The 72,089-nt window shown below is 45.7% G+C and overlaps 2 long non-coding RNA genes across 2 annotated transcripts in view; both read left to right on the top strand.

The window, feature by feature from the left end:
* Positions 1 to 3,288: 3,288 nt before the first annotated feature.
* LOC140693899 (uncharacterized) lies at positions 3,289 to 34,711 on the top strand. Its single transcript, XR_012069603.1, has 7 exons — positions 3,289 to 3,556; positions 7,193 to 7,236; positions 8,190 to 8,276; positions 10,938 to 11,088; positions 11,843 to 11,950; positions 33,012 to 33,084; positions 34,458 to 34,711. It is a non-coding gene; the product is annotated as an uncharacterized lncRNA (long non-coding RNA).
* Positions 34,712 to 45,475: 10,764 nt separating this feature from the next.
* LOC140693900 (uncharacterized) overlaps positions 45,476 to 72,089 on the top strand; it is a 31,322-nt gene continuing 4,708 nt past the window's right edge. Inside the window, exons 1-2 of the long non-coding RNA XR_012069604.1 lie at positions 45,476 to 45,652; positions 69,959 to 70,031. This is a non-coding gene — a long non-coding RNA (uncharacterized lncRNA). The remainder of the gene's footprint in view (positions 45,653 to 69,958; positions 70,032 to 72,089) is intronic.

The raw sequence follows: 72,089 nt of genomic DNA on the forward strand, positions 1-72,089 counted from the left end.
TCCCATTACACCCGCGTCCCCGCTCCTGACCCTTGGTGTACACACCTCCGTTCACACGGAGAAAGGGGGGACCCGGGCGGTGAGGACCAGGGGCGCGGACACCCCCGCGGCCCGGATGGACACGGACACTCACACCCGCATCCCCGCTCCTGACCCGCGGTGTACACACCTACGATCACACGGGGGAAGGGGGGACCCGGGCGGTGAGGACCAGGGGCGCGGACACCCCAGCGGCCCCGATGGACACGGGCACTCACCCGCTCCCGGCGGGCGAGGAGAATAGTCGAAGCGGGCGCCAGCGCACCCGTCCCCTCCTGCCCTGCTGGCCGGGGCCCCAGCTCGGTCAGGTACACACACACCCCGGCAGGAAGCGGGCTCAGGCCGTGGGAAACCGGCGTAACTTCAGACAGAGAGCGGGGAGCATCCTCCCGCAGACAAGCAGGCAGCGGTGTCCCGGAGCCTCCTTGGCGCCGCCCTCTCAGCCCTGAGGAAAGCAAGCTCCGCCCCCAGGGAAGACGCTGGCTGCTGACGCGGACTGCGCATGCGCACCGCCACCTAAGACACGCTGGCTTCGTTCGCCCCCTGCAGGTCCTCGAGGGCGGTGCAGGATACTCGGAACTCACTGTAGAACACATGACCCCTCCCAGCCATGATGCTAAATCAATGGAAATCTCAGTGCCCTGGCCTCTTTTTTAATGGCACTGGTGATGCTCTCATCCAGCCATGCCTGCTCTCTTGCCTGGCACATGCCTCAGTCCTTGGAATCCCGCCTGAATCAGATTCTGTTCTGGAGGAAGGACAGGTGCAGAAGAATCTCAAAATTCCAGACTTAGAAGATGACCAGGAACCCAAACTCAACTCTGTCAACTCCCTGGGGTCCCCTGAGGAGTGTGGTTTTCTCAGAACCATCTGCCCTGTGTCAGGAGCAGACCAAACCTCAGGTAGCTTAGAGAGGCTATCATGCAGCACATGCTTTGGATGGTTCTCAGTTCTGACCTGCATGATCTTGAGACCCTTTTGTAACTCCTAACACTCTGTTTTCTCATACCTATAGTGATGGTTATTGATGACTGAGTTAAACCTCTTACAATGCTGAGGTGCTATTGTTCCTTGGATAACAGAATATTTTGAAGGGATCAACTGTTTATCACTTCCCCCTAATGAAGTATGTTTTTAAAACTAGAAATATTTCAGGGGGCACTCAGGTCCTCCTCTTGCACCAGTTCCTGAGGTGTTGGCAGTTTCTGCTCTGAGCTCCAGATCCTGATCCTGCCGGTGGTCTATGGTGATGCCAGTGTGTACATGCTCTTCCTTTTGCACCGGTGTGGAAAGGAGACAGCCCTTCCCCTACATGAGGCTGCAACACGCTGACACTCAAAGCAGGCACAATGAAGAACCAGCTAGAGTCCCCGGTACCAGCTGTCCCAGGTAGAAACGTCACCTTCACCACAGTGTTCCTGTGCTCCTATCAGGCCTTCACTACTCCCAGCAGGCCATGCATGAGCATTGTGACAGTGTGACACCTGCACAGCATGGTGGTGATGATCCCACCTTATCTGTTTCTTTTTGGAATGTCCCCACACCTCTCTGAGCTTCACTTTGCTCTTCTCACAGGCAGAGTTGTACAGGCATGAACCTCACAGGGTTATGGTAGGTAGTCACGGTAGCTGCTCACCCAGTGGCAGGCTCTGCCGAGAGGGCTGCTGGGAGTGCTGTGTGTCTTCACACTTGTCCTTCACTCTCCCCAGTGAAAACACTCTTGGCCTTATCCTTCCCTGGTCTGCGGCCTTTCTGTGCTTGCAAAAGAACATGGAAACTATCTGCAAAGAAGTTTTGAGGTTCTGTCCATCTGGTCCAGGAAATGCTGACTCTCCGTGATGTGCTGTTGGGTGGGCTCTCATGGGAGGGGCTTGGGCAGGACTTCCCTTTGCAATAAGCTGCCCCACCCAGCCCTTTCCATGATCCAGACTCCTGGGACCAGGGTGCAAATCCCCAGCTCCGCACTTGTCAACCATGTGACCTGGGCAACTTTCTCAAACCCAAGCTTTGTCCACCCATGGTTAGCAGAGATGGGGGATAACAGGATGTCCCGCACAGAGTGTCTGTGCAGATTAAGTGAGGTAGAACAGACAGAACAGTGGTGGGGCCTGGCCCATTGGTTGACAGAAGGGAGCTCACCATGTGCAGCAAGTTCCATGGGTCACCCAGCAATCTGCCCAGAGGCTTAGCCACTCCATCGCTATCATGCATCTGAAGTCCACTTAACCACATGGGAGAGAAACAAACACATATTCTGAGTGTAGCTACCACAGGGAAAATTGCATCTGAGCGGGGAGTAATACCAGAGGGTGATCAGGATGGAGGAAGATGCCCCCTGGGTTTGAGCAGACTGGAGCTGCCCTCCAGAGCCTGGGGTTAGTGAGGATGGGCTTGTAGAAATGCCCCTCTCCTTTACCCATCAATGCTGGGTCCTGCGGGTACTGAGTCCCATAATCGGTGTGCTGCTTGGGTCCTCAGCACAGAGAAAAACCCAGGGGTTCCCACAAGGCTTCGGCCACATCCTCTGCTTCCTGAACTCCCACTCTGGTGACCCCACCTGGGATGCAGAGATGAGGTGAGGCAGGGACCTGTGCTGTCAACATCACTGCTCTACCCTTGGAATCTGGCACACAGTAGGTGCTTGGTAAGACATTGTTGAATGAACAGCAATACTGGGCCAAGTTTCTGTGGGTGTCTGTGCCCCCAGATCAGGGACCCCTCAGGGCCCACCTCACAAGTGACATGAAAATAATCCACCAGGAGCAATAACAGTTCCTCAGAATAAATGGGCTTTTCCAAGCACTCTCCACCTGTTGCAAAGGCCTCCAAGCAGGGAAGTGGGCTGTCAGGGGCAGCACTGCACTCTCCACTGTAACAAGGAGAAAGCCAAGGGCCACAGAGAGGAGTGCCTTTCCAGTGTCACTGCTCACTTTCCCACCTTTTGGGAGACCAGGAGGCTTTTCTACTACATTCTGGCTCTGAAGCCCCAATACTGTGTGGACATGCCTCCCTCCCCGGAGCAAGGAACCACTAAGTGACCTGTCACTTGTCACCAAGCAGACAGGCTCATTCCAGCTCATTGTGCCACCAGCAGGTTGTGCTAGAAGCAGAATCCTCTGGAAGACATCACACTCTCCCAAGCTGGAAACAGGTGAACAGCTCACAGGTTTCCTGAAGAGGATGGTCACATGGCCTTGATCTGGCCGATCAGCATTTTCCATCCTCCCTGGCCACTGTGATTGGCTCAAGGCTGGGCACCAGCCCAATCAGGCTCCACGGAGGTCAGGCCTAGTTGCTGGAATCCTGGGAGCAGAGAAGTTCTATTTCAGTTGGGAGTTGAGGGGTGGTGATGTCAGCCTGTGGCAGTTGGTGACTATCTTGCTTTATAAAGGCAGAGCCATGTGAAGATGACACCAGTGGCAGAGCCCAGAGGTGGGGAAGGATGACTTTTGTTGATGTCACTGAGCACCAGGTACAGACCTGCCTGAAGCTATCTCCCTGTGGACGTCTCAGTTAGGTAAGTCATTCTCTCCTGCCCTGTTTGCTTCTTAAAGCCACTTTGGTTTTCTGTCACTGGTTTTAAGAAAAAGTTTGACTATTCCTTCAAGCTGGCTAAATGGAGACCCTGGAACTGCAACAGTGAGGTGACAGGCAACAATGTGGCAAATAGACTCCAGAGGCCTCTGTTCAAACAGGGGATTGTAAATGACAAGGGAGAGTACACATGGCCTCAGTGAACAGATTTGCTACTGGTAGCTCCCAGTTCCTGGATATTAGAGTGCATGCACTCAGCCAAGTCTCAGCTCTGCTGTCACACCTGCTAACCCACAACTCTCCTCTCCCACCTGCCAGGCCTAGGGGGGGCTGGACACCCCCGGGCACCTGAAACAGCCCAGGGCTTTGTGTAGTAATTTACACAGGCTGCCCCCAGTTCTGAGGGTGAGGGTGACTGGGTTCCAGTTTACAGAGAAAACAGACTAGACGTTCTCACTGGTGAGATGTGGGGGTGGGACCCCAATCTACCATCTGACCTATGACTTCGGAGTGGACAGCCTCCCCACCCTCAGCCAGGATGCTTGCTAAGCCTCGGGGCTCAGGAGTCCTGTTCCCTCCATCACCCCTCCTGGAGGTGAGAGTGGGGGGCTCTTCTCTATACAACATTCACCCCTGCAGGGGCACACGTGTGACCTCACAGTCTGTCATCCCTTCCTTATGACCTGGACCTCCTTGATGTGTGAGCACTGCAGATCATGGGTGCACACGTGGGCAGGTGCACCATGACTGAGAGGACAGCACTCCAATTTAAGCCCCCTCCATGCTCAGATGATTACATCCTGGAATTGAGGGGTTCCCAGGGGTCAGGTGGCCAATTCTGGCCTTAGGGGCAAATTCTTATCACCCAGGGGGCTAATTTTTAAATTAAATTACACATTTACAATTCAATAGTCAAACCCCTTTCTAGGCAGCCTTGTAGCCTCTCAGCTTTTACCCCTCGCTGTGACCATGTTCTAAGCTTCAAATTGAGTGCCATTATGGACATGAACATGTCCCTGTCATGTGTCACCTTCACAGTAAGCGGCCACCCCAAACTCCCCTCCCTTCCCCTTGTCAATATCTCCACACAGGGAGTAGGGTCCTTTTGATGCAGTTGTGCAAATGTGCGAGCTAAGGGTTTAGAATGTCCAGGCTAGGAGGGGTCTTCTCCACATGGCAGGGCAGGTGGGCTGGCAGGGGGTGATGGTTCACTTGTAAAACCTCAGCTGGTTTCAGGCAGTGACCACAGACTGGCAGCCAAGGGCTCAGCTGGTGCAGAGTAAGCGGATTAAATGTGTTCACCCAGACGCCTTGGGAGTGGCAGCCCTGGAGTACGACTACAAGTGAGGAAGGTGGAGGGTCCCCAGTGCCTGGACCTCCAACTTCTAAAAATCAGGACTGAGATGTGGCTTTGAAATCAGAACACTGGAATTCAAAGCTTCCCCCACCACTTTGTCAATAATTCAGAGCAAATCAGCCTCAGTTTTCTCACGTGTAAAATGAGAACTTTGAAGCCTCTCCCTCTGAGGGTGTGGAGGGAAGTAAATGCGGTGACAGCAGAGCACAGGAGCTGTCTGGGCTGAGCCTGCATACAGGCAGGCCGTTGTTGCTGCCATGACCACTGTCTTCCAGGGCAGGGTCTGCACTCTCTCCCTGTGAAGGTCCAGACAGTAAACATTCTAGGCTTTGAGGGACCTACAGTCCCTGTCACAACTACCACCCTCTGCTGTTGGAGGGCAAAGGCAGCTCCTGCAGTAGGTAGTCCAGGCTCGCACCCCCGCTTCCTGACATAAGTATTCCTGAGATACAATTTTCACATAACTTTGTTGGCTTTAGGTGTGCAGCATAATGACTTGTTACATGTGCATATTGTGAAATGATCAGTTCATTAACTTTACTTGACGTCTGTCATCACCCATAGTGACACACTATTTTCCTTGTGATGAGAAATTTTAAGCGGTACTCTCTTAACTAACAAATGCACAACGCAGTGCTGTTAACTACAGTCACCTTGCAGTACATTATGTCCCCAGGACTTGTTTATCTTCTAACTGGAAGTTTGTACATTTTGATTATCTTCCCGAATTTCAATCACCCCCTGACTCACCTCTGGCAACCACCAACCTGATCTCTGTTTCTATGTGTTTCGGTTTATTTTGTAGATTCCACATATAAATGAGATCATAGGTATTTGTCTTTCTGTCTTATTTATTTCACTTAGCATAATACCCTGAAGGTCCACCCAAGTTGTCACAAATGGCAGTATTTCACTTTTTTAATGTCTGAATAAGATTCCATTTTATATACATATATATGCATCACGTTTTCTGTACCCATTCATCTGCTGATGGACACTTAGGTTGTTTACATATCTTGGTTATTGTAAATAATGATACAGTGAACATGAGGGTGCAGTTGTCTCATTGACATAGTGATTTCATTTCCTTTGGATATATTTCCTGCAGTGGACTTGCTGGATCATATGGAAGTTCTAATTTTAAATTTTGGGGGAGCCTTCTTACTCTTTTCCCGAGTGATAGCACCAATTTACATTCCCACCAACATTGCACAAGTTTCCCTTTACTTCACACCACCACCATCACTTGTTATCTCTTGTATTTTGATGACACCCACCCTGACAGGTGAGAGGGGGTATCTCATTGTGGTTTTGATTTGCATTTCCCTGATGGTGAGTGATGTTGAGCACCTTTTCATGTACCTGATAGACATCTGTGTGCCTTCTTTGGAAAAATGTCTATTCAGTTCCTCTGCCCACTTTTTAAATCAGATTGCTTGTTTTTTGCTGTTGAATTGTAAGAGTTTTTTATATGTTTTGGGTGTTAACCCCTTATCAGATATATAGTCTGAAAGTACTTTCTCCCCTTCTGTCTGTTATCCTACCCTCTGCTTTCTGGATGACAGGGGTCCAGGCACTTGGGAATCTCTGCTTCTCACGTGTTTCCAATGGTGGGTGGGTGAGGGCTGTGTTCTAATAAAAGTGTGCACAACCGTGGGTCACTACCCCTTAGTTTAGAAGGTGGGCTCTGAAGAGTACAGTGTGGGCAGGGATGTTTCCCTGAAGTCATCATTTGGATGGTCATGTGCTCTGGAACTCACATCATCTAGCCTGGGTGTGATGGGGGAATTTGCAAAGGGAGGACCTTGTAGCTAAGACACTGACCAGGTGATCTTGTGTCTTGTTGGAAGGACCTGGAAAAAAAGTTGTGTGGAACAGGGACTCCTCCAGGTCACAAGGCTCAGTTCAGACTTCTGGGATGCAGAGACCTGCTCAGAGCCACTGTCACTGAGGAGGGAAGGGCCTCAGGCAGGAGGGAGGAGTTGCTGGATTTCACTTGCCCTGTTTGTCAAGTTTCAGCTCTGGTGATGTGTGGAACATGGGCTTAGCTTTGGGAATGTAAGAGGAGAGGTTCCTGGGGAAGGGCTGACTTTTTCCTCTGATTGAGGTCCTACTGTGTGCCAATCACAGCAGTCCTCTGAGTCAGGGCTGGAAAGCCAGGCACAGAGAGGTCAGGGAGTTTCCAAGTCACACAACATTAGGGGCATCATTAGGGTCTGATGCAGACCTGACGCCCAGCCCACATTCTCTCTCCTTTCTCAGGACCATCATGATCCCACATGTCAGAATCACCCAGAGAGGCCCAGGTATGGGCACTGGGACCTTTCCTGCCTAACATGCCAGGAGCCTTAAGAGGGACGACAAGACACTTCCTGAGTCCATGATGCCCAGAGGCTGCTCTTAGCAAGAGGCTCAGCACACACTCCTGGATGAATCCTAGCTCTGTCCTGAGTCACTCTGTCCTCCCTGCCTCAGTTCTTCTGCCCACATGGGGCTGCAAACAGCAGCCACTTCACAAGGGTCTATGGAACCTCCAGGATCCTGGAAGCAGCGCCCTCACACAGGGAGCACGGTCTCCTTAACTTTTCCTCACCTCTTTGCTGGATGTAGAGTCCCAGAGGGGCACTGGCTTGTCCCAATTCTCACCCCAGATCAGGGTCCAGCAGGGGGTGGTGTCCAGGCTGGACTCTGTCCTCTGCCCCTTTTGGGGACCCTCATTCATTGCACCTTGGCTGCCTGGACACTGTCTTCCAGGGGCCACTCTATGCCTCCCACACCTACCTAGCATCCACCCACCCTGGGTTACTCCAGCGCCCTCTGGCCCTTGGCCACACACCTACTCCGTGTTGAGTGGAAATGAGGTGACCGACATGCTGGGCCTCCTGGACAGTCTGGAGGAGCCCGATATCCCCAACCTGCCCACCACACCAGGTGCCCAAGATGGGGAGAGGGTGTGCCTTCATTCATACTCTGATTTGCTCAGATTCTCAGCACCTACTTTGCTGGGTGGATATGGGGGCAGATGTATGATGTAAAAGCAGGAGACCTGGACAGCAGACCATGAGAAGGGGGCTAGCCCAGGCTGGTCTCATAACCCCCTTAGATTTGACTTTATCATCTTTAAAGTGGGACAGACTCTTGTGAGGTGAGCAGGATCCTGACCCATAGCCAGGCACTGTCCTACACACCTTAGAGAAGCTTACTGACTCCTCATGAAAATCTGTGGGGCAGGGACAGGCATTATCACCCATTTCTGCAGAAGTAACTGAGGCGCAGAGAGAACAGCTGAGGTGACCACCCCAGATTACAGAGCCCAGGTCATCTGGTTCCAGTGTCCAGGCTCATGGTAAGTGCCCATTCTGGGTTTTCCTCCTCCCTTCATCCTCCACTGGGACCCATGGCCGCAGCCTCATCTCAGTGTGATTGTTCATGGGGAGCAGGGTGGTTGCACTGAGGGCCCGTTTCTCTGAGGACTGCTTTCCCAGAAGGCTCAAGGGGTTGACTGTATTCACTACTGGACACCCAGGCCTGGGCCCAGGCCAGCCACACTGCAAAGCCTGAATCAATGATTGTTGAGTGAATACCTGAACCTCTGCGTGTATCTGCATGTTGCCCCCATTTCCTCATCTCCACAGCTGGCTACCCGGCCAAAACGTTGTGTAATCAGGCCTGGGCCAGGGACAGTCAAGGGGACCAGAGCTGCTCAGCTGGGGACAGGAAGCCTCAGGGGCCCTGTGGCTGTCCCAAGCACCTCCTGGGGCAATTCACAGGGAAGCCCAGACAGCTTCCAGGAACAGCAATCAGGTCCCAATCCCAGGGGTATAGGGTAGGTCTTGAGGGGTGTTCCTGAGACTGACTTTGTGTATGAAGGGGGCCTGGGGGTCAGGCTGCTTTCAACGTCCATTCCAGGCCCACACCCCTGCTGGCAGCATGGAGCTAGTCATAAAGGACACAGGTCGTGGGGCCAAGGCTATAGCAGGGCTCTGCTCCCTCTCTGTGGCTCAGTGTCCTCATCTGTAACAGAGAACTAGTAACAGGGCCATGGGAGGGCTCACTGAGACCCTCCTCTGTGGCTTTGGTTGGACACTGCCCTCTCTCTGCTCAGTGCCCTTCTCTGTAATAGAGAACTAGTAACATTTTTCTTAGCCCGTTTTGGCCCCATTTTTCTGAGTCTCTTTCTACATTGGGCCCAGGGCTTTCACAGAGATCACAGACTTGGGATGTAATCAGAGTGTGGTCACAGCCCTAGTGGTCTCAATTGAGGCCAGAGGAGCTTCAGGGGGGGTGGGAATCCAGAACTGCTTCATGGAGGAGGTAAGATCTGAGCTGTGTCCCCAAGGATGAGCTGTCATCTAGCTGAGGCCTGGCATTGAGCAGGACCCATGTACATGGTTAATGAGGGTGTGAATGAATGGATGGGCACCCCTCTAACAGAGAGTGAGGGGGGAGTCCTCTAGGCCAAAGCAGGAAACACAGGGCACCCTGGGGGAGCAGAGGGCGGGGCTGCAGTGTGATGCCTGCCTCACCCTTTATGGGTGTCTTGCCACCACTTTAGCGTGTGTTCTGGTGGATTTAGAGCCCTTTCCTCTCCTCTGCTAAAGTATCCTGCTCTTCATTCCCAGCAACATCCGCCTGTGTCACCTCAGTGTCCCCAAGTGGACCTGGACCTGTCTTGTGGGAGATTGTGAAGAGGGATTTGGTGTGCATCCCAAGAATGAAGTGGGAGGGAGAGGATAATAGGGACCTCCATAGGGGATCATGGGCTGGGAGACATCGGAGGGGTGGGGAAGGCAGAGCCTCAGAGCTGTAGGATCCTGCTAGTGGTGGCTCCTTCACGAGGGGCTTCACAGGAAGGAAGCAAACATGGGGTAAAGGCAGAGCTCAGTTTGGGGCTTGCTGACATGGAACAGCTCATCACAGAGATGTCCAGAGGAGCTGGATGTAGGGAACGAAGATGCCACTGATGTCAGGGTCAAAGCCTGAGACCCAGATGTGGTGGGGCGGTGGTGCAGGGGAAGGGGCTTGAGGATATGAAGATGTTCATTCATTGGGGTCCTCAGGGTGGGGACCTTCATGTTCATTTCATAGCCACCTGGTGCCTGACAGAGTTAGGCTTAGGGAGGTCAGAGTAGACACGTGCCGATAACCTAGATTCTCCTCTTTCCACATAAAGTCCCTGGTGTGAAGCCAGCAGGCACTCTTCAGAGTCATACACCCTCACCCATGGGCTCTCTGTGTGCCTAGAGCCCAGTGGCCCCTTACCTCCCACTCCCCACTGCAGGACCCTTTGCACACCTGCATTTCCACAAGCTATAAAACATCTTCTCTTGCTGTGTGTTTACCCTATGAAACCTCATTGCCCCAGGAAGAGAGAACTCACATCCTTCCCTTATTAAATTGGTAAAGCCTTTTGTTCAGAGAAGCCCCTGACAGATCTCACAACCAACAAGGTACCTGTGCATGAATTGATCATGCAGCCCCCTCCTCCTTGTGTGCACAGCACCCCCCCAATAACAGACCCCACACACTCAACATTGGCTCTCGTGTAGGCACCTCTTGCCTGTGTGGCCTGATGTTGCCTATAGCAGTGTCCCTATTGAACTTTCCTAAACCCTTCTCAGACGCTGGTAATTCTTTACCAACCCAAGTAATTAGCCTGCCATTGTGCCCACAACACCTGAAACAGAGTTGACTAAATTATGCAGACTGATGATGCAGGTTAATTTGCTATAAAGGTGAAATCAAGGTTTACAAATGAAAGCAACATACATACTCAAGGCAGGACTAAGAACTCACACGGATAACTAAGACCCTCCACATACATCCCACTTTGCCCTTAGGGCCTTTGGGATGGCTGCTCTTTCAGCCAGGCTCTCTCTCCCCCTGCTTCTTAAACACCTCCAGGAATCTGCTCAAATGTCCTCCCTGACCTTATTTTTCTCCATGGAACATATCACCTCCGGACATTGTGTATATTTTACTTAATTTTCTCTGTGTCCCCCACCAGGCTGTCTGCTGCATGAGGATGGAGACCTGACTGCTTCACTACCTGCTGTGCCCGGTATCTGGAACCCACCCAACACAGTAGGACCTCAGAGATTGTGTGACGGGTGTGTGATCACTGTAGGCCACAGACAAAAGCCTTCCCAGCAGTCATGGTAAGAGTCATTCATACTCTACATACTGAGCCCTACTGTGTGCTGGTTACTGACCTGGGTGGGAGGCATGCAGTGGATTAGACACAGTGAGCACACACAGCATGTTAGGAGGGACCTGTGCTCTGGAGAGCACATAAGGCTGGGGGAAGTCAGGAGTGCAGGAGTGGAGAAGAGGGCCAGGTGGAGACAGTGGTGCCAGAGGAGACAGAGAGGTGGGGCCCAGGTCGTGTAGGGCTTTATGGCTCCTGTGAGGGCTTTTCCTCAGGGCAGCGGAACCATGGCTGGGTACGGAGCAGGGGCCCGTGTCCTGAATGCTATGCAGGAAATGGAGCAGGTGTCTGCTGGGGAGATGTGCTTGGAGGAGGCTGTCCCTGTAGACTGTGCAGGCAGAGAAGGCTCCTCTGAGGAGGTGACATCTGAGCTGAGCCCTTGTATGGACCGTGTTTCCACCTTCTGTAGACTGGATGCTTTCATCTGCCCTGCAGCCCTGTGCAGGACACACCCTGTTCTCAGTCACCTGGACTTGGCCTCCTGCCTCCCTTGTGGGCCCTCCCACCCCAGAAGGAGTCCTTCTAGATCTAACTCACTACCTCCTCCACTGGACTTGGACTCACACTGAGCCACTGTCCACCTGCCCAACTCACCCAGAGTCAAGTCCAGAAACTTGGGGGAGCCCCTCCACCACAGAGCCCATGAACTTACTCAAATGGCCAGTCCTCAGCCTGCTCACATGTCTCACACTCCCCTCCTGCAGAAACCCTGTGACAGATCATGTCCACAGCACCCTGCTCCTCCGATCCTGACCCCAGGCTTTCCCATGGGGTGTGACCCCGCATGGGTTGCAGTCCCCTCCTCCAGTCTGGTGAGTAGAAACTACCTTTACTTTTTTCTTTTGTTAATATATTTATTTTTTTAATTTTTATTTTATTGAGTTATAGTCAGTTTGCATTGTTGTGTCAATTTCCAGCATAGAACATAATTTTGTCAATTGTGTTTACTCTTTCAAGAAACCATCTCTTGGCTTGATTTTTTTCAAATGTTTCTTATATCTCTATTTTATTTATTTCCTCCCTGATCTTTATTATTTCCTTCCTTCTGCTTACTTTTGTTATTTTTGCTCTTCTTTTTCTAATTCTTTTAGGTGGTAAGTTTGATTGTTTATTGCAGTTGTTCCTCGTTTTTGAGGTAGACCTGATTCTCTCGCTATAAACTTCCCTCTAAGCACTGCCTTTTCTGGATCCCATAGGTTCTGTATGGTTGTGTTTTCATCATCATTTGTCTGAATGTGTTTTTTATTTCTTCTTTGATTTCATCATCCACCCATCTTTTTTTTGAAGTAGTAAGTTGTTTAACCTCCATACTGTCATTTATTTCTCCTTTATTTTTCTGTAGTTCATTTCTAGTTTCATGGTATTGTGGTCAGAAAAAGTTGCTTCAAATATTTTCTATCTTCTTCAAATTGTTAATACTTCTTTTGTGACAAAGTATATGATCTATCCTAGAAAATGTGGTATGTGCACTTGAGAAGAATGTATGTTCTATTTTAGGGAAATATAATGTTCTGAAAATATTACCCAAGACAAATTGTTCTATTGTATCATTTAATTTCTATGTTGTCTTATTAATTTTATGTATGGAATATCTGTCCAGTGATGTTAATGGATTGTTAAAGTCTTCTACTGTGATTGTGTTCCGATCAAATTTTCCCTTTTTATCTGTTAGTATTTTCTTGTTATCTGTTATGTATTTAGGTGCTCCTATGTTGTGTTCATATATGTTAATGAGTGAAATATCTTCATCTATGACTCCTGTAATCATTATAAAATGTCCTTCTTAATCTTTCTTTATAATCTTTGTTTTAAAGTCTATTTTATTTGAAATCACTGTTGATATTCCTGCTTTCTGGTCATTTCCATTTGTGTGGAATATCTTTTTCAATCCTCTCACTTTCAATCTATGTGTGTCCTTCTCCCTAACGTGGGTCTCTTCTATACAGCGTATTGTAGATACTTGCTTTATTATCCACTCTGCACTCTATGTCCTTTGATTAAAGCATTTAGTCCACTGACATTTATATTAATTATTGATAGAAATGTGTTTATTACACTTTGAACTTTGTTTTGCAGTTCATTTTGTATTTCCTCTTTGTTCCTTACTTTTTCTTTTTGTGGTTTGATAATTTTCCTTTTTATTATCTTGGTGTCTTTTTAGTTTTGTGACTCTATTGTAACTTTTTGGCTTGTGGTTAACCTACTTTGTACATATATTAACCCATTACTATATCTGTTTGTTTTAAACAGATAGTAATATAAGCTCAAACCCATCCTACCAAGAACAAAAAAGAGAGAGAGACAGAGAGAAAGAGAGAGAGAGAGAAACCTGTATATTTTCTTGCTCGCCTCTCCCACCCTTAATGATTTAGATGCCCTCTTTTATGATTTCATGTTTATTCTGTTGTAATTCATTGTAGCAATCACCTTTCCAATTATGGTTTTCTCCTTTTTGTAGCATCCTGCTTCTTTTCTATTTAGAGTAGGTCTTTCAATATTTCCTTTAGCATAGGTTTAGTGTTGCTAACTTCTTTTAGTTTTTGCTTGTCTGTGAAGTTCTTTATCTCTCCTTCTATTCTAAAGGATACCCTTGCTGGATAAAGTATCCTAGGCTGCATCATTTTTTCATTCAGGACTTTGAATATACCTTGCTTCTCCCTTCTGGCCTTTACTGTTTTTGTAGAGAAATCAGCTGAATGTCTTATGGGGGTTCCCTTGTATCTCATTCTTTGTTTTTCTCTTGCTGCCTTTAGAATCATTTCCCATTCTCAACCCTGGTCATCCTGATTGTAATATGTCTTGGTGTGGGTCTGTTTGGGTCCTCCTTGTTTGGGACGCTCTGTGTTTCCTGTACTTGGATATCTGATTCCTTCTTTAGGTTTGGGAAGTTTTCAGTCATGATTCCTTCAAATATCTTTTCAATCTCCTTTGTTCTTTCTTCTCCTTCTGAGACCCCCATTATGAGTAGGTTGGCATGCTTTATGTTATTCCATAGGTCCCTTATATTGCTTTCATTGGTTTTTATTTGTTGTCTCTCAGCTGTTTTGTTGTCCTGTCTTCTAAGTCACATATTCATTCCTCTCAATTATCCAGCCTACAATTTACAGCCTTTACCTCAACTCTCATCTCAGCAAATGAGTTTTCCAATTTTCACTGGCTCCTCTTTAGAGTTTCAATTTCGTTATTTGACATATTCTCTGTCTCTATACACAATCTCTTTTAGTTTCTTCAGTACTTTGATCACTCCTTTTTTGAAATCATCTAGTAGACTATCAATGTCTATTTCATTGATTGTTCTTTCAGGGGGTTTATCTTGTTCTTTTAATTGAGACAGGTTGCTCTGCTTTTTTATCTTGCTTATATCTCTCTGGCACTATGGCTTATGGAGTATCAATTATCTACTGTGGTCTTTTAAGAGTTTACTTATTTATATAAAATGGATGCAGAAATAAAACTAAGCACAAAGAAATTAGTTTTAAAAGCAGTATAATCAATAACAGAAGAACATATTGAAACAAGATAACAATTGAGTTGGGATGAATTTTTAAAATATTAAAGGAAGAAAAAATATTTGACAACAGAGTATAATCACAACAGAAGAAAAAAACAAGGATAAAAATGAAATTAGACAAATTGAAAGATAATAATAAAAGTATTTTAAAAGAAAATTTTAAAAGGGATTAAAAATAGAAATATAAAAATTATTTAAGAAGTAACATTTAAAAAGTAAAAGAAAATGGAACAGAAAAAGAAAAGAGTATGTTCCCGTGGAGATTGTGTGCCCTTAGTAATTTTATCAAGAGGTCCTTCTTAAATATGTGTGGTTACCAAGTCTTACTTCTGTGCCTTTTGTCTGTTATCCCTTTGGTTAATGATGTGGCCATTAACCTGTTAACCAGAGCCTACCCTGGCTATTGAATGGGGACTCCTCTTTGTTTTGTGGTTGTCACAGCTCCTGCCCTTGCCTTGCTTCATGAACTCAGCTCGTTGTTTCCAGAGACCCTCTGGTCACACCCTTGGTCTGTGCTGCTCCCAGTGCCTGTAGGTAGACATGTCACATCTCCTCCCAGTGCTGCATCTTGGTGCTGCACTCCTGCATGGTAGGTGGGCAGGTTGTGCCCCTTCCCAATGCCGTGTCCAGGTGCAGCAGTCCTCCACAATAGTTGGGTTGGTTGCTCCCATATTCAGTGCAACTCCCCACTCCACATCTGTTCCACACTCTGTGGGTGGGCTTGAGGCAAATGGCCACACCAGCCCTAATCCCTGCTCTTTGCCAGAACTTTGCTCCTTGTTCATTTGTCTTAGAGGTGTGAGTTCGTAGAGGCACCAGGACAGAAACTTCCTATATGTCTGGGGATGTAAACAAGTCTCAGTCCCACCTATGAGGTTGCAGAACTGCCAGGTACATATTCAGGTTTCAACCCCATGTCTGCCTGGGTGGGTATGATGGCTGTGGCTGAGCCTCATCTCTCTTATTCTGAGAAATCACCAGTTATGTTGCCATGAGTCAGCAGAAACAAAGGACGAAACACCCCTTCCCCCAGGCAAGCCAGCAATATTGCTTTGCTTTATTTTTTTTCTTATTTTATGGGAGGCCCAGGCTGTTCTGACCTGTATACAATCCAAGCAGATGTCCACAGCACACTGCAGTCCCCCAGGGTTACCTATGTACAGTCATCCAGAGTCTGCCTGGATCCAGCAGCCTGTCCCTTCCCATCCCTGATTCACTTCTAGGTTTGGGGGTTGTTGTCACACTTTGTGCCCATTTAACTTAATTCTGTCAGTCAAGGGTGGTTCTGTAAACATCTGGGCCTCAGAGGTTCCCTGTCCATCCTGCTGACCTCTCCGTTGGAAAGAGGGAGACCCAGTCAACCAGCACTATCCCTCCTTTGCTGCTCCCTCTTCAAAGGACCAACCCCAAGCCATTTTGCATTTTCTTCCTTCTTTTTTCCTTTTCTCCTACCAGATTGGTGGCACATTTTGTCTTTTGAAGATGGCAATGTTTTATCAAAGTTCAGCAGATGTCCTGAGTGGATAGGTGTGTCTGTGAATGTCAGTCTTGGTGAATTTATTGGAGAGGATAAGATACAAGCATCCTTCTACTCCACTATCTTGGCCTTTCTGCAAGAATATACACTCTTAATAATTTTGTCATAAGGTTATTTTTAACTATGGGTGGTTGCCAAGTCTTCCTTCCACGCCTTTTGCCTGTTATCCCCTTTGTTGGTGGTGTGGCTGGTGTTCTGGTGGCCTGAATCTGCCCTGGCTATTGAGCAGGAGCTCCTTTTTTTCCTGTGGTTGTCACACTCCTTCCCATATCCTGCTGTGAAAACCCCACTTGCTGGTTCCAGAGGCTGTCTAGTCGTGCCCCTGGTCTGTGTCCCAGCATCAGTAAATGGGTGGTCTGCACCCCCCACCAGATGCCTGGTCCCAGGACCACACTTGTGCAAGGTAGTTGGCAGGTAGCTCCCCTGCCGCATTAGGTCCATGCTTTGTAGGTGGACTCAGAGGAAACAGCTGCACTAGCCCTCACCCCTGCTCTGTTCCAGAACACTGCTTCTTGTGCATTTGTCTTAGAAGAGCCAACTCAGAGAGGCATCGGTGTGTAATGGTCCCTTCTTCTTGGGACTGTAAACAAATCTCAGTCCCACCTATGATGTTGTGGAGCCCCTAGGTAGGGATTTGGGTTTTGACCCCTCCTCTACCTGGGAACCATGCACCAGAAAATATAGTGGCTATGGCTGAGCCTTGACTCTCTTCTCCCAAGAAGTCTCCAATAATGGCACTGTGGGTCTGCGGACACAAAGGCTACGGCTACCCTTCCCCCCAGGGCACACCAGCAGTGTTTTCTGCCTTTTTTTTTTTTTGTATTTAATGGGGGACCCAGGCTGTTCTGTATATTCCCCCAGCCATGGCACACAGAACATTGCAGTCCCCCAAGGTTTCCTCTGTAGAGTCAGCCCAAGTCCTCTGCTCAACTCAAACAGCCTGTCCCATCCCACACCTGCTGGTTCGCATCTAGGGCTGGGGATCGTTGGGACCCTTTGTGCCCCATTAACTTATTTCTGTCAGTCAAAGTCTATTCTATACAGATCTGAGCCTGTGAGGTTCCATCTCCATCCTGCTGAACTGGCCATTGGAGTTGGAGAGACCCAGTGTATTAATGCTATTCCACCTTTGCAGCTCCCTCCCCATTGGAATGGTCCAGAACTATTTTCCTTTTTCTTCTTTTCTCCTGTTCTCCCACCAGATTTGTGGAAAATTTTATCTTTTGAAGAAGTCAATATTCTGTCAAAGTTCAGCAGGTGTTCTGGGTGGTGGGTGTGTCTGTTGATGTCACTCTTGGTGAATTTGTGGGAGAGGGTGAGTTCTGAGCATCCTTTTTACTCCACCATCTTTCCTCCTCCTTCACTCTTTTTCTTTTGATTGGAACATTTAGTCCATTGACATTTATAGTAGCTATTTTATAGATGTGGGTTTATTGCCATTTTGAAATTTGTTTTCCAGTTGATTTTGGTAATTATTTGTTTCTTTCTTTTAATTATTTTTATTTTTGTGGTTTGATAAATTCCTTTTCTATTAGCTTGGTTTCTTTTTGGGTTTTATGACTCTAATATATACTTCTGATTTGTGGTTACCTTGTCATTCAAGTATGGTAACCCCTTACTTCATCTGTTTGGTTTTAGTTGATAGTCATGTGGGCTCAAGTGCATCCTAAAAAGAAAGAAGACAAAGAGAAAAAAGGAAAAAAAAGAGAAAAAAGTATATATTCTCTTGCTCTCGTCTTCCACCTTTCATGATTTTGCTATTCTCTCTTTCTTGTTTGCCTTCTTGTTTTCTTTATTGACTTACTGACTTATTTATATCCTCATGTTTTCCCTTGCAACTCACTGTATTTATTGCATTTCCAATTATGGTTTCTTAATTTCTATAGCTTCCTGTTTATTTTTTATTTAGATTAGAACTTTCAAATTGTTTTTTAGCATAGATTTAGTACTGCTGAATTCTTTTAGTTTTTGCTTGTCTGTGAAAATCTTTCTCTCTTTCTGTTCTAAAGGATAGTCTTTCTAGATAGAATATCCTAGTTTGCAGCCTTTTTCTTATTCAGGACTTTGAATACATCTTGCCACTCCCTTCTGGCCAGAAGATTTTAGGTAGTGAAATCAGCTGAATGCTTATGGGACTCCCTTGTAACAAACACTTTGTTTTTCTCTCACTGCCTTTAGAATATTTTATTTTACTTTAACCATTTTAACTATAGTATGTCTTGGTGTAGGTCTGTTTGGTTTCTCCTTGTTTGGGACCCTCTGTGCCTCCTGTACTTGGATAATTCTTTCCTTCTTAAGGTTTGGAAAGTTTTCAGACATGATTTCTTTAACTATCTTTTCAATCCCACTTTCTCTTTCTTCTCCTTCTGGGACTCACCATTATGCATAGGCTGGCACACTTTATATTATCTTGCTTTAATTGGTCTTTATTGACTTTTCTGTCTGCTGTTCTTTTTGGGTTATTTCTTTTATCTTGTCTCCTAAGTCATTTATTCATTCCTCTGCATTATCTAGTCTTCTTTTGATTGCCTGTAGTTGAATTTTCTATTTTTAACTAGCTCTTCTTTATAGTTTAAATTTTCTTTTTAAAGTTTTCTGTCTCTATTGATAGTCTCTTTTAGTTCTTTCAGTGAGTTGATCATTTCCTTTTTGAAATCTAGTAGACTATCAAAGTCTATTTTACTGATTGTTCTTTCAGGGGATTTCTCTTGTTCTTTTAATTGAAAGTGGTTCCTCGGCTTCTTTATTTTACTTATATTTCTCTGGCTCTATGTATTTCTTTTAGACCCGTTTCTGAGCTGTGATATGTAGTAGGCAGGGTTGGAGCAATTCAGTTGTGAAGAAGAATAGGCAGAAGATGTTCACTGGGGAGTTCTCTCTGTGGTGTTGCCTGTCACTTGTTATGCAGACTTACAAAGTACTATTTGTTGATGTTGGCTTTATCCCTGCCTTAGCTATGGGAATGTCAGCCACCTACTCTGGTGCCCCTCAGGTTCTGAGCCCCAGGAAACATCAGTGCAGATCCAGCAGTGTCAGTCCCTTGGACCTGCCTTAGCAAGTGTGCAGTCACACACATGAATTTGTGGTCCACTACAGGTTCACCTCAAACCCCAATCCCACACCCACATATGGAACCATACACCACCCTGTTGTAAATACCCTCACTGGCCACCCTTCTTGAGTCAGAACTCCACTCACTGCCTGTAAGTCTCAGAGGTGTGGATCCACAAAGTGACCAGATACAGCAAATCCACCCTCTCTGCCTGGGGCTGTAAACAAATCTCAGTCCTGCCTGTGAAGTTGCAATGGCACAGGTTATGGAGTCAACATTCAGCTCTGCCTTTATGCAGCAGTGTTGGCTATCACCAAGCCCCATTTCTCTTCTCATGAGAACACACCAACAATGGAGCCAAGTGGAGAAAGTGACTTTGGCACAGCTGTGTTTCATTCCTCCCCCATTATACCAACATTGGTGCTTTTTTATGAGAGTTTCAGTCTGTTCTGTTCCACACACACACACACAGCCAGAGCTCACACTGCCCTCTAGTTTCCTGAGGCTGCCTCTCTGCAGTGTGACCCAGCCCTCTGCCTGGGCTCTTCACTGACTCCAGTAGCCAGTTCTGGCTCATCCCTGCTAGCTCATGTCTAGGGCTGGTCATCACAGGGACCCTCTGTGTCAGTTTTCCCCAGTTCTGCCTGCCATGCAGTTGCCACTGTCTCCTCCAAACCTTGGAAGCTCTGCTTCTTTCCTAGCTGATCTCCCAGCTAGAGAGGTTGTGTCCCAGTGTGAGTGTGCCTTTCTTCCTATGCTACTCTTTCCCTGCAGGATCAGTTCTGCACTGAATTTTTCTTTTCTCTTTTTACTCCTTGCCATATTTTGTGAGAATCTTCCTGTATTTCAAAATAAGAGACACTCTACCAGAGTTCAGGAGGTTTCTGTGCAATTCAATGTTTTTGTAGATGTAATTCTTTGTGTATTTGTGGGAGAGGTCAAGCTGTGAGTCTGTCTACTCTGCCATTTTGGCTCCTTCAAATTTTACAATAGGGCTAGGTCTTTCTTAATTACTCTTAACAAGCTGTTGTAGTTTTCAGCGTACATGTCTTGTAATTTTTCCTTGCCTCTATTGGATGGTGATTCAGAACATACACAACCTTCTGGAGAAACCTGTCCCACCCTGCCATTTACTGCCAAATAGCTGGCCTGTGTCTGAGTCACCAAAAGGTTTTGTTCTTTATCTGATTCTTAATTCTTTAGAATTTATCATTTTACTCTCATAAATGCTGATTGTACTTGTAACAAATATTTTAAAATAAAAATAATAAACTTTATTCTATAGATGAAATATGAATGAATCTCAAGTAACGTATGCTTTTAATACCTTAGAATTAGTAAAGCAACATAGATACATTATAAACGCTTGAAATGTTGCCTAAAGGAAAAGTGCAGAGATTTGCAAATCCCACTCCCAGAAGTGACCGTCATTAATGGTTTGGTGACCATCTCTCAGTCTCTATCTCTCTCATTCTCTCTGCCTCTGTCTCACACACCACAAGATTCATTTACATCTATGATGATTTGACACATATGTGGTCATAGAGATGGCATCTTGGATGTAGATGATGGATTAACAGGCATCCAAACTGAGGGCTTCCTTGACATCAGGTAAAGACCTAGCACTCATTTTTCCAGCTGCACAACAATCATTCCTCCATCTGAACCAGAACTGATGAATCCTACCCCCTCTCCATGAACATTAGTGTTGCTTCCATTTCCCTAGTAGTTTAAACAGGACTGTGATGAACATCCTTGAAAAGACATCTTTGAAAAATTGTGCAAGAATTTTAGTATGATCAACGGTAAGCATTAGCACTGCTCGAAAAGTGGTGCACTTGTGGATCTGTGATGCATCCTGCATACTGTTCTCCCAGAGAGGATAGTCTGCTCACTCTTCCCTCCAGGGGATCTACTGTGGCCTCTGTCTCCTCATGTTGTCACTAGAGCTGGTTGTCACCAGGCTAAAGGCCTGCCAGTGTGATATTGACCAATGCTGTCTCCGAAGTGTGAACATCTTGCATTCTCACTTGCGAGGTCGAGCATCTCTAATATACACTGGCCACCTGCATTGCCTCTTGTTGGAATTGCATGTGTTTGTTCTGTTTCTGTTTAGAACACAGTGTTTCAAGATATTTTTGGACCACAGGGATGTGAAACCTTTCTCTGACTTTAGGTTATGAAAAATGATATTTCCATGTTGTGGTTTGTCTTTCATGGATTTTGATTATTATTTTTTTTATTTTGTTAGGTTATGTTTTGCCACAGGAAGAGCTAAGCATCTCCCTCCTGGCTCTGGTTTCACACAAAGAATAGCAGTGCCTATCTCGAGATTATGCACATAGTTACTAAAAATATTCATTTTGTACATCTCATCTTTAATCCACCTGTATTTCCCTTTGAAATAACCAAAATGCTACTTCAAGTGAAAAAAAAAAACACCAATCCCTTGTTAAAATATGAGAGCAGACACAAACAGCCATCTTTTGTATGATTTCATTGATAGGGAACATCCAGTGTAGGGAAAGACACACAGAGAGAAAGAGGATTAGAGCTTGTCAGGGGTCGGGGGAGGGAGAAAAGAGAATGTGTGCTTTAGATACGGGGTTTTATTTTGAGGAAAGAAACAGTCTGAAACTAGACAGTGACGATGGTTACACAGCATTGTGAATGCACTTAATGCTCCTGAATTGCACAATTTAAAATGGAAAAAACATCTAAATTTTATTATGGTAAGCTTAAAACATAAAAATAGATGGTACTCTAAATGACATGAAAGAAAACAAGGAAATGACAGAAAAAAGAAACAAAAATGATGCCAGGAGAAGGGACGTAAAGTTCGGGTCTGGGAGTGGGTTGATTCTTAGAATTAGATGACAGTGTTGGTGGTTGCAGAGACATCTCAGCCTGTAGGGGTGGTGATGCCTGAATTGGCTCTGGGCCTCATAGAAGTATGTGTGTCGGTGCAGGAGGAGCTACAAAATCAGGCTCAGGGTCTCCCTGCAGGACTGGTAATGTAACCTGGCTCTAGGTCACCTGTAGGGCTAGTCCTACAGTCTGCAGAGCTGGTGGGATGTGACACGGTCCTGTGTGTATTGCAGGTTCAGGCTCGGGTTCCCCAGCAGGGTTGTTAGAATGGGACACAGTCCTGGGTCTCCTGAAGGAGCCATCTCAGGATCTCATGCAAGACCAGGCTCAGGGCATCCTTGTAAGGCTTGTGGAATGAGACCCCATCATTTTTCTCCTGCAGCAGCAGATTCAGGGTGTCCCTGCAAGGTTTTGCAATTTCACCCTGCTCTATAACTCCTGCAGGAGCAGGCTTGGACTGTCCCTGCTGGGTTATTGGAATATGACCCATCTCTGATTCTCTTTCAGAAGCAGGCTCAGGGTCCCCCTACAGGGCTAGTCGATTTTGTTCCAGTCTTAGGTCCTTTGCAGGTGCAGTAATGGGGTCTCCCTTCAGGGCTGGTGAAATGTGACTCAGCTGTTGGTCTCTTGCAGAAACAGGAAGAGTTTCTCCCTGCAAGCCTTGTGGAATGAGACCCAGTGCTGGGTCTCCTACAGGAGCATGCTCGGGGTCTACATGCAGGGCTAGTGGAATTGGACCTGGCTAATGGTGTCCCTGCAGTGCTGCTGGAATTGTTGCAATTCTTGGGTGTCTTGAAGGTGTAGGCTCTAAGTCTCCCTGCATTGCTAGTGAAATGTGACCCAGTTGTGGTTCTCCTGAAGGGACAGACTCAGGGTTTCCCTGCAGGGCTGGTGGATGGGACATAGTCCTGGGTCTCCTGGAGGAGCAGGCTCATGTTGCAACATGACGAATCTCAGGTTCTCCTGCAGGAGTAGGCTTGGGACCTTCCTGAAGAGCTAGTGGAATTGGACATGGCTCATGGTCTCCCTGCAGTGCCATTGGAATTGGTCCAATTCTTGGGTCTTTTGAAGGTGTAGGTTGCAGGCTGATAAATTACCTGTAGGGCTGGTGGAATGTGACATGGCTCTTAGTCTAATGCTAGAGCTGATTCAGGGTCTTTCCACAGGGTTGGTAGAATTGGTCCCAGGCCTGGGTCTCCTGCATGTGCAGGCTCTGGTATCCCTGTAGGGCTTGTGGAATGTGACTGGGTTTCTGTTTCCTACAGGGGCAGGCTCAGAGTCTCCTTGCAGTGTTGCTGGAATGGCACATGGTTCTGAGTTTCCTGCAACAGCAGGCTTATGTCCTTCCTGCATGGCTAGTTAAATATGACTCAGACCTTGGTCACTTGCAGGAGCAGGCTAGTTTTCTCACTGCTGGGATGGTGGAATCAGACCCTGTCCTGAGTCTTCTGCAGAAGCAGCTCCAGGTCTTCCTGCAGGGCTGTTGGAACATGACCCATCACTGGTTCTGCTTCAGGAGTAGGCACAGAGTCTCCTTGCAAGGATAGTGTAATTGGTCCCAGCTCAGGGATCACTACAGGGCTGATTAAATGTGTCCTGGCTCTGTGGTTCCTGCAAGTGTAGATTCTGTGTCTCCCTTCAGGGTTGGTTTAGTGGGACCCATTCCTGGGTCTCCTGTAGTAGTAGGCTCAGAGTCTCCCTGCAGGGCTGGTGGAATGGGCCCCTTCTCTAGGTCACCTGCCAGAACAGATTTGGACTCTGCCTTCAGGCTGGTGGAATTGGGCCTGTTCTTGCATCTCCTGCAGGAGCAGGCCTTGGGTCTTCCTGGAAGAATACTGTAATATGACCCATCTCTGGTTCTCTTGCAGGAGAAGCTCATGGTCTCCCTAGAAGGTTAGCAGAATTTGTCCCATTCCTTGGTCCAAGGCTCAGGGTATCCCTGCAAGGTTGGTGGGATGGGACCTAGTCCTGTGTCTCCTGCAGTAGCAGGTTCTGTTCTCTTTGCAGGGCTGGTGGAATGTGACTCCACCCTGTGGTTCTTTTGCAGATGCAGGCTCAGGGACCCCACCAGAACTGATGGCTTTTAGTCTCCTATGGGAGCAGGTGAGGGATTCCCTGGAGAGCTGTTGGAATTGGTCCCAGTCCTGGGTCTCTTACAATTGCAGGCTCAGTGTCCCCCTGGAGGGTTTGTTGAATATGACTTGGCTGTGGGTATGCTGCAGGAGCAAGCTCAGTGTTTCCATGCAGGGTTGGTGGAATGGGATCTAGTTCTGGCTCTCCTGCAGGAGGAGGCTGGGGTTCTCCCTGGAGAGGCTGATGGAATTGGACTGGGATGTCTGTCTCCTGCAGGAGCAAGCCTATGGATTACCTGCAGAGCTGGTAGAATGTCACACAACTCTTGTTCTTCTGCAGGAGCTGGCTCATATTCTCTGTGAATGGCTTGGTCTCCCCCAGGAGCAGGTTTGTAGTCTCACTACAGGGCTGGTGTTATGTGACCCGCACTGTGTTTTCTGCAGATACAGTCTTAGTGTTTGACTGCAGGTTTGGTGGAATGGGACTAAGTTCTGGGTTTCCTGGAGTAGCAGGCTCACGGTCTCCCTTCTGGGGTATTGGAATGTGACCCAGTCATGTGTTTCCTGCCGAAGTGGCCTCAGGATATCCCTGCAGGGCTGTTGGAATTGTACCTCACTGTGTATCACCTGCAGGATAAGGTTTGTGCTCTCCCAGCAAGGCTGGCGTATTTGGACCTATTCCTGGGTCTCCTGCAGAAGCAGGCTTTCAGTCTTCCTGCAGGGCTTCTGGAATATGACATATCTCTAATTTTCCTGCAGGATCAGGCTTGTGGGTCACCCAGCAAGGCTAGTGGAATTGGACCCACTTCAAGGTCTTAGTGCATGATTGATGGAATGGGACCCAGTCCTGGGTCTCCTGCAGGAATTGGCTCAGAGTCTTCCTGCAGGACTGGTGAAATTGGACCAATTCCTGAGTCTCCTGCAGGAGGAGGCCCTGCATCTTCCTGGAGGGATGGTGGAAAATGACAGAGATCTGTTTCTCCTGCAGAAACAGGCTCAAGGTCTCCCTACAAGGCTAGTGTAATTGGACACATTACTGGATCCATTGCAAGTGAAGGCATGATGGTCTTCCTATGCAGCTGGTGGAATGTGATTCGGCTCTCAGTCTCCTGCAGGAGTAGGCTAGGGTCTCCTTGAAAGATTGGTGAAATGGGACACAGTGCTGTGTCTCCTGCAGTAGCAGGCTCAGGTTCTCCCTACAGTATTGGTAAAATTGGACCTGGATCTAATTCTCCTGCAGTAGCAGACTGAGGGTATACCTGCATGGCTGGTTTAGTGTGAAGGAACAGCAAGTCTTAATACATTGGCCCACTCCTGGGAAAAGGATAAACAGGGCTTGGTGCATGGTCTCTTGTATTGTCTGAAAAAGCCCCTTGAGATGTGTTGATTCTGATGACCTCTTCCAAGAACTTGAACACTTTTAGAATCTGCCCATTCATCTTGTTTAGACTGAAGGAATCTGCCTTTCATCAGTTCTTGGAATAGAGATCAACACAAAAGGAAAGAGGGAAGAAAAAAATACCAATCTATCTGTTGAGAAATCAGCTGAAGACATTAAAAAGTTCTCTTGCAATACACTTGTTTCTATTTTGGTGCAATTAGAATCATTTCCTTATTATCAATTTTTGCCATTTAAATTAGAATATATATTGTTGTAGGCCTACTGGGGTTCGTTATGCTTGGACGCTCTGTGCTTGTTGTGTTGAGATAGCCGGTTCTATATTTGGTTTAAGAAAATTTCAGTCTGATTTCTTCAAATACCTTTTCAAACCATTTGTCTTTATTCTTTTCCATGTGGGATCCCTATGAGTCATACACTGGTATGTTTTCTCTTATCCCAGATTTCATTTGCATTGCTTGCATTGGTTTTCACTAGCTTTTCTATGTCGTGTTCTGACTGAGTGATTGCGGTTATCCTGTTTTCTAAGTCATTTATTTGTTCCTGTGCATTATCTAGTCCGATTTGGACTGTCTTTAGCTTAGCTATTCTCACCATTGAGTTTTCTGATTATATTTGGCTCATCTAAAGTGTTTCTCTTTCCATTTATACTAGCCTGCATTTGTATTCATAGACTCAAGATTTCCTTCAATGTTTTTATGTCCTCCCTTTTCAAGTCATGTTCTATTAAATTTTGGGGGTCTAATACATTGGATGTTCTTTCAGGAGACTCCTGTTTTTTGAAAATTTGGAATAGTTCTTTTAACTTTATTATATCTCTCTATCGCTATGGGTTAAGGATTATCAGTTATCTATTATAGACTTGAACAGCTTTTGAAAGTGAAATCATTTCTGTGCACATTTAGTTTTAATGCTGTGAGGATTGTTTTTGGTATGTAATGATGCCATGCATTCCTTCTGTGTCTGTTGCCTGTTATATCTATGATTGCTACTGCGGTTTTTGTTGTGGTGAATATAACCTATTCTAGTAAAGTTAGCAGAGTGTCATTTTGGTTAAATGTTTATCATAGCTCTGACAGTGCTGGGACTACTAATTTTTGCTGGAATAGAGGTTTCCAAATGGTTTCTGGGCTGCAGGCTGGATATGTGGAGAGGGAATTGTTCCAATGCACACTCATGAAAGTGCATTCGTCCTCACTGTTGCCACGGAAAAGTCAAAATTTTATAGTGGGTTCCCTCAGGTTCTCTGCAAACAAAAATAAAAGTGGAAACAAATCTAATGATGTCACGCATTAGAACCTGCTGAAACAATCCTGCAGTGCCACAATTGGGTCCTTAGTGTAGTACTGGGTCAGCACCACAACTATAGTTGCATTAGCATGTGGTAGGCAAGGTTGATGGAAAGGCTTCAAATTCTCCTATTTTTCATCAGATCTCTGCTCCAAGAACTTTTGTCAATAAGGCATGGGAACTCAAAGGCAAGCATGGAGCATTTCAAAAACCTCTGCTTTGGACAATAAGAAATTTCAATCCTGCCTATGAAAGTTACAGATCTTTTGGCTATAGAATCTTATTTCAACACTAAATTGCCCTGGATTCTAGAAACCAGATAAACATGGCTCTGATTGAGACCATTTCTCCTTTATGGAGAAAATGAGCAATTATACTGTGGATGTGAAAAGACTGTGACAAAGTCCCTGGGTTACTAAGCTAATCCACAACACATATGCCAGCAGATTTAATATTAAGAGAGGACCCAGGCAGATCTGTTCTCTAGATAGTACCAACCACAGCCCAAAACAATCTCCAAACCCCTGGGAATAAATTTGTGACATCAGCCACACCCCTAACACACAGATTCCACAGGCACTCCTAACTAAAAATTGGCAGATGGAGTATTGGTCTGGGAATCAATTGCAGAGAAATTTTGTGATTATTGCTTTCAGTTATGTCAATCAAACGTCCACTATGCACTCTTTTAACCCTCTGCACATCGTCTTCCATCTTAAATGACCTGTCCACTTTAGAGTGTGCATCCCAGTAAAACACAGTTTCCCCTTTACTGCTCCTTCACCAAAGGTCAGGACCTGTACTGATTTCCATTCTCTACTTTGCCTTCTACTCTTTCCAGGTTATGTGAGAATTCTTTCTGACTTTTGAAGTAAGAGATGTTTGGCCATTATTCAGCAGGGATCCTGAGCCAAGGGCCGGGAGAGTGGATGTTTATCTTGCTGTATATATGGGAGAGAGTGAGCGAAGTTTGCACTGGTACTCTGCCAGTTTGGCATAGATAAATTAACGCAATTTAGACATAACTCACAGACACTTGATCCTTGTTTAGATATTTTTCTCTATATCAATTGTGGAAGGATGTTTTCGAAGATTCCAAGTCTGACAATGTGTACATACCTCCATTGCAGACTTTCAAATAGTTAACAGAATTGAATTACATACTATGGGAAGTGTATCAAAATAAAGATAATTTTAGAAATATACTAAATCTAACTACAAGACAGAGTTGCCATATTTAGGTATCAGCTTGAAATACCCAAATAAGAAAAATACACAGAAAATATAAATTAGCAGCCAAAAGTCATGAAGGAGGCAGGTCAACACTTTTCTCTTGGTGCTTCCAACACTAAGAAAAAAAATGAAATAATTCTTAGAATCATTAACAACCACAACCATGGGTTTCCATTGTTCATGTGGTGCCCTTTCCTAATAATGGCACATACTGGTCAATGTTGGCGATTCAAGGGGCAACATTACTATTTAGGAAAGCACAAAGAAATTCAAACAATGTATTTTTATATAGGCTTGGTTTCAATAGCACTTAGAGACATTATAGATACGAGAACACTGCAAAAGTTTTGCTAGGCTATTGAGAATCATGTGCTCTTCTATGAAAGATGAGAATGTTTAATCATCCAATTATGTTGAGAAACACAATTAAACCTGACAAATATGGCAACCACATATTTGCACCAGGTACATGCCTGAAGGGAAAAATGGTCCACAAAAAATGTGTCACTACATATCTATGCCAACAATTACACTTCATTTCAATAACAGAATTATAATAGTTACAAATACTGTTTTGAAAAACTGAGGATAAATAAATATTCAAATTCAGGCAAAGAATCCACTCACTTACAAAACACCGTTCACACCAAAGTAGATATAACCACAGCATGATCTGAATCTGGGGGAAGGTCATCATTTCACAGTGTGAGCTAAGAATTCAAACCAACCTATTTTAGTCCAGAGTAGTTGACCATGGAGGAGTTCACTGTTGTGCACAAAATGTGAAGGTGGAGGAACTCTGAATCTAGGAGGGTCTTCCTGTGCTCCTACTGGCTTCAATGCAGTTCAAGGGCTGATTCTCTGAAATGTATAACTGAGTGAAGGGGAGGGAAAAGCAAGTGCTTGAGAGCAAGGAACAACCCTGGGAAAAGGCTTAGCAGGGCTTGGTGCTTGGTCGTCTGAGTGGTTTGTAAATGCCCCGTGGAACGTTTGGAATTTCAAGACATCTTCGAAGAACATGAGATCTTCTATCATTTCTATCTTCTCTTATGTTTTGGATGGAAGAAATCTTGGACACGTACTTGGAGCAGAGAATTAAGTACCTTCCTCAAGTGCACGTTCACATTCCACATGTTAATGACAGTATCAACGAGGCTCAATATGTCCATGAATGTCTTCCAAGCTTGGTATTCTCTACAGCTGTTTCCATGCCAGTATTATTCATTGTAGCAAAACAAATCTCATCAATGAGATCGCATCTCTCCTCAATCCGTGCAGATATCTTTTCTGCCAGATTCACTTCGTGTCTCCTATAAAGTCAAATTCTAAAGGATTGGGCAATTCTGAAAGGACCTCGGAGAATCACCAGTGAGCTGATGACAGGCATTTCTTCCACTGTCTGCTCTTAAAGTTTCTGAAACTGACCCGTGAACACAGGCCATAGGGCAGCAACAGTATCTCGAACTTACACAGCTTCCCGGACCAAAGACTTAAGCCAAGCTCCACAGAGGGAGGCAGACCCTCCATCACACTGATCCACCCACAGAACTCTGCCCGGTTACCTAGGATCCACCAGCCACAACAAGCCTCGCGGTACACAACAATATTCCACCTGGAATCCAACAGATAACTGCCATCCCCAATGGCTGCTGCATCTTGTCAGTGTTGGGGGAGGGGCTGCATCCGACGAGAGGTTCCTAATATAAATGTGATTCTACCCACTAGCATACCATGGGCCTTTCTTCTTCCCTCTTTCTTTGGTCCAGATCTGTATGCACAGTACCAACTGAGGGAAGTGTGTCCATTTTCACTTAATGGTTTCACACGTCTTTAAACTTTCTAACAGTTCACAGCACACAGAGACCCAATAAAGGAAACTTATGTTCCTATAATATCCGTACACCCGGAACACATATCCGTCGGTTGATTTCTGCTGAAACACCCGCACTCTCAGGACATGGATCCATTTGTTTCATGGGGGCTGAAATTCCTAGAAATGAAACCAACCACAATGTGCACTTTACTGTCTGACTTTTTTGCCCTTAGTACACTATTGCAAAGCTAATTGTTTTTGTTATAGGCTTATGCCGTTTCTTCTCTACGTAGGGAAGAATATGGCATTCATTCATCCTGTTGGAAGACTTGCAAGTCTATATCACGGACTAGGACTCTATTTTCTTCCAAATCGGCATTTGGGTTAGGTCACGATATGCTCTTAAGAATCAATATTTACGAATATGAATGCACGCCTCTGATTTCCAAATACAAGTGTGTTGAGTACATGCAAGCCGCTATACTGGGTCGATGCGTGCTGAATGATCCTTGACATCACCTTGAGTATTTTCTTTTGAATAATCATGGTTCCTTTGCTATATGTCAGCCAACCATACACAGTTGGTGCTTGTTTGTTTGTTTGTTTGAATTTTTGTTGGTCTGCATACCGTTAGTTTTGCAAAAACATCAGGCCATGAATTTCTCGGTTCGCTTCAGAGAGTCATATAAGCTGATTCACTTAAGATAGTGCTTCCAATCACCAATGATTTCCTGCTTCCCTCTCCCAACTTTAGGGTTTTGATGTCCTCCTTACATTCTTCTTGTTTCTTCTTTGCTACTCATGCTCTTCTTGCATTTCCAATAAAGGTCTCTTCTTTCCACTTCACCTTGCTGATTTTTTATTCAGGGTAGATTTCTCAACCATTTTTGTAGGATAAGATTTGAACTGCTGAATTCTTTTAAGATTTGCCGGTCTGTGGAATTCTCTAGTTTTGCCGTTATTAGAAATGGCGGTCATGTGTCATAGGCTACCCTAGATGGCAGCATTTTCCCATTCAGGATGTGAATTATGTCCTGGCACTCCTCCCTGTCCTGCAATATTGCTGACGAGATATCAGCTGAAACCTCTCTGGAGGTTCCATTGTGACTATGTAGTTTCCTCCAGGTGCATTTTAAATCAATGGGATATTCGTGAACTTGGTTGATTTGAATCATACCGCTGCTGGTAGGTCTATAGGGATTCCAACTCCTTTGGACGCTGTGTACTTCCTGAATTTGCATAGATGACTCTTTCTTGGCTTTCAGCAAGTTTCAGTCTGATATTCCAACAGATAAGTTCTCAGACATTTTTTGTTTCTTTATCTCTTGCTTTTCCATATGGGACTCTAATGAATTCTAGTCTTTCATGCCCTGTCTTAACCCAGGATTCAACAGCAATGTTTTCATTGGTTTGCACTTGCTTTCCTATGTGTGCTTCTGACCGAGGGATTTCTGTTCCCCTGTCTTCACAGTCATTCACGCGTCCCTCTGTATTATCTAGTCTGCTAAGGACTGAATTTTAGCCCAGATATATTCACATCCATTGAGTTTTCTGATATAATTTGGCTCGTCTTCAGACATTATCTTCCCCCTTTTCTGGTATTATGCCTTTTGTGAGTCTGAGACTCTGTTGTTCTTCAGTGATTTCCTGACCTGCATTTTCAACACTTGGTCTGGATAGCGTTTTGCAGTCTACTTGTTTGAAAGCTTATCTTTTGGGCCTTCAATATCTTTGGAACTGAAAATGGTACTTATTTTATTTTTTACTGTACTTCTTCAATTCTACTGATCACGTAATATCAGGTATATAATGTAGTCTTCTTGGGCTTTGTTAAGTGAAAATTTTAGACACTTGTCTCTACGCAATTCCATGGGATTTCTGTGAGGACAATTTCTCCTAGACATTGATGCCATATTCTGTTCCTGTGTGTGTTGTCTGGTCTATCTCCAATTGCTGGTGTTGCCTTTGTTGTGATGAACCCCCCATACTATTTCGATTAGGATAACCTCATTTTGATTACGCTTATCTCACAAATCTGAAAGAGCACAGGACACTTCCTCTGGTGGAAATGGAGCTTCTAAAGGTTCTCAGCTCTGCATTCTACTCTCTGTTATTTTGGAGTGTTTCCAGAAGAGCAGAGTGTGAGTGCGCTTGTGCTTTGTAGTGCCACGAGAATGTCCCACTGAAACCAGTTCTTCCAAGAGCTTCTCTGTCTACAGAAACACCAGTGGAAGCATATCTATGGATGTCACACATCAGGGCCTGCTGGAATGATCCCGCAGCCCGAACTTGGTGTCCTCGCTGCCGAACCGTGCCGGTGCCATCCAAAATGTAGCATCCGCTTTTGAGAGATAAACTGAAGGAAATCCTTCCTCTTCTCACGCTGTGGTCTTGGACCACACTTCCTTGTCCTCTCATCCTTGTGGCACGGGTGCACGAAGGCAAGCACAGAGCTGTTGCACATCCTGTGCCTCAAACCAAACCATAATCACAGCCCAGGTTATGAATGCAGCAGATCCTAAGGCTTTTCATTCTGAATTCAAACCCAAGGCCCCCTGGATCCCTCAGACCCGATGCACAATATCTCTGATTCAGCCCCACACATGCTCCATTGGCAAAATGCCAAATTGGTCTCTGGTCCTGCAGATGCACTGGGTGTGGCCATGGGACATATCAATAATTTCAACTGCGTGCGCCAGGGTGGTTGCTTGCTCATTGGGGTCCCAGGTCGGTTTGCTCTCTTGATAGGACCCACCACCTCCCACAACGCTCTCCAGATCCCTGAGACTCAGCGTGTGCCATCATCTGTAGCCCCATCTCTCCCTGAACGCTGCCTCTGCTACCTCAAATTTTGCAGCTCGGATCTTGGTCTAAGAATCAACTGTGGGGATATTTTGCACTGGATTCTTTGAGTTCTGTCAGCCAAGCATCTGCTGTGCACTCTTCTAACACTCAGCGCATCACCTTCAATCCCATGTCTCCTGTCTGCTTGAGAGTGTGCGTCCAAGTTAAAGAGAGTTTCACCTTTACTGCTCCATCAACAGGGCTCAGACCATGCACTGGTATCCATTCCCTGCTTTTCCTTCTCCTGCTTCCAGGTGTTCTGAGGCCTCATCCTGTCTTTGGAAGTAACAGACCTCTCTACGGCAAGTGTCCTGTGCCAAGGGCTGGGTGAGTGGATGTTTCCATTGCTGTGTTCATGGGAGCGAGTGAGCGCAGGTTGCACTGCTTCTCTGTCAACTGGGCATCGATGAATCAACACTTTCCAGATACATTTCACAGAAATGTGATTTTTTTATATCTCTTAGTTTCTATACAGCCGTGGTGGGAGGGATTGTCCGAAGACTCCAGTTTTGACATTGTGTTGATATCTCATTTGCAGTCTTTAAAAATTTAATAGAATTTATATAAATGTTTTGGGAGTTATACGAAAATGAAGTTAGTTTCTGAAACATACTAAATCGACCTAGAATCCAGACTTGTCAATTTCGGTAACATTTAGTCAGCTCTAAGGAAAACATAGACAGATAGAATGCAAACTAGCAGTCCGAACTGTTAAAGGGGTCATGTCAACTCTTTACTGTTGAAGCCTCCGAAACCAACAGGAACCATGAAATAACTAATGGAAACATGAAATAACCCCCAAGTTTGGATTCACTTGTGCATGTGGTGCCCTTTACTCCCGATGACACCTACTGGTCAATGTTGGCATTTCAAGGTGTAACATCCCTCTCAAGGAAAATACAAGAGGAAACGAACTAAATATATACATTTAGCTTTGAATCCAAAGAACCTAGAGGCATTATAGCTATGAGAACCCTGCTGCAGCTATGCTAGGCTACTGAGAACCAGGTGTTCTTCTATCAGTGATGAGAACGCTTAATCATCCGATCATGTTGGGTAAAGCACTTGAATGCAACCAAGTCTGCACCCCCATGATAGATTGCCCCCGGGGGCTTGACTCAATTGAAAGACGGTCCACATAAGCTGTGTCTTTCATGTCATTGGCGACTTTTACAGTTCCGTTCACTATCTGACTTCTAATATTTACCTAGACTGTCTTGAAAAACGGAGGCCTAATACAGATTCAAGTTCAGTCAAAGATTCCCCTCACTTACCACACTCCCTTCACCCCAGAGAAGACATCAACCCAGCATTTGCTGAATCTAGCGGAAGGCCATCGTTTCTTTGTGGGAGCTAAGTATTCAATTCCTATCTATTTCATACGAGAGTATTTGACCTTTATGGGGTTCCCTGTTGTTCACAGAGGATGAACCTAGAGGAACTCTGATTCTAGGAGGGGCTTGCTCTTCTCTCACTGGCTTCATTGCAGCTCAGGTTCTGATCCCTCAAAATGGATGCCTGAGTGGAGGGGAGGGAAGAGCAAGTGCTTGATAGCTAGGCCCAAACCTGGGAAAAGGCTTACCTGGGCTTGGTGCACTTTGATCTGAATGGCTTGGAATTGCTCCTTGGGTCGTGTGGATTATCTGACCTCTTTCAAGAACATGAGCGTTTTTATCATCTCTGCCATCTCTTCTCTTTAGACGTCAGGGATCTTGGACCCGTTCTTGGAGCAGAGAATTGAGGAACTTCCTCCAGTCCACGGTGGCAGTCCGAATGTTTCTGCTAGTATCAGCGAGGTTCAATATGTCTCATGAATGCCTTTCGAGCCTGCTATCCTCTACAGCTGTCTCCAGGCCAGTATTCTCTATTGTAGCAGAACATCTCTCATCAATGTGTTCGCATCTCTCCTCAATCCGTGCAGCCATGTTTTCGGCCAGCTTCTCTTCGTGTCTCCCATAAAGTCGACTTCAACAGGACTGGGCAAGTCTGAAAGGACCTCGGAGCCCCTCCAGTAAGCTGAAGACAGGCAGATCTTCCACTGTCTGCCCTTTCAGGTTCTGGAAACTGACCCGTGAACTCAGGTCTTTGGGCAGCAGCAGTATCTCGAACTGACACAGCTTCCCGGACCAAAGACCTAAGCCAAGCTCCACAGAGGGCGGCAGCCTCTCCATCGCACTGATCCACCCACAGAACTCTGCCCGGATACCTAGAATCCACCAGCCACAACAAGCCTCGCGGTACACACCAACATTCCACCTGGAATCCAACCGCTAACTGCCATCCCCAATGGCTGCTGCATCTTGTCAGTGTTGGGGGAGGGGCTGCATCCTACGACAGGTTCCTAAGGTAAATGTGATTCTACCCACTAGCCTCCCATGGGCCTTTGTTCTTCCCTCTTTCCTTTTGTTCAGATCTGTATGCACTGTAGCAACGGAGGGAAGTGTGTCCATTTTCAGTTGAATGTTTCACACGTCTTTAAACTTTCTAACAGTTCACAGTACACAGAGACCCACTAAGGGAAACTATTGTTCCTGTAATATGGGCACACCCGCAATACATAGCCGTCGGTTGATTTCTGCTGAAACACCCGCATTCACGGGACATCTATCCATTTGTTTCAAGGGGGCTGAAATTCCTAGGAATGATACAATCCCCAATGTGCACTTTACTGCCTGTCTCTTTTGATCTTAGTACACTTTTGTGGAGCTACTTTTCCTTGTTATAGGCTTGTGTCATTTCTTCTTGACGTAGTGTAAATATGGCATTCATTCATCCTGTTGGAAGACTTGCAAGTATATATCACGGGCTAGGAATCCATTGGATTCCAAATCGGCATTTGGGTTAGGTCACGATATGCTCATATGAATCAATATTTACGAATATAAATGCACGCCTCTGATTTCCGAATACAGGTGTGCTGAGTACATTCAAGCCGCGATACTGGGTCGATGCGTACTGAATGATCCTTGACATCACCTTGAGTAATTTCTTTTGAATATTCATGTAACCCTACCCTTTTTGTGTTGTTTGTTTGTTTGATTCTTTCTTGGTCTGCTTCTCGTTTGCTTTGCAAACACGTCAGGCCATGCATCTCTCCGTTTCCTTCCAACAGAGAGTCATATAAGCTGACTCCCTTAAGATAGTGCTTCCAATCCCCTATGATTTCCTGCTTCCCTCTCCCATCTTTAGGGTTTTGATGTCCTCCTTGCTTTCTTCTTGTTTCTTCTTTTCCACTCATGCTCTTATTGCATTTCCAATAAGGGTTTTCTTCTTTCCATTTCATCTTGCTGCTTATCCCTTCAGGGGAGAATTCTCAACCTTTCTTTTAGGATAAGTTTCGAACTGCTGAATTCTTTGAAGATTTGCAGGTCTGTGGCATTCTCTAGCTCTGCTGTTATTAGAAATGGTGGTCATGTGGCATAGGCTACCCTAGATGGCAGCATTTTTCCATTCAAGTTATGGTCTATGTCCTGGAACTCCTCCCTGGCCTGCAATATTGCTGCTGAGATAGCAGCTGAATCCCCTCTGGAGGTTCTCTTGTGACTATGTTGCTTTCCTCCAGGCACAATTTAAATCACTGGGATGCTCATGAACTTTGTTGATTTGGATCATACAGCTGCTGCTAAGTCTATTGGGATTCCACCTCTTTGGACGCTGTGTACTTCCTGAATTCGCCTAGATGATTCTATCTTGGCTTTCAGCAAGTTTCAGTCTGATTTTTCTACACATAACTTTTCAAACATTGTTTGCTTCTTTATCTCTTGCTTTTCCATCTGGGACTCTCGAATTTTAGTCTTTCATGCCTTGTCTTCAACCAGGATTCAACAGCAATGTTTTCATTGGTTTGCACTTGCTTTCCTATGTGTGCTTCTGACCGAGGGATTTCTGTTCCCCTGTCTTCAAAGTCATTCTCGCGTCCCTCTGCAATATCTCGTCTGCTTAGGACGGAAGGTTAGCCCTGATATTTTCTCATCCACTGAGTTTTCTGATATTATTTGGCTCGTCTTTAGGCTTTCTCTTCCCCTTTTCTGGTATTCTGCCTTTTGTGATTCTGAGACACTGTTGTTCTTCAGTGTTTCCCTCACCTCCATTTTCAATACTTGCTCTGGAGAGCGTTTTGCAGTCTAGTTGTCTGAAAGCTTATCTTTAGGGCCTTCAATCTCTTTGGAACTGAAAATGTTACTTCCTTTTCCTTTTACTGTATTTCTTCATCTCTACTGGTCAGGTAATTTCAGGTATCTAATGTAGACTTCTAGGGCTTGGTTAAGTGAAAGCTTTAGACTCTTGGCTCTACAAAATTGCATGGGATTTCTGTGAGGACAAATTTTCCTAGACATTGATGCCATGTCCTGTTCCTGTGTGTGTTGTCTGGTCTATCTCCAATTGCTGGTGTTGCCTTTGTTGTGATGAACCCCCCATACTATTTCGATTAGGATAACCTCATTTTTATTACGCTTATCTCACAAATCTGAAAGAGCACAGGACACTTCCTCTGGTGGAAATGGAGCTTCTAACGGTTCTCAGCTCTGCATTCTACTCTCTGTTATTTTGGAGTGTTTCCAGAAGAGCAGAGTGTGAGTGCGCTTGTGCTTTGTAGTGCCACGAGAATGTCCCACTGAAACCAGTTCTTCCAAGAACTTCTCTGTCTACAGAAACACCAGTGGAAGCATATCTATGGATGTCACACATCAGGGCCTGCTGGAATGATCCCGCAGCCCGAACTTGGTGTCCTCGCTGCCGAACCGTGCCGGTGCCATCCAAAATGTAGCATCCGCTTTTGAGAGATAAACTGAAGGAAATCCTTCCTCTTCTCACGCTGTGGTCTTGGACCACACTTCCTTGTCCTCTCATCCTTGTGGCACGGGTGCACGAAGGCAAGCACAGAGCTGTTGCACATCCTGTGCCACAAACCAAACCATAATCACAGCCCAGGTTATGAATGTAGCAGATCCTAAGGCTTTTCATTCTGAATTAAAACCCAAGGCCCCCTGGATCCCTCAGACCCGATGCACAATATCTCTGATTCAGCCCCACACATGCTCTATTGGCAAAATGCCAAATTGGTCTCTGGTCCTGCAGATGCACTGGGTGTGGCCATGGGACATATCGATAATTTCAACTGCGCGCGCCAGGGTGGTTGCTTGCTCATTGGGGCCACAGGTCGGTTTGCTCTCTTGATAGGACCCACCACATCCCACAATGCACTCCAGATCCCTGAGACTCAGCGTGTGCCATCATCCGTAGCCCTATCCCTCCCTGAACGCTGCCTCTGCTACCTCAAATTTGGCAGCTCGGAGCTTGGTCTCAGAATCAACTGTGGGGATATTTTGCACTGGATTCTTTGAGTTCTGTCAGCCAAGCATCTGCTGTGCACTCTTCTAACACTCAGCGCATCACCTTCAATCCCATGTCTCCTGTCCGCTTGAGAGTGTGCGTCCAAGTTAAAGAGAGTTTCACCTTTACTGCTCCATCAAAAGGCCTCACTGGTATTCATTCCCTGCTTTTCCTTCTCCTGCTTCCAGGTGTTCTGAGGCCTCATCCTGTCTTTGGATGTAACAGACCTCTCTTCGGCAAGTGTCCTGTGCCAAGGGCTGGGTGAGTGGATGTTTCCATTGCTGTGTTCATGGGAGTGAGTGAGCGCAGGTTGCACTGCTTCTCTGTCAACTGGGCATCGATGAATCAACACTTTCCAGATACATTTCACAGAAATGTGATTTTTTTTTTTATCTCTTTGTTTCTATACAGCCGTGGTGGGAGGGATTGTCCGAAGACTCCAGTTTTGACATTGTGTTGATATCTCATTTGCAGTCTTTAAAAATTTAATAGAATTTATATAAATGTTTTGGGAGTTATACGAAAATGAAGTTAGTTTCTGAAACATACTAAATCGACCTAGAAGCCAGACTTGTCAATTTCGGTAACATTTTGTCAGCTCTAAGGAAACATAGACAGATAAAATGCAAAGTAGCAGTCCGAACTGTTAAAGGGGTCATGTCAACTCTTTACTGTTGAAGTCTCCGAAACCAACAGGAACCATGAAATAACTAATGGAAACATGAAATAACCCCCAAGCTTGGATTCACTTGTGCATGTGGTGCCCTTTATTCCCGATGACACCTACTGGTCAATGTTGGCATTTCAAGGTGTAACATCCCTCTCAAGGAAAATACAAGAGGAAACGAACTAAATATATTCATTTAGCTTTGCATCCAAAGAACCTAGAGGCATTATAGCTTTGAGAACCCTGCTGAAGCTATGCTAGGCTACTGAGAACCAGGTGTTCTTCTATCAGTGATGAGAACGCTTAATCATCCCATCATGTTGGCTAAAGCACTTGAATGCAACCAAGTCTGCACCCCCATGATAGATTGCCCCCGGGGGCTTGACTCAATTGAAAGACGGTCCACAGAAGCTGTGTCTTTCATGTCATTGGCGACTTTTACAGTTCCGTTCACTATCTGACTTCTAATATTTACCTAGACTGTCTTGAAAAACGGAGGCCTAATACAGATTCAAGTTCAGTCAAAGATTCCCCTCACTTACCACACTCCCTTCACCCCAGAGAAGACATCAACCCAGCATTTGCTGAATCTAGCGGAAGGCCATCGTTTCTTTGTGGGAGCTAAGTATTCAATTCCTATCCATTTCATACGAGAGTATTTTACCTTTATGGGGTTCCCTGTTGTTCACAGAGGATGAAGCTAGAGGAACTCTGATTCCAGGAGGGGCTTGCTCTTCTTTTACTGGCTTCATTGCAGCTCAGGTACTGATCCCTCCAAATGGATGCCTGAGTGGAGGGGAGGGAAGAGCAAGTGCTTGATAGCTAGGCCCAAACCTGGGAAAAGGCTTACCTGGGCTTGGTGCACTTTGATCTGAATGGCTTGGAATTGCCCCTTGGGTCGTGTGGATTATCTGACCTCTTTCAAGAACATGAGCGTTTTTATCATCTCTGCCATCTCTTCTCTTTAGACGTCAGGGATCTTGGACCCGTTCTTGGAGCAGAGAATTGAGGAACTTCCTCCAGTCCACGGTGGCCCTCCGTATGTTTCTGCTAGTATCAGCGAGGTTCAATATGTCTCATGAATGCCTTTCGAGCCTGCTATCCTCTACAGCTGTCTCCAGGCCAGTATTCTCTATTGTTGCAGAACATCTCTCATCAATGTGTTCGCATCTCTCCTCAATCCGTGCAGCCATGTTTTCGGCCAGCTTCTCTTCGTGTCTCCCAGAAAGTCGACTTCAACAAGAATGGGCAAGTCTGAAAGGACCTCGGAGCCTCTCCAGTAAGCTGAAGACAGGCAGATCTTCCACTGTCTGCCCTTTCAGGTTCTGGAAACTGACCCGTGAACTCAGGTCTTTGGGCAGCAGCAGTATCTCGAACTGACACAGCTTCCCGGAACAAAGACCTAAGCCAAGCTCCACAGATGGCGGCAGCCCCTCCATCGCACTGATCCACCCACAGAACTCTGCCCGGTTACCAAGGATCCACCAGCCACAACAAGCCTCCCGGTACACACCAACATTCCACCTGGAATCCAACCGCTAACTGCCATCCCCAATGGCTGCTGCATCTTGTCAGTGTTGGGGGAGGGGCTGCATCCGACGAGAGGTTCCTAAGGTAAATGTGATTCTACCCACTAGCGTCCCATGGGCCTTTGTTCTTCCCTCTTTCCTTTTGTTCAGATCTGTATGCACTGTAGCAACGGAGGGAAGTGTGTCCATTTTCAGTTGAATGTTTCACACGTCTTTAAACTTTCTAACAGTTCACAGTACACAGAAACCCACTAAGGGAAACTATTGTTCCTGTAATATGGGCACACCCGCAATACATAGCCGTCGGTTGATTTCTGCTGAAACACCCGCATTCACGGGACATCTATCCATTTGTTTCAAGGGGGCTGAAATTCCTAGGAATGATACAATCCCCAATGTGCACTTTACTGCCTGTCTCTTTTGATCTTAGTACACTTTTGCGGAGCTACTTTTCCTTCTTATAGGCTTGTGCCATTTCTTCTCGACGTAGTGTAGAATATGGCATTCATTCATCCTGTTGGAAGACTTGCAAGTCTATATCACGGACTAGGAATCCATTGGATTCCAAATCGGCATTTGGGTTAGGTCACGATATGCTCATATGAATCAATATTTACGAATATAAATGCACGCCTCTGATTTCCGAATACAGGTGTGCTGAGTACATTCAAGCCGCGAGACTGGGTCGATGCGTACTGAATGATCCTTGACATCACCTTGAGTAATTTCTTTTGAATATTCATGTTACCCTACCCTTTTTGTGTTGTTTGTTTGTTTGATTCATTCTTGGTCTGCTTCTCGTTTGCTTTGCAAACACGTCAGGCCATGCATCTCTCCGTTTGCTTCCAACAGAGAGTCATATAAGCTGACTCCCTTAAGATAGTGCTTCCAATCCCCTATGATTTCCTGCTTCCCTCTCCCATCTTTAGGGTTTTGATGTCCTCCTTGCCTTCTTCTTGTTTCTTCTTTTCCACTCATGCTCTTCTTGCATTTCCAATAAGGGTTTTCTTCTTTCCATTTCATCTTGCTGCTTATCCCTTCAGGGGAGAATTCTCAACCTTTCTTTTAGGATAAGTTTCGAACTGCTGAATTCTTTTAAGATTTGCAGGTCTGTGGCATTCTCTAGCTCTGCTGTTATTAGAAATGGTGGTCATGTGGCATAGGCTACCCTAGATGGCAGCATTTTGCCACTCAAGCTATGGTCTATGTCCTGGCACTCCTCCCTGTCCTGCAATATTGCTGCTGAGATAGCAGCTGAAACCCCTCTGGAGGTTCTCTTGTGACTATGTTGCTTTCCTCCAGGCGCATTTTAAATCACTGGGATGCTCATGAACTTTGTTGATTTGGATCATACAGCTGCTGCTAAGTCTATTGGGATTCCACCTCTTTTGGACTCTTTGTACTTCCTGAATTCGCCTAGATGATTCTATCTTGGCTTTCAGCAAGTTTCAGTCTGATTTTTCTACACATAACTTTTCAAACATTGTTTGTTTTTTATCTCTTGCTTTTCCATCTGGGACTCTTTCGAATTTTAGTCTTTCATGCCTTGTCTTCAACCAGGATTCAACAGCAATGTTTTCATTGGTTTGCACTTGCTTTCCTATGTGTGCTTCTGACCGAGGGATTTCTGTTCCCCTGTCTTCAAAGTCATTCACGCGTCCCTCTGCAATATCTCGTCTGCTTAGGACGGAAGGTTAGCCCTGATATTTTCTCATCCACTGAGTTTTCTGATATTATTTGGCTCGTCTTTAGGCTTTCTCTTCCCCTTTTCTGGTATTCTGCCTTTTGTGATTCTGAGACACTGTTGTTCTTCAGTGTTTCCCTCACCTCCATTTTCAATACTTGCTCTGGAGAGCGTTTTGCAGTCTAGTTGTCTGAAAGCTTATCTTTAGGGCCTTCAATCTCTTTGGAACTGAAAATGGTACTTCCTTTTCCTTTTACTGTATTTCTTCATCTCTACTGGTCAGGTAATTTCAGGTATCTAATGTAGACTTCTAGGGCTTGGTTAAGTGAAAGCTTTAGACTCTTGGCTCTACACAATTGCATGGGATTTCTGTGAGGACAAATTTTTTTAGACATTGATGCCATGTCCTGTTCCTGTGTGTGTTGTCTGGTCTATCTCCAATTGCTGGTGTTGGCTTTGTTGTGATGAACCCCCCATTCTATTTCGATTAGGATAACCTCATTTTGACTACGCATATCACACAAATCTGAAAGAGCACAGGACACTTCCTCTGGTGGAAATGGAGCTTCTAACGGTTCTCAGCTCTGCATTCTACTCTCTGTTATTTTGGAGTGTTTCCAGAAGGGCAGAGTGTGAGTGCGCTTGTGCTTTGTAGTGCCACGGGAAAGTCCCACTGAAACCAGTTCTTCCAAGAGCTTCTCTGTCTACAGAAACACCAGTGGAAGCATATCTATGGATGTCACACATCAGGGCCTGCTGGAATGATCCCGCAGCCCGAACATGGTGTCCTCGCTGCCGAACCGTGCCGGTGCCATCCAAAATGTAGCATCCGCTTTTGAGAGATAGACTGAAGGAAATCCTTCCTCTTCTCATGCTGTGGTCTTGGACCACACTTCCTTGTCCTCTCATCCTTGTGGCACGGGTGCACGAAGGCAAGCACAGAGCTGTTGCACATCCTGTGCCTCAAACCAAACCATAATCACAGCCCAGGTGATGAATGTAGCAGATCCTAAGGCTTTTCATTCTGAATTCAAACCCAAGGCCCCCTGGATCCCTCAAACCCGATGCACAATATCTCTGATTCAGCCCCTCACATGCTCTATTGGCAAAAGGCCAAATTGGTCTCTGGTCCTGCAGATGCACTGGGTGTGGCCATGGGACATATCGATTATTTCAACTGCGTGCGCCAGGGTGGTTGCTTGCTCATTGGGGCCACAGGTCGGTTTGCTCCCTTGATAGGACCCACCACATCCCACAACGCACTCCAGATCCCTGAGACTCAGCGTGTGCCAACATCCGTAGCCCTATCCCTCCCTGAACGCTGCCTCTGCTACCTCAAATTTGGCAGCTCGGAGCTTGGTCTCAGAATCAACTGTGGGGATATTTTGCACTGGATTCTTTGAGTTCTGTCAGCCAAGCATCTGCTGTGCACTCTTCTAACACTCAGCGCATCACCTTCAATCCCATGTCTCCTGTCCGCTTGAGAGTGTGCGTCCAAGTTAAAGAGAGTTTCACCTTTACTGCTCCATCAACAGGGCTCAGACCATGCACTGGTATCCACTCCCTGCTTTTCCTTCTCCTGCTTCCAGGTGTTCTGAGGCCTCATCCTGTCTTTGGAAGCAACAGACCTCTCTTCGGCAAGTGTCCTGTGCCAAGGGCTGGGTGAGTGGCTGTTTCCATTGCTGTGTTCATGGGAGCGAGTGAGCGCAGGTTGCACTGCTTCTCTGTCAAATGGGCATCGATGAATCAACACTTTCCAGATTCATTTCACAGAAATGTGATATTTTTTTATCTCTTTGTTTCTATACAGCCGTGGTGGGAGGGATTGTCCGAAGACTCCAGTTTTGACATTGTGTTGATATCTCATTTGCAGTCTTTAAACATTTAATAGAATTTATATAAATGTTTTGGGAGTTATACGAAAATGAAGTTAGTTTCTGAAACATACTAAATCGACCTAGAAGCCAGACTTGTCAATTTCGGTAACATTTTGTCAGCTCTAAGGAAAACATAGACAGATAGAATGCAAAGTAGCAGTCCGAACTATTAAAAGGGTCATGTCAACTCTTTACTGTTGAAGCCTCCGAAACCAACAGGAACCATGAAATAACTAATGGAAACATGAAATAACCCCCAAGCTTGGATTCACTTGTGCATGTGGTGCCCTTTACTCCCGATGACACCTACTGGTCAATGTTGGCATTTCAATGTGTAACATCCCTCTCAAGGAAAATAGAAGAGATAACGAACTAAACATATACATTTAGCTTTGAATCCAAAGAACCTAGAGGCATTATAGCTATGAGAACCTTGCTGCAGCTATGCTAGGCTACTGAGAACCAGCTGTTCTTCTATCAGTGATGAGAACGCTTAATCATCCGATCATGTTGGCTAAAGCACTTGAATGCAACCAAGTCTGCACCCCCATGATAGATTGCCCCCGGGGGCTTGACTCAATTGAATGACGGTCCACAGAAGCTGTGTCTTTCATGTCATTGGTGACTTTTACAGTTCCGTTCACTATCTGACTTCTAATATTTACCTAGACTGTCTTGAAAAACTGAGGCCTAATACAGATTCAAGTTCAGTCAAAGATTCCCCTCACTTACCACACTCCCTTCACCCCAGAGAAGACATCAACCCAGCATTTGCTGAATCTAGCGGAAGGCCATCGTTTCTTTGTGGGAGCTAAGTATTCAATTCCTATCCATTTCATACGAGAGTATTTTACCTTTATGGGGTTCCCTGTTGTTCACAGAGGATGAAACTAGAGGAACTCTGATTCTAGGAGGGGCTTGCTCTTCTCTTACTGGCTTCATTGCAGCTCAGGTACTGATCCCTCCAAATGGATGCCTGAGTGGAGGGGAGGGAAGATCAAGTGCTTGATAGCTAGGCCCAAACCTGGGAAAAGGCTTACCTGGGCTTGTTGCACTTTGATCTGAATGGCTTGGAATTGCCCCTTGGGTCGTGTGGATTATCTGACCTCTTTCAAGAACATGAGCGTTTTTATCATCTCTGCCATCTCTTCTCTTTAGACGTCAGGGATCTTGGACCCGTTCTTGGAGCAGAGAATTGAGGAACTTCCTCCAGTCCACGGTGGCCCTCCGTATGTTTCTGCTAGTATCAGCGAGGTTCAATATGTCTCATGAATGCCTTTCGAGCCTGCTATCCTCTACAGCTGTCTCCAGGCCAGTATTCTCTATTGTAGCAGAACATCTCTCATCAATGTGTTCGCATCTCTCCTCAATCCGTGCAGCCATATTTTCGGCCAGCTTCTCTTCGTGTCTCCCATAAAGTCAACTTCAACAAGACTGGGCAAGTCTGAAAGGACCTCGGAGCCTCTCCAGTAAGCTGAAGACAGGCAGATCTTCCACTGTCTGCCCTTTCAGGTTCTGGAAACTGACCCGTGAACTCAGGTCTTTGGGCAGCAGCAGTATCTCGAACTGACACAGCTTCCCGGAACAAAGACCTAAGCCAAGCTCCACAGAGGGCGGCAGCCCCTCCATCGCACTGATCCACCCACAGAACTCTGCCCGGTTACCTAGGATCCACCAGCCACAACAAGCCTCCCGGTACACACCAACATTCCACCTGGAATCCAACCGCTAACTGCCATCCCCAATGGCTGCTGCATCTTGTCAGTGTTGGGGGAGGGGCTGCATCCGACGAGAGGTTCCTAAGGTAAATGTGATTCTACCCACTAGCGTCCCATGGGCCTTTGTTCTTCCCTCTTTCCTTTTGTTCAGATCTGTATGCACTGTAGCAACGGAGGGAAGTGTGTCCATTTTCAGTTGAATGTTTCACACGTCTTTAAACTTTCTAACAGTTCACAGTACACAGAGACCCACTAAGGGAAACTATTGTTCCTGTAATATGGGCACACCCGCAATACATAGCCGTCGGTTGATTTCTGCTGAAACACCCGCATTCACGGGACATCTATCCATTTGTTTCAAGGGGGCTGAAATTCCTAGGAATGATACAATCCCCAATGTGCACTTTACTGCCTGTCTCTTTTGATCTTAGTACACTTTTGCGGAGGTACTTTTCCTTCTTATAGGCTTATGCCATTTCTTCTCGACGTAGTGTAGAATATGGCATTCATTCATCCTGTTGGAAGACTTGCAAGTCTATATCACGGACTAGGAATCCATTGGATTCCAAATCGGCATTTGAGTTAGATCACGATATGCTCATATGAATCAATATTTACGAATATAAATGCACGCCTCTGATTTCCGAATACAGGTGTGCTGAGTACATTCAAGCCGCGATACTGGGTCGATGCGTACTGAATGATCATTGACATCACCTTGAGTAATTTCTTTTGAATATTCATGTTACCCTACCCTTTTTGTGTTGTTTGTTTGTTTGATTCTTTCTTGGTCTGCTTCTCGTTTGCTTTGCAAACACGTCAGGCCATGCATCTCTCCGTTTGCTTCCAACAGAGAGTCATATAAGCTGACTCCCTTAAGATAGTGCTTCCAATCCCCTATGATTTCCTGCTTCCCTCTCCCATCTTTAGGGTTTTGATGTCCTCCTTGCCTTGTCCTTGTTTCTTCTTTCCACTCATGCTCTTCTTGCATTTCCAATAAGGGTTTTCTTCTTTCCATTTCATCTTGCTGCTTATCCCTTCAGGGGAGAATTCTCAACCTTTCTTTTAGGATAAGTTTCGAACTGCTGAATTCTTTGAAGATTTGCAGGTCTGCGGCATTCTCTAGCTCTGCTGTTATTAGAAATGGTGGTCATGTGGCATAGGCTACCCTAGATGGCCGCATTTTGCCATTCAAGCTATGGTCTATGTCCTGGCACTCCTCCCTGGCCTGCAATATTGCTGCTGAGATAGCAGCTGAAACCCCTCTGGAGGTTCTCTTGTGACTATGTTGTTTCCTCCAGGCGCATTTTAAATCACTGGGATGCTCATGAACTTTGTTGATTTGGATCATTCAGCTGCTGCTAAGTCTATTGGGATTCCACCTCTTTTGGACGCTGTATACTTCCTGAATTCGCCTAGATGATTCTATCTTGGCTTTCAGCAAGTTTCAGTCTGATTTTTCTACACATAACTTTTCAAACATTGTTTGTTTCTTTATCTCTTGCTTTTCCATCTGGGACTCTTTCGAATTTTAGTCTTTCATGCCTTGTCTTCAACCAGGATTCAACAGCAATGTTTTCATTGGTTTGCACTTGCTTTCCTATGTGTGCTTCTGACCGAGGGATTTCTGTTCCCCTGTCTTCAAAGTCATTCACGCGTCCCTCTGTAATATCTCGTCTGCTTAGGACGGAAGGTTAGCCCTGATATTTTCTCATCCACTGAGTTTTCTGATATTATTTGGCTCGTCTTTAGGCTTTCTCTTCCCCTTTTCTGGTATTCTGCCTTTTGTGATTCTGAGACACTGTTGTTCTTCAGTGTTTCCCTCACCTCCATTTTCAATACTTGCTCTGGAAAGCGTTTTGCAGTCTAGTTGTCTAAAAGCTTATCTTTAGGGCCTTCAATATCTTTGGAACTGAAAATGGTACTTCCTTTTCCTTTTACTGTATTTCTTCATCTCTACTGGTCAGGTAATTTCAGGTATCTAATGTAGACTTCTAGGGCTTGGTTAAGTGAAAGCTTTAGACTCTTGGCTCTACACAATTGCATGGGATTTCTGTGAGGACAAATTTTCCTAGACATTGATGCCATGTCCTGTTCCTGTGTGTGCTGTCTCTTCTATCTCTAATTGCTGGTGTTGCCTTTGTTGTGATGAACCACCCTACTATTTCGATTAGGATAACCTCATTTTGATTACGCTTATCTCACAAATCTGAAAGAGCACAGGACACTTCCTCTGGTGGAAATGGAGCTTCTAAAGGTTCTCAGCTCTGCATTCTACTCTCTGTTATTTTGGAGTGTTTCCAGAAGAGCAGAGTGTGAGTGCGCTTGTGCTTTGTAGTGCCACGGGAATGTCCCACTGAAACCAGTTCTTCCAAGAGCTTCTCTGTCTACAGAAACACCAGTGGAAGCATATCTATGGATGTCACACATCAGGGACTGCTGGAATGATCCCGCAGCCCGAACTTGGTGTCCTCGCTGCCGAACCGTGCCGGTGCCATCCAAAATGTAGCATCCGCTTTTGAGAGATAAACTGAAGGAAATCCTTCCTCTTCTCACGCTGTGGTCTTGGACCTCACTTCCTTGTCCTCTCATCCTTGTGGCACGGGTGCACGAAGGCAACCACAGAGCTGTTGCACATCCTGTGCCTCAAACCAAACCATAATCACAGCCCAGGTGATGAATGTAGCAGATCCTAAGGCTTTTCATTCTGAATTCAAACCCAAGGCCCCCTGGATCCCTCAGACCCGATGCACAATATCTCTGATTCAGCCCCACACATGCTCTATTGGCAAAATGCCAAATTGGTCTCTGGTACTGCAGATGCACTGGGTGTGGCCATGGGACATATCGATAATTTCAACTGCGCGCGCCAGGGTGGTTGCTTGCTCATTGGGGTCCCAGGTCGGTTTGCTCTCTTGATAGGACCCACCACATCCCACAACGCACTCCAGATCCCTGAGACTCAGCGTGTGCCAACATCCGTAGCCCTATCCCTCCCTGAACGCTGCCTCTGCTACTTCAAATTTGGCAGCTCGGAGCTTGGTCTCAGAATCAACTGTGGGGATATTTTGCACTGGATTCTTTGAGTTCTGTCAGCCAAGCATCTGCTGTGCACTCTTCTAACACTCAGCGCATCACCTTCAATCCCATGTCTCCTGTCCGCTTGAGAGGGTGCGTCCAAGTTAAAGAGAGTTTCACCTTTACTACTCCATCAACAGGGCTCAGACCATGCACTGGTATCCATTCCCTGCTTTTCCTTCTCCTGCTTCCAGGTGTTTTGAGGCCTCATCCTGTCTTTGGAAGTAACAGACCTCTCTTCGGCAAGTGTCCTGTGCCAAGGGCTGGGTGAGTGGCTATTTCCATTGCTGTGTTCATGGGAGCGAGTGAGCGCAGGTTGCACTGCTTCTCTGTCAACTGGGCATCGATGAATCAACACTTTCCAGATACATTTCACAGAAATGTGATTTTTTTTTTATCTCTTGGTTTCTATACAGCCGTGGTGGGAGGGATTGTCCGAAGACTCCAGTTTTGACATTGTGTTGATATCTCATTTGCAGTCTTTAAAAATTTAATAGAATTTATATAAATGTTTTGGGAGTTATACGAAAATGAAGTTAGTTTCTGAAACATACTAAATCGACCTAGAAGCCAGACTTGTCAATTTCGGTAACATTTTGTCAGCTCTAAGGAAAACATAGACAGATAGAATGCAAAGTAGCAGTCCGAACTTTTAAAGGGGTCATGTCAACTCTTTACTGTTGAAGCCTCCGAAACCAACAGGAACCATGAAATAACTAATGGAAACATGAAATAACCCCCAAGCTTGGATTCACTTGTGCATGTGGTGCCCTTTACTCCCGATGACACCTACTGGTCAATGTTGGCATTTCAAGGTGTAACATCCCTCTCAAGGAAAATACAAGAGAAAACGAACTAAACATATACATTTAGCTTTGAATCCAAAGAACCTAGAGGCATTATAGCTATGAGAACCCTGCTGCAGCTATGCTAGGCTACTGAGAACCAGGTGTTCTTCTATCAGTGATGAGAACGCTTAATCATCCGATCATGTTGGCTAAAGAACTTGAATGCAACCAAGTCTGCACCCCCATGATAGATTGCCCCCGGGGGCTTGACTCAATTGAAAGACGGTCCACATAAGCTGTGTCTTTCATGTCATTGGCGACTTTTACAGTTCCGTTCACTATCTGACTTCTAATATTTACCTAGACTGTCTTGAAAAACGGAGGCCTAATACAGATTCAAGTTCAGTCAAAGATTCCCCTCACTTACCACACTCCCTTCACCCCAGAGAAGACATCAACCCAGCATTTGCTGAATCTAGCGGAAGGCCATCGTTTCTTTGTGGGAGCTAAGTATTCAATTCCTATCCATTTCATACGAGAGTATTTTATCTTTATGGGGTTCCCTGTTGTTCACAGAGGATGAAGCTAGTGGAACTCTGATTCCAGGAGGGGCTTGCTCTTCTCTTACTGGCTTCATTGCAGCTCATGTACTGATCCCTCCAAATGGATGCCTGAGTGGAGGGGAGGGAAGGGCAAGTGCTTGATAGCTAGGCCCAAACCTGGGAAAAGGCTTACCTGGGCTTGGTGCACTTTGATCTGAATGGCTTGGAATTGCCCCTTGGGTCGTGTGGATTATCTGACCTCTTTCAAGAACATGAGCGTTTTTATCATCTCTGCCATCTCTTCTCTTTAGACGTCAGGGATCTTGGACCCGTTCTTGGAGCAGAGAATTGAGGAACTTCCTCCAGTCCACGGTGGCCCTCCGTATGTTTCTGCTAGTATCAGCGAGGTTCAATATGTCTCATGAATGCCTTTCGAGCCTGCTATCCTCTACAGCTGTCTCCAGGCCAGTATTCTCTATTGTAGCAGAACATCTCTCATCAATGTGTTCGCATCTCTCCTCAATCCGTGCAGCCATGTTTTCGGCCAGCTTCTCTTCGTGTCTCCCAGAAAGTCGACTTCAACAAGAATGGGCAAGTCTGAAAGGACCTCGGAGCCTCTCCAGTAAGCTGAAGACAGGCAGATCTTCCACTGTCTGCCCTTTCAGGTTCTGGAAACTGACCCGTGAACTCAGGTCTTTGGGCAGCAGCAGTATCTCGAACTGACACAGCTTCCCGGAACAAAGACCTAAGCCAAGCTCCACAGAGGGCGGCAGCCCCTCCATCGCACTGATCCACCCACAGAACTCTGCCCGGTTACCTAGGATCCACCAGCCACAACAAGCCTCGCGGTACACACCAACATTCCACCTGGAATCCAACCGCTAACTGCCATCCCCAATGGCTGCTGCATCTTGTCAGTGTTGGGGGAGGGGCTGCATCCGACGAGAGGTTCCTAAGGTAAAGGTGATTCTACCCACTAGCGTCCCATGGGCCTTTGTTCTTCCCTCTTTCCTTTTGTTCAGATCTGTATGCACTGTAGCAACGGAGGGAAGTGTGTCCATTTTCAGTTGAATGTTTCACACGTCTTTAAACTTTCTAACAGTTCACAGTACACAGAGACCCACTAAGGGAAACTATTGTTCCTGTAATATGGGCACACCCGCAATACATAGCCGTCGGTTGATTTCTGCTGAAACACCCGCATTCACGGGACATCTATCCATTTGTTTCAAGGGGGCTGAAATTCCTAGGAATGATACAATCCCCAATGTGCACTTTACTGCCTGTCTCTTTTGATCTTAGTACACTTTTGCGGAGCTACTTTTCCTTCTTATAGGCTTGTGCCATTTCTTCTCGACGTAGTGTAGAATATGGCATTCATTCATCCTGTTGGAAGACTTGCAAGTCTATATCACGGACTAGGAATCCATTGGATCCCAAATCGGCATTTGGGTTAGGTCACGATATGCTCATATGAATCAATATTTACGAATATAAATGCACGCCTCTGATTTCCGAATACAGGTGTGCTGAGTACATTCAAGCCGCGATACTGGGTCGATGCGTACTGAATGATCCTTGACATCACCTTGAGTAATTTCTTTTGAATATTCATGTTACCCTACCCTTTTTGTGTTGTTTGTTTGTTTGATTCTTTCTTGGTCTGCTTCTCGTTTGCTTTGCAAACACGTCAGGCCATGCATCTCTCCGTTTGCTTCCAACAGAGAGTCATATAAGCTGACTCCCTTAAGATAGTGCTTCCAATCCCCTATGATTTCCTGCTTCCCTCTCCCATCTTTAGGGTTTTGATGTCCTCCTTGCCTTCTTCTTGTTTCTTCTTTTCCACTCATGCTCTTCTTGCATTTCCAATAAGGGTTTTCTTCTTTCCATTTCATCTTGCTGCTTATCCCTTCAGGGGAGAATTCTCAACCTTTCTTTTAGGATAAGTTTCGAACTGCTGAATTCTTTTAAGATTTGCAGGTCTGTGGCATTCTCTAGCTCTGCTGTTATTAGAAATGGTGGTCATGTGGCATAGGCTACCCTAGATGGCAGCATTTTGCCACTCAAGCTATGGTCTATGTCCTGGCACTCCTCCCTGTCCTGCAATATTGCTGCTGAGATAGCAGCTGAAACCCCTCTGGAGGTTCTCTTGTGACTATGTTGCTTTCCTCCAGGCGCATTTTAAATCACTGGGATGCTCATGAACTTTGTTGATTTGGATCATTCAGCTGCTGCTAAGTCTATTGGGATTCCACCTCTTTTGGACGCTGTATACTTCCTGAATTCGCCTAGATGATTCTATCTTGGCTTTCAGCAAGTTTCAGTCTGATTTTTCTACACATAACTTTTCAAACATTGTTTGTTTCTTTATCTCTTGCTTTTCCATCTGGGACTCTTTCGAATTTTAGTCTTTCATGCCTTGTCTTCAACCAGGATTCAACAGCAATGTTTTCATTGGTTTGCACTTGCTTTCCTATGTGTGCTTCTGACCGAGGGATTTCTGTTCCCCTGTCTTCAAAGTCATTCACGCGTCCCTCTGCAATATCTCGTCTGCTTAGGACGGAATGTTAGCCCTGATATTTTCTCATCCACTGAGTTTTCTGATATTATTTGGCTCGTCTTTAGGCTTTCTCTTCCCCTTTTCTGGTATACTGCCTTTTGTGATTCTGAGACACTGTTGTTCTTCAGTGTTTCCCTCACCTCCATTTTCAATACTTGCTCTGGAGAGCATTTTGCAGTCTAGTTGTCTGAAAGCTTATCTTTAGGGTCTTCAATCTCTTTGGAACTGAAAATGGTACTTCCTTTTCCTTTTACTGTATTTCTTCATCTCTACTGGTCAGGTAATTTCAGGTATCTAATGTAGACTTCTAGGGCTTGGTTAAGTGAAAACTGTAGACTCTTGGCTCTACACAATTGCATGGGATTTCTGTGAGGACAAATTTTCCTAGACTTTGATGCCATGTCCTGTTCCTGTGTGTGTTGTCTGGTCTATCTCCAATTGCTGGTGTTGGCTTTGTTGTGATGAACCCCCCATACTATTTCGATTAGGATAACCTCATTTTGATTACGCTTATCTCACAAATCTGAAAGAGCACAGGACACATCCTCTGGTGGAAATGGAGCTTCTAACGGTTCTCAGCTCTGCATTCTACTCTCTGTTATTTTGGAGTGTTTCCAGAAGAGCAGAGTGTGAGTGCGCTTGTGCTTTGTAGTGCCACGGGAATGTCCCACTGAAACCAGTTCTTCCAAGAGCTTCTCTGTCTACAGAAACACCAGTGGAAGCATATCTATGGATGTCACACATCAGGGCCTGCTGAAATGATCCCGCAGCCCGAACTTGGTGTCCTCGCTGCCGAACCGTGCCGGTGCCATCCAAAATGTAGCATCCGCTTTTGAGAGATAAACTGAAGGAAATCCTTCCTCTTCTCACGCTGTGGTCTTGGACCACACTTCCTTGTCCTCTCATCCTTGTGGCACAGGTGCACGAAGGCAACCACAGAGCTGTTGCACATCCTGTGCCTCAAACCAAACCATAATCACAGCCCAGGTTATGAATGTAGCAGATCCTAAGGCTTTTCATTCTGAATTCAAACCCAAGGCCCCCTGGATCCCTCAGACCCGATGCACAATATCTCTGATTCAGCCCCACACATGCTCTAATGGCAAAATGCCAAATTGGTCTCTGGTCCTGCAGATGCACTGGGTGTGGCCATGGGACATATCGATAATTTCAACTGCGCGCGCCAGGGTGGTTGCCTGCTCATTGGGGACCCAGGTCGGTTTGCTCTCTTGATAGGACCCACCACATCCCACGACTCACTCCAGATCCCTGAGACTCAGCGTGTGCCACCATCCGTAGCCCTATCCCTCCCTGAACGCTGCCTCTGCTACCTCAAATTTGGCAGCTCGGAGCTTGGTCTCAGAATCAACTGTGGGGATATTTTGCACTGGATTCTTTGAGTTCTGTCAGCCAAGCATCTGCTGTGCACTCTTCTAACACTCAGCGCATCACCTTCAATCCCATGTCTCCTGTCCGCTTGAGAGTGTGCGTCCAAGTTAAAGAGACTTTCACCTTTACTGCTCCATCAACAGGGCTCAGAACATGCACTGGTATCCATTCCCTGCTTTTCCTTCTCCTGCTTCCAGGTGTTTTGAGGCCTCATCCTGTCTTTGGAAGTAACAGACTTCTCTTCGGCAAGTGTCCTGTGCCAAGGGCTGGGTGAGTGGATGTTTCCATTGCTGTGTTCATGGGAGCGAGTGAGCGCAGGTTGCACTGCTTCTCTGTCAACTGGGCATCGATGAATCAACACTTTCCAGATACATTTCACAGAAATGTGATTTTTTTTTATCTCTTTGTTTCTATACAGCCGTGGTGGGAGGGATTGTCCGAAGACTCCAGTTTTGACATTGTTTTGATAACTCATTTGCAGTCTTTAAAAATTTAATAGAATTTATATAATTGTTTTGGGAGTTATACGAAAATGAAGTTAGTTTCTGAAACATACTAAATCGACCTAGAAGCCAGACTTGTCAATTTCGGTAACATTTTGTCAGCTCTAAGGAAAACATAGACAGATAGAATGCAAAGTAGCAGTCCGAACTTTTAAAGGGGTCATGTCAACTCTTTACTGTTGAAGCCTCCGAAACCAACAGGAACCATGAAATAACTAATGAAAACATGAAATAACCCCCAAGCTTGGATTCACTTGTGCATGTGGTGCCCTTTACTCCCGATGACACCTACTGGTCAATGTTGGCATTTCAAGGTGTAACATCCCTCTCAAGGAAAATACAAGAGGAAACGAAATAAATATATACATTTAGCTTTGAATCCAAAGAACCTAGAGGCATTATAGCTATGAGAACCCTGCTGCAGCTATGCTAGGCTACTGAGAACCAGGTGTTCTTCTATCAGTGATGAGAACGCTTAATCATCCGATCATGTTGGGTAAAGCACTTGAATGCAACCAAGTCTGCACCCCCATGATAGATTGCCCCCGGGGGCTTGACTCAATTGAAAGATGGTCCACATAAGCTGTGTCTTTCATGTCATGGGCGCCTTTTACAGTTCAGTTCACTATCTGACTTCTAATATTTACCTAGACTGTCTTGAAAAACGGAGGCCTAATACAGATTCAAGTTCAGTCAAAGATTCCCCTCACTTACCACACTCCCTTCACCCCAGAGAAGACATCAACCCAGCATTTGCTGAATCTAGCGGAAGGCCATCGTGTGTTTGTGGGAGCTAAGTATTCAATTCATATCTATTTCATACGAGAGTATTTGACCTTTATTGGGTTCCCTGTTGTTCACAGAGGATGAAGCTAGAGGAACTCTGATTCTAGGAGGGGCTTGCTCTTCTCTTACTGGCTTCATTGCAGCTCAGGTACTAATTCCTCAATATGGATGCCTGAGTGGAGGGGAGGGAAGAGCAAGTGCTTGATAGCTAGGCCCAAACCTGGGAAATGACTTACCTGGGCTTGGTGCACTTTGATCTGAATGGCTTGGAATTGCCCCTTGGGTCGTGTGGATTATCTGACCTCTTTCAAGAACATGAGCGTTTTTATCATCTCTGCCATCTCTTCTCTTTAGACGTCAGGGATCTTGGACCCGTTCTTGGAGCAGAGAATTGAGGAACTTCCTCCAGTCCACGGTGGCCCTCCGTATGTTTCTGCTTGTATCAGCGAGGTTCAATATGTCTCATGAATGCCTTTCGAGCCTGCTATCCTCTACAGCTGTCTCCAGGCCAGTATTCTCTATTGTAGCAGAACATCTCTCATCAATGTGTTCGCATCTCTCCTCAATCCGTGCAGCCATATTTTCGGCCAGCTTCTCTTCGTGTCTCCCATAAAGTCGACTTCAACAGGACTGGGCAAGTCTGAAAGGACCTCGGAGCCTCTCCAGTAAGCTGAAGACAGGCAGATCTTCCACTGTCTGCCCTTTCAGGTTCTGGAAACTGACCCGTGAACTCAGGTCTTTGGGCAGCAGCAGTATCTCGAACTGACACAGCTTCCCGGACCAAAGACCTAAGCCAAGCTCCACAGAGGGCGGCAGACCCTCCATCGCACTGATCCACCCACAGAACTCTGCCCGGTTACCTAGGATCCACCAGCCACAACAAGCCTCGCGGTACACACCAACATTCCACCTGGAATCCAACCGCTAACTGCCATCCCCAATGGCTGCTGCATCTTGTCAGTGTTGGGGGAGGGGCTGCATCCGACGAGAGGTTCCTAAGGTAAATGTGATTCTACCCACTAGCGTCCCATGGGCCTTTGTTCTTCCCTCTTTCCTTTTGTTCAGATCTGTATGCACTGTAGCAACGGAGGGAAGTGTGTCCATTTTCAGTTGAATGTTTCACACGTCTTTAAACTTTCTAACAGTTCACAGTACACAGAGACCCACTAAGGGAAACTATTGTTCCTGTAATATGGGCACACCCGCAATACATAGCCGTCGGTTGATTTCTGCTGTAAAACCCGCATTCACGGGACATCTATCCATTTGTTTCAAGGGGGCTGAAATTCCTAGGACTGATACAGTCCCCAATGTGCACTTTACTGCCTGTCTCTTTTGAACTTAGTACAATTTTGCGGAGCTACTTTTCCTTTTTATAGGCTTGTGCCATTTCTTCTCGACGTAGTGTAGAATATGGCATTCATTCATCCTGTTTTTGAAGACTTGCAAGTCTATATCACGGACTAGGAATCCATTGGATTCCAAATCGGCATTTGGGTTAGGTCACGATATGCTCATATGAATCAATATTTACGAATATAAATGCACGCCTCTGATTTCCGAATACAGTTGTGCTGAGTACATTCAAGCCGCGATACTGGGTCGATGCGTACTGAATGATCCTTGACATCACCTTGAGTAATTTCTTTTGAATATTCATGTTACCCTACCCTTTTTGTGTTGTTTGTTTGTTTGATTCTTTCTTGGTCTGCTTCTCGTTTGCTTTGCAAACACGTCAGGCCATGCATCTCTCCGTTTGCTTCCAACAGAGAGTCATATAAGCTGACTCCCTTAAGATAGTGCTTCCAATCCCCTATGATTTCCTGCTTCCCTCTCCCATCTTTAGGGTTTTGATGTCCTCCTTGCCTTCTTCTTGTTTCTTCATTTCCACTCATGCTCTTCTTGCATTTCCAATAAGGGTTTTCTTCTTTCCATTTCATCTTGCTGCTTATCCCTTCAGGGGAGAATTCTCAACCTTTCTTTTAGGATAAGTTTCGAACTGCTGAATTCTTTTAAGATTTGCAGGTCTGTGGCATTCTCTAGCTCTGCTGTTATTAGAAATGGTGGTCATGTGGCATAGGCTACCCTAGATGGCAGTATTTTGCCATTCAAGCTATGGTCTATGTCCTGGCACTCCTCCCTGTCCTGCAATATTGCTGCTGAGATAGCAGCTGAAACCCCTCTGGAGGTTGTCTTGTGACTATGTTGCTTTCCTCCAGGCGCATTTTAAATCACTGGGATGCTCATGAACTTTGTTGATTTGGATCATACAGCTGCTGCTAAGTCTATTGGGATTCCACCTCTTTTGGACGCTGTGTACTTCCTGAATTCGCCTAGATGATTCTATCTTGGCTTTCAGCAAGTTTCAGTCTGATTTTTCTTCACATATCTTTTCAAACTTTGTTTGTTTCTTTATCTCTTGCTTTTCCATCTGGGACTCTTTCGAATTTTAGTCTTTCATGCCTTGTCTTCAACCAGGATTCAACAGCAATGTTTTCATTGGTTTGCACTTGCTTTCCTATGTGTGCTTCTGACCGAGGGATTTGTGTTCCCCTGTCTTCAAAGTCATTCACGCGTCCCTCTGCAATATCTCGTCTGCTTAGGACGGAATGGTAGCCCTGATATTTTCTCATCCACTGAGTTTTCTGATATTATTTGGCTCGTCTTTAGGCTTTCTCTTCCCCTTTTCTGGTATTCTGCCTTTTGTGATTCTGAGACACTGTTGTTCTTCAGTGTTTCCCTCACCTCCATTTTCAATACTTGCTCTGGAGAGCGTTTTGCAGTCTAGTTGTCTGAAAGCTTATCTTTAGGGCCTTCAATCTCTTTGGAACTGAAAATGGTACTTCCTTTTCCTTTTACTGTATTTCTTCATCTCTACTGGTCAGGTAATTTCAGGTATCTAATGTAGAATTCTAGGGCTTGGTTAAGTGAAAATTTTAGACACTTGGCTCTACACAGTTGCATGGGATTTCTGTGAGGACAAATTTTCCTAGAGTTTGATGCCATATCCTGTTCCTGTGTGTGATGTCTGGTCTATCTCCAATTGCTGGTGTTGGCTTTGTTGTGATGAACCCCCCATACTATTTCGATTAGGATAACCTCATTTTGATTACGCTTATCTCACAAATCTGAAAGAGCACAGGACACTTCCTATGGTGGAAATGGAGCTTCTAAAGGTTCTGAGCTCTGCATTCTACTCTATGTTATTTTGGAGTGTTTCCAGAAGAGCAGAGTGTGAGTGCGCTTGTGCTTTGTAGTGCCACGGGAATGTCCCACTGAAACCAGTTGTTCCAAGAGCTTCTCTGTCTACAGAAACACCAGTGGAAGCATATCTATGGATGTAACACATCAGGGCCTGCTGGAATGATCCCGCAGCCCGAACTTGGTGTCCTCGCTGCCGAACCGTGCCGGTGCCATGCAAAATGTAGCATCCGCTTTTGAGAGATAAACTGAAGGATATCCTTCCTCTTCTCACGCTGTGGTCTTGGACCACACTTCCTTGTCCTCTCATCCTTGTGGCACGGGTGCACGAAGGCAACCACAGAGCTGTTGCACATCCTGGGCCGCAAACCATACCATAATCACAGCCCACGTGATGAATGTAGCAGATCCTAAGGCTTTTCATTCTGAATTCAAACCCAAGGCCCCCTGGATCCCTCAGACCCGATGCACAATATCTCTGATTCAGCCCCACACATGCTCTATTGGAAAAATGCCAAATTGATCTCTGGTCCTGCAGATGCACTGGGTGTGGCCATGGGACATATCGATAATTTCAACTGCGCGCGCCAGGGTGGTTGCCTGCTCATTGGGGTCCCAGGTCGGTTTGCTCTCTTGATAGGACCCACCACATCCCACAACGCACTCCAGATCCCTGAGACTCAGCGTGTGCCACCATCCGTAGCCCTATCCCTCCCTGAACGCTGCCTCTGCTACCTCAAATTTGGCAGCTCGGAGCTTGGTCTCAGAATCAACTGTGGGGATATTGTGCACTGGATTCTTTGAGTTCTGTCAGCCAAGCATCTGCTGTGCACTCTTCTAACACTCAGCGCATCACCTTCAATCCCATTTCTCCTGTCGGCTTGAGAGTGTGCGTCCAAGTTAAAGAGAGTTTCACCTTTACTGCTCCATCAACAGGGCTCAGACCATGCACTGGTATCCATTCCCTGCTTTTCCTTCTCCTGCTTCCAGGTGTTCTGAGGCCTCATCCTGTCTTTGGAAGTAACAGACCTCTCTTCGGCAAGTGTCCTGTGCCAAGGGCTGGGTGAGTGGATGTTTCCATTGCTGTGTTCATGGGAGCGAGTGAGCGCAGGTTGCACTGCTTCTCTGTCAACTGGGCATCGATGAATCAACACTTTCCAGATACATTTCACAGAAATGTGATTTTTTTTTATCTCTTTGCCTCTATACAGCCGTGTTGGGAGGGATTGTCCGAAGACTCCAGTTTTGACATTGTGTTGATATCTCATTTGCAGTCTTTAAAAATTTAATAGAATTGATATAAATGTTTTGGGAGTTATACGAAAATGAAGTTAGTTTCTGAAACATACTAAATCGACCTAGAAGCCAGACTTGTCAATTTCGGTAACATTTTGTCAGCTCTAAGGAAAACATAGACAGATAAATGCAAACTAGCAGTCCGAACTGTTAAAGGGGTCATGTCAACTCTTTACTGTTGAAGCCTCCGAAACCAACAGGAACCATGAAATAACTAATGGAAACATGAAATAACCCCCAAGCTTGGATTCACTTGTGCATGAGGTGCCCTTTAATCCCGATGACACCTACTTGTCAATGTTGGCATTTCAAGGTGTAACATCCCTCTCAAGGAAAATACAAGAGAAAACGAACTAAATATATATATTTAGCTTTGAATCCAAAGAACCTAGAGGCATTATAGCTTTGAGAACCCTGCTGCAGCTATGCTAGTCTACTGAGAACCAGGTGTTCTTCTATCAATGATGAGAACGCTTAATCATCCGATCATGTTGGGTAAAGCACTTGAATGCAACCAAGTCTGCACCCCCATGATAGATTGCCCCCGGGGGCTTGACTCAATTGTAAGACGGTCCACATAAGCTGTCTCTTTCATGTCATTGGCGAATTTTACAGTTCCGTTCAATATCTGACTTCTAATATTTACCTAGACTGTCTTGATAAACAGAGGCCTAATACAGATTCAAGTTCAGTCAAAGATTCCCCTCACTTACCACACTCCCTTCACCCCAGAGAAGACATCAAACCAGCATTTGCTGAATCTTGCGGAAGGCCATCGTTACTTTGTGGGAGCTTAGTATTCAATTCCTATCTATTTCATATGAGAGTATTTAACCTTTATTGGGTTCCCTGTTGTTCACAGAGGATGAAGCTAGAGGAACTCTGATTCTAGAAGGGGCTTGCTCTACTCTTACTGGCTTCATTGCAGCTCAGGTACTGATCCCTCCAAATGGATGCCTGAGTGGAGGGGAGGGAAGAGCAAGTGCTTGATAGCTAGGCCCAAACCTGGGAAAAGGCTTACCTGGGCTTGGTGCGCTTTGATCTGAATGGCTTGGAATTGCCCCTTGGGTCGTGTGGATTATCTGACCTCTTTCAAGAACATGAGCGTTTTTATCATCTCTGCCATCTCTTCTCTTTAGACGTCAGGGATCTTGGACCCGTTCTTGGAGCAGAGAATTGAGGAACTTCCTCCAGTCCACGGTGGCCCTCCGTATGTTTCTGCTAGTATCAGCGAGGTTCAATATGTCTCATGAATGCCTTTCGAGCCTGCTATCCTCTATAGCTGTCTCCAGGCCAGTATTCTCTATTGTAGCAGAACATCTCTCATCAATGTGTTCGCATCTCTCCTCAATCCGTGCAGCCATATTTTCGGCCAGCTTCTCTTCGTGTCTCCCATAAAGTCGACTTCAACAGGACTGGGCAAGTCTGAAAGGACCTCGGAGCCTCTCCAGTAAGCTGAAGACAGGCAGATCTTCCACTGTCTGCCCTTTCAGGTTCTGGAAACTGACCCGTGAACTCAGGTCTTTGGGCAGCAGCAGTATCTCGAACTGACACAGCTTCCCGGAACAAAGACCTAAGCCAAGCTCCACAGAGGACGGCAGCCCCTCCATCGCACTGATCCACCCACAGAACTCTGCCCGGTTACCTAGGATCCACCAGCCACAACAAGCCTCGCGGTACACACCAACATTCCACCTGGAATCCAACCGCTAACTGCCATCCCCAATGGCTGCTGCATCTTGTCAGTGTTGGGGGAGGGGCTGCATCCGACGAGAGGTTCCTAAGGTAAATGTGATTCTACCCACTAGCGTCCCATGGGCCTTTGTTCTTCCCTCTTTCCTTTTGTTCAGATCTGTATGCACTGTAGCAACGGAGGGAAGTGTGTCCATTTTCAGTTGAATGTTTCACACGTCTTTAAACTTTCTAACAGTTCACAGTACACAGAGACCCACTAAGGGAAACTATTGTTCCTGTAATATGGGCACACCCGCAATACATAGCCGTCGGATGATTTCTGCTGAAACACCCGCATTCACGGGACATCTATCCATTTTTTTCAAGGGGGCTGAAATTCCTAGGAATGATACAATCCCCAATGTGCACTTTACTGCCTGTCTCTTTTGATCTTAGTACACTTTTGCGGAGCTACTTTTCCTTCTTATAGGTTGTGCCATTTCTTCTTGACGTAGTGTAGAATATGGCATTCATTCATCCTGTTGGAAGACTTGCAAGTCTATATCAAAGACTAAGAATCCATTGGATTCCAAATCGTCATTTGGGTTAGGTCACGATATGCACATATGAATCAATATTTACGAATATAAATGCAAGCCTCTGATTTCCGAATACAGGTGTGCTGAGTACATTCAAGCCGCGATACTGGGTCGATGCGTACTGAATGATCCTTGACATCACCTTGAGTAATTTCTTTTGAATATTCATGTTACCCTACCATTTTTGTGTTGTTTGTTTGTTTGATTCTTTCTTGGTCTGCTTCTCGTTTGCTTTGCAAACACGTCAGGCCATGCATCTCTCCGTTTGCTTCCAACAGAGAGTCATATAAGCTGACTCCCTTAAGATAGTGCTTCCAATCCCCTATGATTTCCTGCTTCCCTCTCCCATCTTTAGGGTTTTGATGTCCTCCTTGCCTTCTTCTTGTTTCTTCTTTTCCACTCATGCTCTTCTTGCATTTCCAATAAGGGTTTTCTTCTTTCCATTTCATCTTGCTGCTTATCCCTTCAGGGGAGAATTCTCAACCTTTCTTTTAGGATAAGTTTCGAACTGCTGAATTCTTTGAAGATTTGCAGGTCTGTGGCATTCTCTAGCTCTGCTGTTACTAGAAATGGTGGTCATGTGGCATATGCTACCCTAGATGGCAGCATTTTGCCATTCAAGCTATGGTCTATGTCCTGGCACTCCTCCCTGTCCTGCAATATTGCTGCTGAGATAGCAGCTGAAACCCCTCTGGAGGTTCTCTTGTGACTATGTTGCTTTCCTCCAGGCGCATTTAAATCACTGTGATGCTCATGAACTTTGTTGATATGGATCATACAGCTGCTGCTAAGTCTATTGGGATTCCACCTCTTTTGGACGCTGTGTACTTCCTGAATTCGCCTAGATGTTTCTATCTTGGCTTTCAGCAAGTTTCAGTCTGATTTTTCTACACATAACTTTTCAAACATTGTTTGTTTCTTTATCTCTTGCTTTTCCATCTGGGACTCTTTCGAATTTTAGTCTTTCATGCCTTGTCTTCAACCAGGATTCAACAGCAATGTTTTCATTGGTTTGCACTTGCTTTCCTATGTGTGCTTCTGACCGAGGGATTTTTGTTCCCCTGTCTTCAAATTCATTCACGCGTCCCTCTGCAATATCTCGTCTGCTTAGGACGGAATGTTAGCCCTGATATTTTCTCATCCACTGAGTTTTCTGATATTATTTGGCTCGTCTTTAGGCTTTCTCTTCCCCTTTTCTGGTATTCTGCCTTTTGTGATTCTGAGACACTGTTGTTCTTCAGTGTTTCCCTCACCTCCATATTCAATACTTGCTCTGGAGAGCGTTTTGCAGTCTAGTTGTCTGAAAGCTTATCTTTAGGGCCTTCAATCTCTTTGGAACTGAAAATGGTACTTCCTTTTCCTTTTACTGTATTTCTTCATCTCTAATGGTAAGGTAATTTCAGGTATCTAATGTAGACTTCTAGGGCTTGGTTAAGTGAAAGCTTTAGACTCTTGGCTCTACACAATTGCATGGGATTTCTGTGAGGACATATTTTCCTAGACATTGATGCCATGTCCTGTTCCTGTGTGTGTTGTCTGGTCTATCTCCAATTGCTGGTGTTGGCTTTGTTGTGATGAACCCCCCATACTTTTTCGATTAGGATAACCTCATTTTGATTACGCTTATCTCACAAATCTGAAAGAGCACAGGACACTTCCTCTGGTGGAAATGGAGATTCTAACGGTTCTCAGCTCTGCATTCTACTCTCTGTTATTTTGGAGTGTTTCCAGAAGAGCAGAGTGTGAGTGCGCTTGTGCTTTGTAGTGCCTCGGGAATGTCCCATTGAAACCAGTTCTTCCAAGAGCTTCTCTGTCTACAGAAACACCAGTGGAAGCATATCTATGGATGTCACACATCAGGGCCTGCTGGAATGATCCCACAGCCCGAACTTGGTGTCCTCGCTGCCGAACCGTGCCGGTGCCATCCAAAATGTAGCATCCGTTTTGAGAGATAAACTGAAGGAAATCCTTCCTCTTCTCACGCTGTGGTCTTGGACCACACTTCCTTGTCCTCTCATCCTTGTGGCACGGGTGCACGAAGGCAAGCACAGAGCTGTTGAACATCCTGTGCCTCAAACCAAACCATAATCACAGCCCAGGTGATGAATGTAGCAGATCCTATGGCTTTTCATTCTGAATTCAAACACAAGGCCCCCTGGATCCCTCAGACCCGATGCTCAATATCTCTGATTCAGCCCCACACATGCTCTATTGGCAAAATGCCAAATTGGTCTCTGGTCCTGCAGATGCACTGGGTGTGGCCATGGGACATATCGATAATTTCAACTGCGCGCGCCAGGGTGGTTGCTTGCTCATTGGGGTCCCAGGTCGGTTTTCTCTCTTGATAGGATCCACCACATCCCACAACGCACTCCAGATCCCTGAGACTCAGCGTGTGCCATCATCGGTAGCACTATCCCTCCCTGAACGCTGCCTCTGCTACCTCAAATTTGGCAGCTCAGAGCTTGGTCTCAGAATCAACTGTGGGGATATTTTGCACTGGATTCTTTGAGGTCTGTCAGCCAAGCATCTGCTGTGCACTCTTCTAACACTCAGCGCATCACCTTCAATCCCATGTCACCTGTCCGCTTGAGAGTGTGCGTCCAAGTTAAAGAGACTTTCACCTTTACTGCTCCATCAACAGGGCTCAGACCATGCACTGGTATCCATTCCCTGCTTTTCCTTCTCCTGCTTCCAGGTGTTCTGAGGCCTCATCCTGTCTTTGGAAGTAACAGACCTCTCTTCGGCAAGTGTCCTGTGCCAAGGGCTGGGTGAGTGGATGTTTCCATTGCTGTGTTCATGGGAGCGAGTGAGCGCAGTCTGCACTGCTTCTATGTCAACTGGGCATCGATGAATCAACACTTTCCAGATACATTTCACAGAAATGTGATTTTTTTTTATCTCTTTGTTTCTATACAGCCGTGGTGGGAGGGATTGTGCGAAGACTCCAGTTTTGACATTGTGTTGATATCTCATTTGCAGTCTTTAAAAATTTAATAGAATTGATATAAATGTTTTGGGAGTTATACGAAAATGAAGTTAGTTTCTGAAACATACTAAATTGACCTAGAATCCAGACTTGTCAATTTCGGTAACATTTTGTCAGCTCTAAGGAAAACATAGACAGATAGAATGCAAACTAGCAGTCCGAACTGTTAAAGGGGTCATGTCAACTCTTTACTGTTGAAGCCTCCGAAACCAACAGGAACCATGAAATAACTAATGAAAACATGAAATAACCCCCAAGCTTGGATTCACTTGTGCATGTGGTGCCCTTTACTCCCGATGACACCTACTGGTCAATGTTGGCATTTCAAGGTGTAACATCCCTCTCAAGGAAAATACAAGAGGAAACGAAATAAATATATACATTTAGCTTTGAATCCAAAGAAACTAGAAGCATTATAGCTTTGAGAACCCTGCTGCAGCTATGCTAGGCTACTGAGAACCAGGTGTTCTTCTATCAGTGATGAGAACGCTTAATCATCCGATCATGTTGGGTAAAGCACTTGAATGCAACCAAGTCTGCACCCCCATGATAGATTGCCCCCGGGGGCTTGACTCAATTGAAAGAAGGTCCACATAAGCTGTGTCTTTCATGTCATTGGCGACTTTTACAGTTCCGTTCACTATCTGACTTCTAATATTTACCTAGACTGTCTTGATAAACAGAGGCCTAATACAGATTCAAGTTCAGTCAAAGATTCCCCTCACTTACCACACTCCCTTCACCCCAGAGAAGACATCAACCCAGCATTTGCTGAATCAGGCGGAAGGCCATCGTTACTTTGTGGGAGCTAAGTATTCAATTCCTATCTATTTCATACGAGAGTATTTGACCTTTATGGGGTTCCCTGTTGTTCACAGAGTATGAAGCTAGAGGAACTCTGATTCTAGGAGGGGCTTGCTCTTCTCTTACTGGCTTCATTGCAGCTCAGGTACTGATCCCTCAAAATGGATGCCTGAGTGGAGGGGAGGGAAGAGCAAGTGCTTGATAGCTAGGCCCAAACCTGGGAAAAGGCTTACCTGGGCTTGGTGCACTTTGATCTGAATGGCTTGGAATTGCCCCTTGGGTCGTGTGGATTATCTGACCTCTTTCAAGAACATGAGCGTTTTTATCATCTCTGCCATCTCTTCTCTTTAGACGTCAGGGATCTTGGACCCGTTCTTGGAGCAGAGAATTGAGGAACTTCCTCCAGTCCACGGTGGCCCTCCGTATGTTTCTGCTAGTATCAGCGAGGTTCAATATGTCTCATGAATGCCTTTCGAGCCTGCTATCCTCTACAGCTGTCTCCAGGCCAGTATTCTCTATTGTAGCAGAACATCTCTCATCAATGTGTTCGCATCTCTCCTCAATCCGTGCAGCCATATTTTCGGCCAGCTTCTCTTCGTGTCTCCCATAAAGTCGACTTCAACAGGACTGGGCAAGTCTGAAAGGACCTCGGAGCCTCTCCAGTAAGCTGAAGACAGGCAGATCTTCCACTGTCTGCCCTTTCAGGTTCTGGAAACTGACCCGTGAACTCAGGTCTTTGGGCAGCAGCAGTATCTCGAACTGACACAGCTTCCCGGACCAAAGACCTAAGCCAAGCTCACAGAGGGCGGCAGCCCCTCCATCGCACTGATCCACCCACAGAACTCTGCCCGGTTACCTAGGATCCACCAGCCACAACAAGCCTCGCGGTACACACCAACATTCCACCTGGAATCCAACCGCTAACTGCCATCCCCAATGGCTGCTGCATCTTGTCAGTGTTGGGGGAGGGGCTGCATCCGACGAGAGGTTCCTAAGGTAAATGTGATTCTACCCACTAGCGTCCCATGGGCCTTTGTTCTTCCCTCTTTCCTTTTGTTCAGATCTGTATGCACTGTAGCAACGGAGGGAAGTGTGTCCATTTTCAGTTGAATGTTTCACACGTCTTTAAACTTTCTAACAGTTCACAGTACACAGAGACCCACTAAGGGAAACTTTTGTTCCTGTAATATGGGCACACCCGCAATACATAGCCGTCGGATGATTTCTGCTGAAACACCCGCATTCACGGGACATCTATCCATTTGTTTCAAGGGGGCTGAAATTCCTAGGAATGATACAATCCCCAATGTGCACTTTACTGCCTGTCTCTTTTGATCTTAGTACACTTTTGCGGAGCTACTTTTCCTTCTTATAGGTTGTGCCATTTCTTCTTGACGTAGTGTAGAATATGGCATTCATTCATCCAGTTGGAAGAATTGCAAGTCTATATCAAAGACTAAGAATCCATTGGATTCCAAATCGTCATTTGGGTTAGGTCACGATATGCACATATGAATCAATATTTACGAATATAAATGCAAGCCTCTGATTTCCGAATACAGGTGTGCTGAGTACATTCAAGCCGCGATACTGGGTCGATGCGTACTGAATGATCCTTGACATCACCTTGAGTAATTTCTTTTGAATATTCATGTTACCCTACCCTTTTTGTGTTGTTTGTTTGTTTGATTCTTTCTTGGTCTGCTTCTCGTTTGCTTTGCAAACACGTCAGGCCATGCATCTCTCCGTTTGCTTCCAACAGAGAGTCATATAAGCTGACTCCCTTAAGATAGTGCTTCCAATCCCCTATGCTTTCCTGCTTCCCTCTCCCATCTTTAGGGTTTTGATGTCCTCCTTGCCTTCTTCTTGTTTCTTCTTTTCCACTCATGCTCTTCTTGCATTTCCAATAAGGGTTTTCTTCTTTCCATTTCATCTTGCTTCTTATCCCTTCAGGGGAGAATTCTCAACCTTTCTTTTAGGATAAGTTTCGAACTGCTGAATTCTTTGAAGATTTGCAGATCTGTGGCATTCTCTAGCTCTGCTTTTACTAGAAATGGTGGTCATGTGGCATATGCTACCCTAGATGGCAGCATTTTGCCATTCAAGCTATGGTCTATGTCCTGGCACTCCTCCCTGTCCTGCAATATTGCTGCTGAGATAGCAGCTGAAACCCCTCTGGAGGTTCTCTTGTGACTATGTTGCTTTCCTCCAGGCGCATTTAAATCACTGGGATGCTCATGAACTTTGTTGATATGGATCATACAGCTGCTGCTAAGTCTATTGGGATTCCACCTCTTTTGGACGCTGTGCACTTCCTGAATTCGCCTAGATGTTTCTATCTTGGCTTTCAGCAAGTTTCAGTCTGATTTTTCTACACATAACTTTTCAAACATTGTTTGTTTCTTTATCTCTTGCTTTTCCATCTGGGACTCTTTCGAATTTTAGTCTTTCATGCCTTGTCTTCAACCAGGATTCAACAGCAATGTTTTCATTGGTTTGCACTTGCTTTCCTATGTGTGCTTCTGACCGAGGGATTTTTGTTCCCCTGTCTTCAAATTCATTTACGCGTCCCTCTGCAATATCTCGTCTGCTTAGTACGGAATGTTAGCCCTGATATTTTCTCATCCACTGAGGTTTCTGATATTATTTGGCTCGTCTTTAGGCTTTCTCTTCCCCTTTTCTGGTATTCTGCCTTTTGTGATTCTGAGACACTGTTGTTCTTCAGTGTTTCCCTCACCTCCATATTCAATACTTGCTCTGGAGAGCGTTTTGCATTCTAGTTGTCTGAAAGCTTATCTTTAGGGCCTTCAATCTCTTTGGAACTGAAAATGGTACTTCCTTTTCCTTTTACTGTATTTCTTCATCTCTAATGGTCAGGTAATTTCAGGTATCTAATGTAGACTTCTAGGGCTTGGATAAGTGAAAGCTTTAGACTCTTGGCTCTACAAAATTGCATGGGAATTCTGTGAGGACAAATTTTCCTAGACTTTGATGCCATGTCCTGTTCCTGTGTGTGTTGTCTGGTCTATCTCCAATTGCTGGTGTTGGCTTTGTTGTGATGAACCCCCCATACTATTTCGAATAGGATAACCTCATTTTGATTACGCTTATCTCACAAATCTGAAAGAGCACAGGACACTTCCTCTGGTGGAAATGGAGCTTCTAAAGGTTCTCAGCTCTGCATTCTACTCTCTGTTATTTTGGAGTGTTTCCAGAAGAGCAGAGTGTGAGTGCGCTTGTGCTTTGTAGTGCCAGGGGAATGTCCCACTGAAACCAGTTCTTCCAAGAGCTTCTCTGTCTACAGAAACACCAGTGGAAGCATATCTATGGATGTCACACATCAGGGCCTGCTGGAATGATCCCGCAGCCCGAACTTGGTGTCCTCGCTGCCGAACCGTGCCACTGCCATCCAAAATGTAGCATCCACTTTTGAGGGTTAAACTGAAGGAAATCCTTCCTCTTCTCACGCTGTGGTCTTGGACCACACTTCCTTGTCCTCTCATCCTTGTGGCACGGGTGCACGAAGGCAACCACAGAGCTGTTGCACATCCTGATTCTCAAACCAAAACATAATCACAGCCCAGGTTATGAATGTAGCAGATCCTAAGGCTTTTCATTCTGAATTCAAACCCAAGGCCCCCTGGATCCCTCAGACCCGATGCACAATATCTCTGATTCAGCCCCACACATGCTCTATTGGAAAAATGCCAAATTGGTCTCTGGTCCTGCAGATGCACTGGGTGTGGCCATGGGACATATCGATAATTTCAACTTCGCGCGCCAGGGTGGTTGCTTGCTCATTGGGGTCCCAGGTCGGTTTGCTCTCTTGATAGGACACACCACATCCCACAACGCACTCCAGATCCCTGAGACTCAGCGTGTGCCACCATCCGTAGCCCTATCCCTCCCTGAACGCTGCCTCTGCTACCTCAAATTTGGCAGCTCGGAGCTTGGTCTCAGAATCAACTGTGGTTATATTGTGCACTGGATTCTTTGAGTTCTGTCAGCCAAGCATCTGCTGTGCACTCTTCTAACACTCAGCGCATCACCTTCAATCCCATTTCTCCTGTCGGCTTGAGAGTGTGTGTCCAAGTTAAAGAGAGTTTCACCTTTACTGCTCCATCAACAGGGCTCAGACCATGCACTGGTATCCATTCCCTGCTTTTCCTTCTCCTGCTTCCAGGTGTTCTGAGGCCTCATCCTGTCTTTGGAAGTAACAGACCTCTCTTCGGCAAGTGTCCTGTGCCAAGGGCTGGGTGAGTGGATGTTTCCATTGCTGTGTTCATGGGAGCGAGTGAGCGCAGGTTGCACTGCTTCTCTGTCAACTGGGCATCTATGAATCAACACTTTCCAGATACATTTCACAGAAATGTGATTTTTTTTTATCTCTTTGCCTCTATACAGCCGTGTTGGGAGGGATTGTCCGAAGACTCCAGTTTTGACATTGTGTTGACATCTCATTTGCAGTCTTTAAAAATTTAATAGAATTGATATAAATGTTTTGGGAGTTATACGAAAATGAAGTTAGTTTCTGAAACATACTAAATCGACCTAGAAGCCAGACTTGTCAATTTCGGTAACATTTTGTCAGCTCTAAGGAAAACATAGACAGATAGAATGCAAACTAGCAGTCCGAACTTTTAAAGGGGTCATGTCAACTCTTTACTGTTGAAGCCTCCGAAACCAACAGGAACCATGAAATAACTAATGGAAACATGAAATAACCCCCAAGCTTGGATTGAATTGTGCATGAAGTGCCCTTTACTCTCGATGACACCTACTGGTCAATGTTGGCATTTCAAGGTGTAACATCCCTCTCAAGGAAAATACAAGAGAAAACGAACTAAATATATATATTTAGCTTTGAATCCAAAGAACCTAGAGACATTATAGCTTTGAGAACCCTGCTGCAGCTATGCTAGTCTACTGAGAACCAGGTGTTCTTCTATCAATGATGAGAACGCTTAATCATTCGATCATGTTGGCTAAAGCACTTGAATGCAACCAAGTCTGCACCCCCATGATAGATTGCCCCCGGGGGCTTGACTCAATTGAAAGACGGTCCACATAAACTGTCTCTTTCATGTCATTGGCGAATTTTACAGTTCCGTTCAATATCTGACTTCTAATATTTACCTAGACTGTCTTGAAAAAAAGAGGCCTAATACAGATTCAAGTTCAGTCAAAGATTCCCCTCACTTACCACACTCCCTTCACCCCAGAGAAGACATCAACCCAGCATTTGCTGAATCTAGCGGAAGGCCATCGTTTCTTTGTGGGAGCTAAGTATTCAATTCCTATTTCATACGAGAGTATTTGACCTTTATGGGGTTCCCTGTTGTTCACAGAGGATGAAGCTAGAGGAACTCTGATTCTAGGAGGGGCTTGCTCTTCTCTTACTGGCTTCATTGCAGCTCAGGTACTGATCCCTCAAAATGGATGCCTGAGTGGAAGGGAGGGAAGAGCAAGTGCTTGATAGCTAGGCCCAAACCTGGGAAAAGGCTTACCTGGGCTTGGTGCACTTTGATCTGAATGGCTTGGAATTGCCCCTTGGGTCGTGTGGATTATCTGACCTCTTTCAAGAACATGAGCGTTTTTATCATCTCTGCCATCTCTTCTCTTTAGACGTCAGGGATCTTGGACCCGTTCTTGGAGCAGAGAATTGAGGAACTTCCTCCAGTCCACGGTGGCCCTCCGTATGTTTCTGCTTGTATCAGCGAGGTTCAATATGTCTCATGAATGCCTTTCGAGCCTGCTATCCTCTACAGCTGTCTCCAGGCCAGTATTCTCTATTGTAGCAGAACATCTCTCATCAATGTGTTCGCATCTCTCCTCAATCCGTGCAGCCATATTTTCGGCCAGCTTCTCTTCGTGTCTCCCATAAAGTCGACTTCAACAGGACTGGGCAAGTCTGAAAGGACCTCGGAGCCTCTCCAGTAAGCTGAAGACAGGCAGATCTTCCACTGTCTGCCCTTTCAGGTTCTGGAAAATGACCCGTGAACTCAGGTCTTTGGGCAGCAGCAGTATCTCGAACTGACACAGCTTCCCGGACCAAAGACCTAAGCCAAGCTCCACAGAGGGCGGCAGACCCTCCATCGCACTGATCCACCCACAGAACTCTGCCCGGTTACCTAGGATCCACCAGCCACAACAAGCCTCGCGGTACACACCAACATTCCACCTGGAATCCAACCGCTAACTGCCATCCCCAATGGCTGCTGCATCTTGTCAGTGTTGGGGGAGGGGCTGCATCCGACGAGAGGTTCCTAAGGTAAATGTGATTCTACCCACTAGCGTCCCATGGGCCTTTGTTC

Source organism: Vicugna pacos, unplaced genomic scaffold (genome assembly GCF_048564905.1).
Source record: "Vicugna pacos unplaced genomic scaffold, VicPac4 scaffold_20, whole genome shotgun sequence".
Taxonomy (NCBI): domain Eukaryota; kingdom Metazoa; phylum Chordata; class Mammalia; order Artiodactyla; family Camelidae; genus Vicugna; species Vicugna pacos.